At 41.3% G+C, this 72,089-nt stretch overlaps 2 protein-coding genes across 2 annotated transcripts; both read right to left on the minus strand.

Moving 5' to 3' along the window:
• Nucleotides 1-2,944: 2,944 nt before the first annotated feature.
• On the minus strand, nucleotides 2,945-38,009 carry LOC115389199 (ubiquitin-like modifier-activating enzyme ATG7). Its single transcript, XM_030092663.1, is given in 18 exon segments — nucleotides 2,945-3,071; nucleotides 8,760-8,835; nucleotides 12,104-12,191; nucleotides 12,194-12,218; nucleotides 13,588-13,833; nucleotides 14,806-15,000; nucleotides 26,251-26,409; nucleotides 27,974-28,118; nucleotides 28,370-28,460; nucleotides 29,356-29,477; nucleotides 33,680-33,768; nucleotides 33,993-34,139; nucleotides 35,576-35,692; nucleotides 35,791-35,868; nucleotides 35,943-36,060; nucleotides 37,206-37,260; nucleotides 37,340-37,532; nucleotides 37,989-38,009. Coding segments are annotated over 17 exon segments (2,031 nt in total). The 5' UTR covers nucleotides 37,512-37,532; nucleotides 37,989-38,009; the 3' UTR covers nucleotides 2,945-2,963.
• Nucleotides 38,010-45,721: 7,712 nt separating this feature from the next.
• Nucleotides 45,722-47,365, minus strand: LOC115388178 (histamine H1 receptor-like). The gene has a single exon (XM_030091137.1). The coding sequence runs from the start codon at nucleotides 47,363-47,365 to the stop codon at nucleotides 45,722-45,724; it is 1,644 nt and encodes a 547-aa protein (XP_029946997.1).
• Nucleotides 47,366-72,089: the final 24,724 nt, after the last annotated feature.

The following is a 72,089-nucleotide window of genomic DNA, read 5'->3' on the forward strand; positions in this document are numbered from 1 at the left end:
TTTAAACTCTATTTTTCAGATGTATTGAGGCCAGAAAGTTGTCTTCTATTTGGTCTTAGTGATTATGTAAAAGGACGACGTCAGAAAATGCTAACATGACAATTGATTTATCGGGAATGTTGAAGCTATTATTTCTTGGAAAATCCGGTTCCAGGCTTGCATTTCTTGTCAGATTTACGATTCTTTCTGTGATGTATTCATCATCTTTGGCTTTTGTTTTGTTTGTCAGCCACAACAACCTACTTGAGAATATCCACTTGGTTACAGTGAACGATAACATCGGTAAATCGTTGACTTCTGAAATGCCTCAAAACAGTGAAGTAAATGCTTCCAAGAAAAAGCTCCTGGCTAGTGGCTTCGGTATAATGTGACACACAGTGTCTTCCGAGGGCGAGGATAAACAATATATGGTGACTCAGTGACTCTGATTTCCTCTGTTGAGATTTAAGGTCATCGCGCCCGTTAGACCCTCGCCCTGAAAACACTCCAGCGCCGCAGTGACTCACAGGTGTGGACATCGAGTCTGACGGTGTTTCACAGAAGCAACACACATCACTGGAAATGCAAAGGATGAGTGTTGGACACTGACGGATGCGTGTGGGGTTCCACATTTGGCCGAACAGAAAAGATCCCTCCGTGGTCACAGAGAGACGGGTTTCCAAACCTTCCTCCATCGATCTGCTCTTCCGTTTTAATCCATCTGTTTACAAGGGTCCGGTCCGGATTCAAACCGGGGTATCAAGACGTGCTAACCACTCACCACATCGTACTGGAGCATCTTTGACGGGAAAAAAGTAAAATACCAACAGAATTAAAGTGTTTCAGCTTGAGTAGTCTTCAGTAATTTTGGGTTGTTGAGTGAGAAAACCCCAAACTTGTCAAACTTGTTTCAGGTCAGGGCTCACATACAGCAGCAATTGATCTAAAGTGAGTCTGGGAAGAAAAACAACAACAACCCTTCTGCCCTTTGCTTCAGTGAAATGATAGATGAGAACACACTGAGAACGTTCTACGCCTATCAATGAAAAAAACCAAGAAAGTGACTTCTGAAGTCCTGCAGCCTTAAGTGTGCATGCTCACCTCCACAGTACGGATTTGTTGCCAAATCAAAAGCAAAAAAAAAAAAAGGAAAACAGTTTTTGGACCGTTGCAAAGTTTGCCCAGTTTTGGCCAGAAGGCCTTATGATTGACAGTCATCTGCCATGAAAGATTTAAAAAGAATGAGAACCACAGAATAATCACAGTGACATTATGACAAGTTTAGAGTCATTTCAAGGCTTAAAATGTGTTAAAACATTTTTTTTTTTTTTTTAAACACCGTTTGCTATTATTAGTGGAAGCATATTTGGTGGGGTGTACAAGTAGCTGTAGTAAGAGGTGTCTGGCACAGTTTTAGACAAAGCCACGTCAGCTGTGATTTACTCTTTGGCGTGCAGTTTTATTGGCTTGCAGCTCCAGAAAGAGTTAGGAGACCACACACACACACACACCACACACACACACACACACACACACCACACACACACACACACACACACACACACACACAATGAAAAGCTCCAACTCCACAGGAACTGCTCCAGCCCAGACAGGGGCTGAATTGTTTTGTTTCCATAGTGACCTGGCAGCACACAGCTGACTGCGGCAGGAATACACACAGACACACATGCACTTGCTAACACACACACACACACATTAAAGTGGACGCACAGTTAGATGGACAGTGGGATGCACAAAGAGAAGAGAGATCTGTGGAGGAAGAGCCGGGTGGGGGAGAGGAGGCAAGAGCAGGATGAGTGAAATAGGAGTTGGCTGAAAGGGAGAGAGTGAAAGGCAGATAAGCAAATGCTAAAGAGAGCAGTGGGGTGGGTGTGAGGGGTGGGATTAAGACGTATTCGCCACTTTATTCCCTGCCTTCAGCACAGACTTTTCTTTCTGTACTCGTGCTTTTCATTGTTCTCCACCACACAGGCTTTGCTCAGCTCCTAAAACCATATGAAAGTTGTGCGAGGACCGGATAATCTCATCAGTCACACGGGCAGAAACATGACACCTTCAGATGGGGAGGAGCTCCACACTTTGATTTTTCTTTTTTTTTTTCTTCTTCTTCTTTTTTTTGCGTAGGTGGAGAGAACTTTTAGAGCCGCGAGGTAGCCAACTCAGCTCGCTCCCCCCCTTAAACTGCCTCTTGGTTTCTCTCTCTGTCTTCACATGAAAGTGATAGATCTCAGGCTTTATGACCTCTTTATAGACACAAAGACTGCATTGAGATCCATGAAGAATGGGAGAGAGAGAACCAGCCCTGCACTCATCACAGCACTCTGTACTTCCCTTGTCTTATAACCCCACAAACAGAGGATAAGACGCTTTCTGCTTTCCTGAAAATGTGGCTTTCATTGCCTCCTCGTCCTCGTCTCCTGGTCTTACACCAATGACAATGCTTTACGCAAAAAAGAAAAAAAAAGGGGTAATTCTTCAAGTTGGGCAGATTTGGGACCTTCAAATTTTCATCCATCCACCACACACACACACACACACACACACAGTGGTGGTGAGAGCTCATTTCACTCATACGACAGTTACTGACATCAATGAGCAACTGTGGCCTGATTGCTACCATATGCTTTTACCAGCCTTTCTGTGTGTGTGTATGTATGTGTGTGCGTGTGTGCATGCGTGTGTGTCCCATCAGTGATCCTGGAGGAACAACATTTCAGCGCAGCCACACTGGCTCAGCATCGGGGAGATGGACGGGACGGGAATCCCCCCCCGTTTCTGCTTCAGCTGCAATTTGTTTCTCAAAACAATGTTGTCACATAGTAACCGAATATAACCTGATCAGTGCAGCAGGCTCACCCCCTCTGTCTCAGCGCAAGTGTCAGTTTTACTACTAAATTGTAAGTCACTGTGTAAACACTTGTCTTGTTGCAAAACTGATCTTGCAAACACATAATTTGGAGTTTTCAGGGCTGAGTTTTGTGGCCACTCACGATGGGAGAGCAGGCGGTGCATTTGTCAAAGGCCAGGCTGGCGGGTAGGACGTTGTCGAACCTGGAGAGAAAGCCTCGGATCTGTGGAGGAAAAGCACAAAGCCGGTTAAATAAATGTAGTATTAATCAGAGCAACATGGGTCTAATAGAAAACTCAACCAGAAAAGTGTAGGATAATGGAAACACAGTTTAAATATTAAGTTTTTATTTATCCATGCAAACGACGTAGGATTGTTTCATGCTGATGAATAGTTTTACTGCTGTTTCATCTTGTAAGCACAAGTAAACAGCACAGGAGTGATTTAAAAGTAAAGCAGAGAGCGCCCTCTGGTGTCAAAGAGGCGTCACGCTTTATTTTTTTCCCTCCTCATCTCTCACAAACTCTCCACTAAAAACCTTCACTCCTAATTATGGCAAATTACCTTCATTACAGTCTAAAGAAGCTCGTCCAAACTCACGCGCCTCTTTCTCACACACAGACAACTGTACAGCCACACGTGTCGAAACAGCTCTGCTCATCAATACCTTCCTTTCACCGCTCCCCCTTCCTCCCACATCTTCCTTGTGTTTTTAATAAAAAGATCCAGCCAATTATGTTTCTGATGACGCACAAGAAGCAGAGAATGAGACGACTTCCTGTGGGCTGCTGAAACTGAGAAAGAGTTGGAACGTTTCGGGCTAATTTGTGCAGATGAGCGGGGAGTGGAAGTTAAAAGCTTTTTAATTCTTGGCCGGGGTATTTGGAAGAACACCCCAATGTCTTGTTCATGGGGCAAAATGTAACCTGAGCAATAAAATCAACTTGTTACAGCTTCGTGGGCTTGTTATCGAGCATGTCTTCATTTTAAGCTGACACATTAAAGGAGAAGTAATGAGAGAAATAAAAAGGATGAGTCGACATGAAAGTCATCCGCAGGAAAAGGGCAGTGCAGACATGATATGGATGTGAGAAGAGGGCCAGCAGCGCTGACATGTCCAGGCAATTAAGCAATGAGCGGGTGACTGGATGACTGAGTCAGAGAGTGTGTGTGCGTGGGCAAGTGAGACACACTTTATTAAGTTCCCAGTCCAACATGAAGCTGTGCAGATCTCATGGAGGACGATAACGGTGCAAGGCAATCAGCTCAACGTTTAAGACCAAAAGAGCCGCTTCTGTGACTTTCCAGCAAAATCATCCATCACTTTATCCAGTTTGTGGTTCAGAGAAGTGAAAATCGCAGTGCATCCTAAATCAGAGGTGTCCCAACTACGACCTGCTCATCTTTATTTGGCCTGCAGCACAGAGGCGCACGTCACTTCTTACATGTTCTCCCGAGTTTTAACACTAGATGGAGCCTGGATGAGACAGCTCAGGTGAAATCAACCTCTTAGAAACAGGAGGTGCTTGAAGGCAGACAAGGGGAAACTGACAAATCAGGTCCCGAGATTCTCGATTTACAGCCTGCAAGACAGTTCTACCCAAAAACAGTCACAAATCCACAGCTTTCACAGGCGAGAGGCTGAGGAAGGTCCATTTAATCATATTTAAACCTCATATCAACTGTAAATATTCTGCTCTAACTCTATTACTAAATGAAAAATATCCACTTTTCTCAAGGACACCACATCAGCGACTCCTGAGTTTTAGCTTCTCGACAAAACAAGGCCGAGCTACGAACAAAGGTTCAAAACTAATGGATCATTTTCTATTTCATGAGCTGTAGGTTTAGATTGCTGGGAGAGCTTCTTCCTCGCAAAGCATTTATTCCTTTGTTATCATCACGCAACATGTCTCTTCCCTGTCGTCAGTGCTCTCTTTCTCTGTGTTGTAGTGCTGACATTTCAAACGAAGCAACTGGAAGTTATTGATCTCTGCTTTCTGACCCCATCTTGTGAGTGGATTAGCCGGCTGTCTGATAGCTTTGTTTTTTACTTTTGTCTCCAACATATCCTCTTTTCTCTTACTGACCTCTGACCCCATCGGGTGCCAGCAGAATGCTGCTTCCTCTGAGTCTGGATGTCCAGAGACTTATTTCAGGTGAATGTGAGGGTTTTTTTTACCCTCCACTGTTGGCATGTTTATAAGAGTTTTGTTGTACTATCTTCTTTCTTTTGACTGACTTGAAATTAAATAATAATTCTTTGGTCTGGACTGTACAAAACATTGGGAAAATGTAGTCATACTAAATATTTAAATAATAAAAAAATGTTCAACTCCGTAGATATGTATGAGGAGTATTTCATAGTGTTTTGGCCATATAACTCAGATAGATACACAACAGCGTATCTATCACACACGAGTGTGTGTACTTGTGTGTGTGTAGGCTGGCTGTGAGATAATGATGATGAGAGGGTGAAAACAGGAAAATGCAGCAATGCAGAGAGCGAACATAATATGCATGAGGAGTTCAGTGAACGTGACCTCAGCGTTTGTATGTGCTGCAGCTGTAATGTCTGAGCACAAACGAAGAGCACATAATCACTATTTCCATCTCCTTGTATAAACAATATGGACAAGACTTTTTCTTTCCAATAGGTCTCGGTACTCACATATTCCTTTAACAACAGTTATCTAGAGCCTCTGAAGTTTATCTCAACTTCTAATATGAAATAACTGATATTATTTGATCATTTTCTTTGTGCCTTTCTTCCCTTTCTTCTTTGTATTCTGCATTAAAATGTATTTCCTTGAATGTTTTGTCACAAACAGATCCATAATCTTTGTAACTTTGTGTAATTTAATGTAGTTTGGGCAAAGTAGAACCATTTACAAAAGAATAAAGCTATATAAAAACCAGCAATGTCTTTGGTAGTTTAGTAAGTGGGACTTGTATTTTCAGTGTTTCACCACAAGCAGTCACTGTGCGACTGGAAAAAAGAGTGAAAGTCAAAGTGCTGTTATGCAGACAGAGTGGTTGAATATATCCAAACACTGAGGTCACGTGCACTGGACTCCACGTGCACATCATGTTCCCTCACCGCATTGCTGCTTCTTCCCTCGCTCATCAGCATTATTTCACAGCCAGTCTGCACACGCATATTTGCATGTCAGTTTTTCTAGGAGTTACTTGGCTGGGATCCTATGAGGGGAAAGAAGCGTCAAGAAAGTGGCAGAAGCTGAAATTCGCAGGATGACGAACGCGGCTGATGACGACGCAGATGGAGGTGGTGAGAACGCGCAGTCCAGCCATAAGCACAGCCTGCAAATAGACATTCTGGTGACCATTTCCAGATTCTAAACTCATCCCTTCGGGTTTGTTACTGCCTCACCGTTCTGCTTTAAAGGCTGTGTAAAGACAGCCTGAGAGAACAGACTCAACACATAGAAAGTTCTAATAACTGTACATCATGAGGGCAATAAATAGGCAACAATGATAGAAAGGAGAAACATTTCAGCCATAAAAATCATTTTAAATGGGATTTATCTGTGTGGAGGAGAATAATAGCAGAGGGAATGACGGATCTGGAGAAATGATTTGTTCTTGTTGGCAGGATGTTGTACAGTCTGAGTCCATGAGGTAAAACATGACCTGTTCGGGTGATCCTTTCTTTTTTGCCTTTCAGCCACTTGTTTGACTGGAGTGTCTCTGCCCTCTGGTAAACGTTGAACACACATCTTCACAGCGTTGTTTACCGTGCTTCTGTCACTCGCAAGTCGAAGGTTTCCAATAAAATACTGATGAAAGTTACGTAACACACACTTTCACGGACGGGAAAGGAAGTGCTCGACAGCGGGATCCGTGTTGACGTTAAACTGTAGTTGTGAATCAAACAGTGCCAAGATCCTGGTGGGAGTTTACAATTTCAGCTGTGCTTGAATTCGGTGCGTTGGCTGCGAAGACGGCCGATAATCCCCACACACTCCAGGATACACAGCCTCTTCGAGCTCACTTCTCCACACTCCTCCCTCTGGGGAGAATCAGCCACCGGAGCTAAATCACTCATGATCTCTGCACATTATGATGAGGATTTTCTTGCTGCTTCCAGCATCGTCTCTCCTGACCTCGACTGCTGCGTTTGCTGACCGATGAAACTGAATTACATTTGTTTCGGAGGCCTGCAGCAAATTCAGATCAAGATATGGTCTGTTGTGGCGAGCGATGGGGGTTTATCAGTGACCCATTTCTCCTTTTCATCATCCAAGTGTATGAAGTCCTGAATATTAAACTATTAACTAAAACAAGGAACAAAAACATTCATATCTGGACTTTTAATTTGCATATGATTAAATCTCTTCACATCTGACTGAACAAGATTGTTCTCAGCCAGATTAAGATAGCTTAATTCCGATTTTAGTCCAGCAGCAGTCTGCTAAACAGCAAAATTGAGTCATTTTTTATCTTTTTCATTTCAACACATACTGACTAATGAAATGGCTCGTGGAAAATCTCTTGTTCTCTTTATAGTTTCATAAAAAGCAATCATAATTATAAACAACTTCACATTTGCTAGTCAAACACTCGAACAGTAGTGATCAAGGCTGCCATCAAAGGTTCTCAACCTGCAGTGTGAGGTGTGAGCGATACAGGCGTGTTGTTTAAGATCAATTCAGCTTTGGTATCGCAGGATGAGCCGCTTAAATCAACTGAGCTGCAAAAAAAAAAAAAGCCTTTGATGTGTCTGTTTTCAATCATTCACCACAAAAAAACTGATGCTGTCAGGGAGAAATCAATACTTTTTACCATTGCAAGATAAAGTTTCTTAATAGCGAATCACATCTTACAAAACTAGATCTTTTTCTTTATTGTTGAATTTATCTCCATTGTTTAAAGTTTAATGCTTTACTTTTCCACCCATTACTACATTTTAATGTGTTCCTTGACTTCACTTCTGTTTTATTAACTTATTTGAAAAAGTGTAAAAAAATTTGCCATGGATCAGAAACGTGTCTGCATATCATAGCTGTTTAAAAAATCTGTAGAAGCTTGTGTTCTGTTAAAGACATTTAAGGTGCTTAGTTAACATCAACTGGGTCTTTTTTTACTACTTTTATCTGTTTTAGTTGTTTAAGCTCATTCAGTTTGAAGCCATTTTAGTTGTTAAATTATCATTATTAGATTTCTTCAGCTGTTTTAATCACTGTAGCCGATTCAGATGTTTAGAGATTTGATCACAGCTTTATTATCTTCTCCTCTCATATTAAACATAATGGCAAAAATAATTGGTAAGAAAAGCAAATTAGTCCCTGTGAAGTTCTTACTTTGAAACATTCAGTCTTATTTATTATGAGACACATCTGGATTCTCAAGATTATTCACCTGCAGTAAAAGGCCACCTGCAGATATCAGATACTGTAGTATTTCAGTGAATTTGTGTAATTTCACTGTTGTGGTCGGAGTCCGTTTGTAAGATTGTCTTTTGTGCAGAAAAACTTAATTCAGATTAAAATGTTGACTTACAAATAATTTAGTGAATACAAATGGATTCAAACGACAAGAGCAAACTCCTGCTATTTCATATATCAAACCAACATTCTCAGTCAGTTTTTTAAGGTTCAATATAAAATACATGATAAGACATTAAGCATCTACCTCTCCTCCCACTAGTTTCAATGGACATGCTGTACTGTAGTTTGTGTTTTAAAGCGTAAAAAGCATCACGCAGCGCTCAAAAACACTCGAGAGGTTTTTGTCCTTTTTCCAGAAGAGATGCTGGCCTGAAAAAACTTTGAACTAATGGTTTTTCTTCTATACTTTGTGACAATTGAAACAAAACTACACCTGGACTCCATCCACTGTGTTATTCTCCACACAGCGCAGAAACACCGGAGTGTGTTTGAGTGTGTCTGACCTGATGTGGCACAAGACCCAGAGAGGTGGGGGGTTCGTTCATCCTGTCGTCGCTGCTGCTGGCCACCGCGTAGCCTCTGGACACGCAGAAGGGAGGAGAAAGAGTATATCTGAAATATCGACGCACACCGGTTTCATGCTTACATCTCTGTGTGTGAACAGAAGCAGAACCTGCGGGATTTCAGAGGCAAACAAAAACAGTTTTCACTGAAAAAGCTTTTAAAAGATCCGTGCATTTGAAGCATGGCATGTGAGAGCCCTTAGGTAATGCATGCATGTCCATTTTTGCTGTATGTGAATGATCGTGATGCATGTTGGGTGTCAGACCTCGCTTCATAAATGAGATGCTTCATCTCAAAAGACAATTAATGAATAGATTTGATTCAGTTCAGAGTCACAGGACCCAATCCCAGCTTACTAAAACACTCTTTACTCTACACTAAATACGATACAAACTTATTTCATCCCAATGTTGTATGTGTGTATTGGTTTATTTAACTAGCTTGGTAAGAGTGCACCACTGTACGGCCCGATGCTTTTAAAGGTTTTACATCTTTCAGAAGAGGCGGGAGCTCGAGCTCACTGTGAATCCAGGCAGGCTGTGAAGATTTAGACCCTGCAGATAGTGATCAATGAAAACACATTACAGACGGAGCTGAAGGCAGAGTCAGAAATGTGACTCACAATGCTGCAACGTTAATCCCTACGTTAAGAGTTTCTCCAAATCACGGCTGCTGTACAATGTGATTCCGAAGGAAAGCTTGTGTAAAGAGGATGTGGCTATAAAGAAAGTGATGGACTGAATAAACAGGACAGAGAGAGGATGGACGCAAGAGAGGCGAGTCTGACTGTAGAGGAACGGGATGGGAGGCATCCGTCCTAAACGTACGGTATATTAATTATCTCTTTGTATCTGCTAATGTATCTGTTAACTTTATATCTGTTATTTATTTCATTATATCTGTCTTGGATCTTCATGTAAATTATATTTCATTTATATCTGTCAGTTTATATCTATTACTAAATTATATCTGTTTTAAATTAGTATTTAAATTATATTTAATATTTAGTTGTGACGGTCAGTATTTGTGTTATTTAATTATATCTATCCTAATTTTGCATACAAATTATATTAACTTTTTCTTGTATGGTTGGGCTTTGTATTTTTTTACTTTTCTTTCTGCGTTTTTTGCTGCTGCAACCCTGTAATTTCCCCATGCGGGACAAATAAAGGACTTTCAATTAATTCAATTCAATTCAATTCAATAACAGGGAAAGGAATCTCAAACACTCTGCTTTCCTCCACTTTTTTGGAGGTTTTCATCCAGGACCAAAAAAAAGAAAGTCTCTAAAAGCATTTGGTGAGTGGCTGTCTTATCCCCAGAAATAACTGTTTTGAATGATTGCAAAAGAAAACACATTTGATTTTTCACAAAAATGCCTCCGTACAAATAGAAGAACCATGAAAACTATACTATGAGTAAATGAATGCACCATTTGCAGTTTCACTGTAACAGCCATAATACAAACACTGACATATCTTCTCCCTAGAATCTCTATGAATAGAGAAATGTGTGCTCTCTCTCTCTCTCTCTCTCTCTCTCTCTCTCTCTCCCAGGAGTTCTAATCATGCATCTGTGTCGACCAATCCCACCTGGTTCACCTCGAGTACCCACTCCAAGGCTCTTGACCTCCAGTTAGTTCATCACAGAAAACATGGTATTGCCCCACAAAGGAACAACAGCGGGAAGCACTCGGGCTGAAAGGCACTCCAACCTCCTGATGTGCTGATGCTCTACTTTTACATGTCTTGGACAGATTTAGATCATACGCAAGGCGCCCGTTCACATCCATATTTATCACCGCAATATGTTCTCTGAAGGTCAGAGCCGAGGTCCTGGGTTCCTCTTCCTGAATTCTTTAAGATGTATCTCATCAGTCTCAGCTAATTCCTGTCACATCATCTGGGAAGAACCGTAATGAAACGACACACATGCAGAGAACACAAACAGACAAGACAACCGAGTTGGACTGTTATCAACTCTAAAACTACCAAATTCTCATTGAAGAGGGTCAAAATTCTAATTCAATGCAAAGCACCGATTACATGTCCTGAATTTGAATTTACCTGTGACTCCAATAATTAAATCAGTTTTTGGAAGATGCCTGGCGGGTTACAAAGTCGGTGAGGAACATGAACCTCACTTTTCAAGAGAGACGTAAGCAAGAGCTGAGTTCAAATCTAATCAGTGATGATACTTTCAGTGCAGTGGGACTTCAGCGGCAGTGCTCCGTACAAAAAGCAACACCTCCCTGTGCTGGCGTAGCGCAGGGCAGCTCACTGAGGAAAGTGAGCATCAGATCGGTACAAGCGTCTGTAGGAATGTTGTTTTGTGGTCCACTTTAGGAGCAGTAACACTTTCTCATAAAAAAATTATACCAGCAGCAGCTTTTGAACCAAAATCAGGAAAATAAGTCCAGATAAGAAACTCAGTGTTCCTGAACCGCAGTTCAAGGGGATCTTCCCCGTTCTCTGGTCAACACATCCCCTATTCCACTGAATTATCTCCTGTCACATGAAGGGGTGGATTCTATCAACCTCACAGTGGTAAAACCTTCTTCATTTACACAGCAAATAAATGTACTAATGCACAAGTAAAGTCAGCGCTCATGCTATTAACTCCAAAATCACAGGAAGCACATTTAATCTCATGCTAAGTGGACGGTAAATGGACTTTTCTTATATAGTCTGTTATGAAGGCTTCCGCAGTCCCAAAGCGCATTATACCATTAGTCACATTCACACGTGTACATACATACACACACACACACACACACACACTCAACGGCTGACATTAATATAACTTCAGCAATGTTAATAATCTGGATATTGCAAAGCAACATTTCTATTCACTGATGCACTTTATGAAATTTTCCCTGTTGGCTTTTAGTGCAATTTCAAACCAACGGGGACAAAAGCATTACTTATAAGCTGCTGCAGCACAAGTCCATTACTGCCAGACAGCGTACGACTCCTCCACCTGAGAGGGAGAAAAACATAAGATTCAACCTAACACTACTTTATACGTATTAGTCAACAAACTTCGTTAATTAATCTCTGTGGTGAGTGTGAATTTATGGAGTCTTCAAGGTCTGCGTAACTCAACAGATATCTTCTGATAAATGTTGATGTTTTTCATGAATGGGTTCAGAGCATGAGTCTTTGCCAACAAGCAGAGAACTATGGCTTGATATATCTTGTGAAGTTGTCAAGCAGTTGTGTTTTTTTTTTGGAACCCTGTCTGGCCTTCCTCGAATGGAACTGTGACCTCTCCTCTTGCTCACCCTTCGCTGTGCTGCAGGATGGACACCATCATCTCCACGGCCAGGGCTCCGGCGATCATGGCGAGGCCCGGCCTGCTGACGGTGCATGCTGGTCCAGGGTCCGGTCTCTGGTGGACTGTTGACGGAAACAAAGCCAGTCACAGGAAGACAGTGATGAGATGAGCATGAGGACTGGAGCCGTGACGCCACTCCAGAAACCAAAAAACTAAATGAAGGTTTCAAGACAGATGATGCTTTTCTGCAAAATAACAAAGGAATGCCATAAAGCTCGCTGTATGATGGATGGATAGTGCCTTAATAATCTGTAAACTGTATGTTTTTTCTTTGTTGTCACACATACGTGATGAATATGTTATTTATTCTCACAAAACCAAACTATAATTTCAACATAAAGCCAGTTTTAATAAAACCTTCTGATGCAAAATACAGTGATATGCCCCTCTCTCCAAAAATACACGAAAAAAAAAAAAAAAAAAAAAACAACCAATTATCCTACCGCTGTTGCATAGTGGATGTTTTGAGAACCTCTCCTTGACAGAATAGCCTTGTTAGTTTTCTATCTTTCATGGCAGCATCGCCAATATCTCAGCTTGGGTGTCAGTGCTGTGTTCAGATGAGTTGTATCGACTAATGTGTTTTCTGAGATTTTTTTTTTCAAATCTGCTTGGTGGTTTGGCGGATCAGAGTGGATTCTCTTGTGGGCCGGTTTCGCCCATGTTTGATGCTACAGATCTACAGCATCACACCCGATCAAAAAGATGTCAGGATATTACTGTGAACTGCAGAGTCAATAGAGGGAAAGGTGGAAATATGAGATTCCCACGAGCACAGTCTCAGCATGAGTCAGTTAATGATGAAGGTGGTGAGAAAGTATGTGTCTGATCGATTGTTGTACCTGTTGCAGGGAGAGAAAAGAAAGGACGGGGGAATAAAGGCCACATGTACTCTCGCTACATTACCTCCTTTTCATTTATTAACTGAGCTCATATCTACATGCAGAGGTTATGAGGGGCCAGCACGTCCAATCTAAATGTTAATATTGCTATGATATGTACGAGCGACTTGGAGAAGCCGTGTGGCATTTAGAGAATAAAATCTATAACTTGAATAGAACAGATTCTCAACAACGGGCCGCGGCTCATTACGCTGATGAAAAGGTTAGAGAGGAGGAAGAGGAACACAAGGAGAAGCATGGAGAGTGCCAGGGGATGCACGCAGATAGTGGGCGGCAGGAAAGTGTGATTTTCACACGAGGGTAGGTTATGGAGAAGCTTCATTATTGGCTGCAGCACAATTTACTGTGCATGATAATTCATTTATTTATATATGTTATTTATGTATGTGTGTAGCAAAATATTATGACAATAACGGTGTAGATTTCGTGACATATACATGACAGTATTGGCTTTATGACACTGAAAGTGTCTGAAATTTTGCATTATTGGCAGTTTATGCGAGCAGAAAAGGTCGAGTGTTTTCCTCACGTCTCCTGGCGCCACCACATCGTTGCAGAAGTAGCAGCCCAGCTTGTGTCCGGGGATGTTGGAGAAGAGAGACGACACCGGGACACTGGGCGCGGAGCCGGCCGGCGTGGAGGACGAGGACGAGGCGGAGGAGCAGGACGGGGAGGAGTCCGCCGCCGTGGAGACGCTCTGACTGGCGGCAGGCTTCTTCAGGCCGTGACGCATCACGACAAACGTGTCAAAGCCCAGAGCAGCGTTCACCACCAGCTGAGGAGGGAACGGCAGCGACGGTAAAGCAGCTCGTGAACGCACAGCAGATCCTGAATCAGCACCAAGTGTTTCAAACAGCAGTGATATTACCCGCAGAAAAATGCTGAAAGCTTTGAGGAGCAAGCGGTCTAAATGGATTCCAATTAGCAGTGAAGTCTGAAACTGCCTCATGGCACAAATAGTCAAATAACGTCTCAGTTCCATCAGCCATGAAGGAAACTCAATGAGCAGGCGAAAAAAAGGAAAGCAAACACCTGATTGAACAACCAGAGGCATTAAGTCCCTGACACAGGGCTCCATAACGTCGTAAACCAAGACTTAAAGCGACAAAAACACAACAAGACAGCAGATCATTTAACAAGTGTAAAAAAAAAAAAAACGAGCTCTGTGGAAAAGAAGTAAAACTGTTAAACTGAACTGTGCAAAACAACAACGTGAAGAATGAACTGATGTGTAAGATGACTGGTGTGGAGCTAAAATGTTTTGTAGGCTTCTTTTGTCTTTTTTCACTGGCAAAGGGATCATAAAGAAATGAATGAACGGCTATGCTATGACTTTCTTTTTAGTTAAAAGACAGATTTTCATTGGTGAGTTGTGATAAAAATCTAAAAACAAGTCTCACCGCAAAAACAAAATCAGCAGTAGAAGTTGCAGGATATGTACACAGACCTGACACATTTCAATGTGTTGAAAATGAATATCTATCTCCGTCTTGGTCACTCTACGTTCTTAAAGTGGATTAATAAGTCCATGAAGCTGTTTTTCCTGAGTGTGCCCAACTCAATTCTGAACTTGATGACAAAACTAAACAAAAATCCCATAACTTTGCCGTAGGTTTATCAAGCATGCCATCTTGTTTTTATGGAAAACACAACGAAACATAACATGGTGCTTGTATTGTGTCCTGGCAGAGCACACGATCCCACAGACACACAGACACACAGTAAACACTCTGCTGACGCCTCCCACCTTCCTCTTGCTGGCAGCGATCACTGTCGGCAGCCAGCGGCTTTCCCTGGTGTCCATCAGTAAAAACACCACATCGTGCTCTGAGATGAGCTTCTCCAGCTGCTCCACATCCCTCTGGGCCTGGGACAGAGTGGCCTGGGAGAAATTCACCGGATGGCCCGGCATGGGAATGCTCATGTTGTAGCCCTCCGCATTCTGAAGGACAAAGAAAAGCGTGGAAGAGCGAGGATTTATCAGAGAGGCAGAAAAACATGACGCTGTTATGAGGGAAAATTAATGCAAGAAAGTAACGGTCCGTCACTTCGTTATCAGCTGTGTTTCTCCTATGAGCTTACAAATAAGAAAATAAAACACTCAGTAGATGTGCATGGAATACATTCCTCATCCACCGCTCCCTTCAGGCCTCGCCTGCCTCTATCTCATCCTATTCTCTTCCTCCGCTGCTCCACCAACCATGACCTGCTCCATTTATTTTCTGAGGTCTTCCTCTTTTCCAAGGAGCTGCAACTCCAACACCCTCACACACCATCTCCCCTCAGCACGCGGCGCGCTCACGATACTTCAACACGGGCTCTCTGGCTTCAAGCTAAAACTGCTCCACGGCCTTATCTGTCCTGCTGATCGGTTCACTTTTAATGCTTCCTGCTCACTCCGTGAAAATATCAGCATGTTTAACTCCAGTGTCGCCAAACCAGTGAGTAAAGTAACATTTCCTGAAATGGTTCACACAGCATGCATTATTCATTTTCCTCATGGTACAACACACCCAGCACCCACGCCGTTTAACACATCCTTCACACGTGCACGCGTGTGAATGCCCCAGACTGTTCTCTTTCATAAAAGAAGAGGTAAGGTCAGCTGGCTTATCTGTTCTTGCTTTTCTTCAGGCAACGGCACGCAATTAAACTCCTGACTTACAAATAATTGCTTTTACCAAATGGAGTGAGGTATTTCGTTACTGTAAAGATTAATTATTAAGATATTACAATGACCCCGAGTAAAAAGGTACTTAGCACAAATAATCCACAACATTAAACACACAAAGACAGTATGGATTCCACAAACTTCAGTACACAATATTTCATCCAAGGATTCAGAGAATCGGGAGAAACATCCTTCAGGGACATGAATATCAATATTAGACAACCTTCCGATTACAAGGCTGCACAGCTTTTCACACAAACAAACATTTTCTGCATAGAAGATAAAAACTCAAGAAAATATTTGAGCCAAAAAATACAACATCAGACAAGAAATGCTCTTCAAAAACACATTCACAGACTGTTTTACATAAAGTGATACAAATCGATCCACCCATGCTTAGCTCACTGCTAATTCATTCACTTTTGAATGAATTAGCAGTGTTTGGCAAGTTACTTTTAAAAAGTCTTTATTTTTCGTTACTTCCTCAAAAAACTAAACAAGTTAGTAACTGAGTTACAAGATTTTAAAAATAACTAATTACTAGGCAAAGTAAGTATTAGGGGTGTCTTCAGATGTTCTACTATTCAATGATTGTTCGAAGGGGCCTGATTCGATGGCCAATCATACAGTCGAAGCATCAAATGTGGTTATTAAACGAGGACCATTCCATTACAGCTGTATGGGGGTGCTGAATGACTGATTTTACATAGAATTGGTGGTTTTCTCCAAATAAACATGATAAAGCCTATTTGATATACATGTTAGCCTATCAAATATACTGTGGAAAAATTTACATAACTTGTACTTTTATTCAATATTCTATCTAGTGTTTGTGAATGAACCACCATGGTGAGTGGCACAATCCGATTTTGCTCAGAGCTCCATCACAGAGCAGCATCTTGGTGGTGATTTGGCTTAACTTTAAAAGGCTCACAATTTCAGAAAAAAAATTCAGAACAACTCAAAGATTATCCAAAAAAAGTCAAATTCAAGTTGTGTCAGCAGCTCCTTTCTTATCATTCCACAACAACTAACATGGAGGGTAAGTAGCCAGATAACTGGGCTGATAGAAGATGTTTCTGTTACTCAATTCTCAGTTTTAATGCTGACTTTTATTTCATTTAATTGTAATATTTTAAGTTGTTATATATATATTTTTTTTATTTATCTTAAAGGCTTATTCTATTTAATTAAGTGTTTGTGTTTGCATGGATGTGTGCTGCGAAACGGACCGACACAGTGCAATTGAGCCTGTTTCATTTAATTTGAGCAGATAATGTGAGAAATTGAGCTTATCTGCAGAGCTTATAGATAGATAAATTACATGCTTTAGCCCGTTTGTTAGAAGTGGGTTTGGTTCTGGTCATTTGAACTACTTTCATTTGTTTGATGTTTAAAGTTACTGACACTTTGTTCCAGTCTGTGTGTTGTGTGTAGGAAAAAAATAAAAGTGTTGTTTTACCTGCCTGTGCTGTTTTTTTTTTTTTTATTATTATTAATGCAACACTCTGCTGTAGCCTATATTCAAATGATTATAAATAAAAAAAGATGATAGATTTGACTATCAGTCAAAGATCAGCAGGATCGGACGAATCAGATTTGACTATGCAAATTCTTAGTCGGGGACACCTCCAGTAAGTATTGCATTACAGAAAAAACCTTTAAATATTTCAAAGACTTCAGATCCCTTCTTAATGGAACTTTAAGATACATGTTTAATTATTTATGATGAAACTGAATATATGATTAATGAAATAAATTGACACTTGACAGAATAAATCACAAACAGGAAACACTACATTCATCTAAATTATTGAAATGTTGCTGTGTGATAAAATGAGATAAGAATGGCGCCTCATATTATTGTCGGCAGCGGTAACGGGGCTGTAATGTTGGAAGAAGTAATAAGTGAGATAACCCGCTACTGAAAATAGTAACGCCGTTTATTTTAACTCCTTTACTCCCACCGCTGTTCTTGATGATAAAGCTAAAGTTTACCTAGATATGCAAATGAGCAGCTATGCAAATTAGATGATGACATCATTTAGAACTCTCCTGACTGAAAAGTTGGCAAGTATCGGTTTTAAATGACATCATCTAATTTGAGCCATCACTGTTAAAACTGATGTGAAATGATGAACTCATTTACATTCAAAATAAGCTGAAAGAGCATCTCCTTTCAGGAATGAAGTATTGATTCAGGACTTCCAAATCATTAACTTCTTCTTTTGTCTTAGCTATGTGTTGTCCTTTAAAGTATAAAAATATGAACTTGCACACACTTCAGGCCTTTATTGGTTGATTTAACCATATTTTGCCACTTCCTAATTTGTTCCATTTAAACCATCGCAGGTTGATGACAGCCAGAGAATAAATGCATATCAATGTCAAATTGAGCTCTATTCTGTCATGTAAGTTAAATTTAAGGTTCTGCTTCACACAAATAATACATTATCTTAGGAGAGGAACAAAGAGCAGATTTGAAGCCTTTCTGGAAATCCAGAGACAGATGTGTCACTGGATTCCGAGTAGAATTATGACGCAATGAAATTTCTATCCTTCATGTATCCTTAAATTCTTGTTCCTGTCCTTCAAACTGCCCAAGAGGATTATTTTATTTTATAAACAATATAAAAGTGTCCAGTATAGGGTTCATTCACTTCACCTTTAAAGGAGCATTAAGGAGTTTCCACGTTTTATGCGAAACAGCGCCCCCTGCAGGCCTTGGGCGTAATGCAGCTTAGTGAAAACTCGTGCCTGTGGCTCATGTGCACGGAAGAGAGGAACTCTTTCCTCGCTCTTTTAGAAGCGCTGGAGTAAGATTTAAGTTTCTGTTACCTGGTGGAGTCTGTGCTGGAGCTGTGGCAGTGCTAGAAGCCAGTCTTTTCTTACTTTCTGGAAGATCCTGCTCAGTTGTTGCTCACTAAGCATCTGGCGGAGTAATGGCGGACAAAACGAAACTTAACTCCATCAGGCCAGCCGGAGCGCGCATTACGTCATTCCTTTCAAATTCTACCCAAAAAAATGCTGATGCCGGACCGGCACTGCAACTTTCAAGTGACAATTTAGCGCTGTTAGAGGTACTTGTAATGAATATGTCAGGGCACATTGTACACATCATTAAAAATGTGTAACATATTTATGGTGGAAAATAAGTATTTTAAGGTTGTAAAACTCCTTAATGCACCTTTAAGGAGAAACAAACAGGTAAATATGACACCTGTTTTGCCTTGTCTGTCAGAAAATGAAGACTGTTAATAACATAAGTCATTAACAGAATGCTGCCAGGTAAATAAATCAGTAAATGGAGAACTGATTTCACCTCACAAGTCTCATGGCTCACTGTAAGACCTGCATACCTTCGAGGCTAGATCTGCAACGATGACGCAAAATGGAAATGTCAATGAAAATTTTATCATCGAAAGCCACACAGAAAAGGGTAAAAATTACACTTTTACTGTATCAGTGGATTTTCTGACTCCACTCTCAATGTTTCAAGAGTGGGAGCTGATAACCAAGTCTTGCCTTTTAGATCCCACTTTGACACAAGAGCAACAAAGCAGTCAGAACGCAGGGATGGTAATTCTACTCTGCTTTTCAATACACAACTTAGAACCTTCATCCAGGAAGAAACAGGATTTCAGTAATTTACCCTAGAGGACGAATCTAAGAAATACTTCTGGCTTTCTTTGGAGCATGATTTTTTTTTTTTAATGATACCCAAATATATTTTCACACCTATGTATAAATGCATGTATAAAAATGCATTTTGTGAAACATAAAAATATGGCTCCCAAATCTTCATTGTGTCTAGTCTTAAAAGCACTCAGCGATTTTGATCTGTGAAGGTTCTGTATCAAGAAAACCAACTCAGGAGGAAGAAGGATCACTGAAACCAGGTAGCGACTGTAGCAACTACACCACATTGTGTGGGCGGTTCACTGGGTGGATTCTGAAGGATACACACTGTACAAGAGCAGAGAGGCTGTTTTGTTTTCTCAAGGTTGGAGGAACACGTGCACAGCTGATCTGAGAAGGACACCCAGCAATCATAACAAACTCATGAGCCAAACTTCTGAAAGGAGATGAGGAAAAACAGAGTGGACATGGGGGCCGGAGATGTTTTCAACTGAACTCATTTCTCTGTCCTTGATGATCTTTAAACTTTAAGGCCCCAGTGAGAACACCGACACTGGTGCAGTGGTAGAAGCTGATCGCTGCAGATCAGCCATCATAAACGGAACCAGCTTTGACCTTTTCTAATGCACACTGTAAATGACAGGGAAATATCCTCTAACATCAGCCTATATCTGGACGCAGCCTAAACATGTTGTTGATCACCAATGTCCTGAAAGGTTAATGCTTCATATGTAATACAGGATTTTCAATATATTAGTCAAAGTTTTTTCATTTCCTCTCAGAGCAATATGTGTCAGTGTGGTTACTCAGCACTGCATTTTCATTTAATGTACGCATAATTAAAACTCTCTTGGATTTCTATTGACTTAACAAAACATAGCAATAGGAAAATGTCTATTTGTCATTTTCAGTCCACACTCGGGTATGGATTCAGTATGAGAACAGATGCACTGTAGTCCCTGTGTTTTTTCTCTCAAGTTTTGTTAAAGGATCCAGACCTCTTTTGTAACCTTCTGCTGGAAATAACAAAAAAACATATATATATTTGAAAAAAGTCTATTCGGGTGAGGCCTTTATGGGTGAACAAAAACTCCATATGTGCTGGAAATGTCTTCGTCTTTTGTGTATTTAAATTAGTCTCAGCCAGCTGCTGATCACGACACACTCATCAAGACTTTTGTTAATCAACGTAAGAAAGGGTCCCAACTGTTGCCTTAAAGGCTCATTTATGCTCACATTCTGCATTGGTTAGACACATGCGCTCAGATGGTGTAATTTCCACTGCCTTTATATTTCCTTTTTATATTATTGTGAGCATTTGGCTTTTAATCACCCAGAAGGCACCACTCTGAATTAACATATTGGACAAATCCCCACAAAGCACAGAAGAGTTCTTTGTTTTGTAAGACAAAAATTAGTGGTTAGTAAACGTAACTCCAGTTCTACGAGTGTGTGCCCGCCTACAGGCTTCGCTATTGGTACTCCCCTCTGGCGCCAGCCAACCGCTGAGACAGATCCGAAAACGACGCGCCAATCCTGTACGCGCGCTGGCACACTGCCACGCCCCTCACCAAGGGGATATAGTCAGCGTGCGCCCGCTCCACTTCCTTCTTCTGAACAGCCAGGAGAAACGGAAGCAGGTCAGCTGGGCCTGCAGGTAGGTGGGAACACACACATTCGTAGAACTGGAGTTACGTTAAATAACTACTAATTCTACTTTGTGTAGTGCTTAGCCCACCTACGGGCTTCGCTATTGGTACACACCAAGGCGGAGGCCGTAGGGAGATAAATCTACTCCCAGCTATAATGCTGACAGGATTGGCGTGGAAAGGAAGTAGGCAGGCCGTACGCCCAGCACCGCCACAACAAACCTCCAAGACACTGGTGGCAGGCAGCCTCGCACCGAGGCGCCGACCGCAGACGTGTCCGATAAGCACCGTAACAACGGTACACAACGCCGGCCGAGGCACGAAGTCACAACGGCGGGCAGTAGAGTCACACAGCCTGGATCCCCCCAGGGAAGCAGCAGCCGGTCTGGACAAGAGCCAACACAGTTAAGCGACAGAACTCCTGCTCTCGCTAAAAACTGACATGGCCACAGAGGCTGTGCACATATCCATAAGAGGCAGCCTGGCAGATGTCACCCGTCGTGACACCCCTGCACAAAGCCGCGGAGGCGGCCACACGCCGCATAGAATGAGCGCGAATCACCGCCAGCGGCGGGTGATTCTGCGCCTCGTAGGCTGAGAAAGAAGAAGGGAGAGGTTCTGCCGCACGCTGATTATATCCCCTTGGTGAGGGGCGTGGCAGTGTGCCAGCGCCTGTACGGGATTGGCGCGTCGATTTCGGATCTGTCTCAGTGACTGGCTGGCACCAGAGGGGAACACCAATAGCGAAGCCCGTAGGTGGGCTAAGCACTACACGAAGTAGAACCAAAAAATGTGAACAATAACTATCATGGTAACATGGCAGCATTTGATGCTGACATTGAGAAGAAGGTACAATAGAGGCCACTAAACACACTGAGGTGAGACACAATCACTCTCTGAAAACTCTCACCCTTTCTGTCAATCAGTTCTGTCGTCAACACTGCTCCCATGGTTACATTCAACAGTTGGTACATGTTGGAAACTTGCAGGAAATGGACAGTAATGGGAGAATGAATGAGCGGTTCTTTGTTTGTGTCACGTAGAGCATAAATGAAGCTTTGGGATGGCAGACAGGATCAAGTTGTCTCTCAATGGTGCCATAAAAATACACAAAAACTTATCCAACCACTATCTGTGTGCTGTGTCAGATTTCCCAGAGGAAATGACAGAGCTGCATGTCATCACTCCTGTGGACTGATGCTCTGCATCGAGTACAAACACAGACACACACGTCTGTACTCTGCATTCACTGGGGACAAAAAGTCGCGCTACCACCAGTAGGCGTTGGGGGAAGCGGTGAGATTAGAAGAGAGAAAGTATGGTGGATTTTCTCTAAGAACTGTCGTGTAACTGTCCATGCATTTACATGGGACTTTTTTATTATTCTATAAATCCGAATAAAGTCTAATTCTGCTTTAAAATAACCATATTAATGCCTGAAAACTTTATTCAGAATTAAGTTTGGATTCGAACAGACCGGCGGGTTTATTCTCCTTTTGAAGCAGAATTATGTGCAAATAAGGCGACTTCATTCTGGTCGTTCTGTGCATGCTCTGTCGTGATGACGCAATACTCCAAAATGGAGGCACGCACTCGTATGGAGACGATTTCTTTAACGGTGGTTTTAGAAGGATTGGATACAATGAATCCGTGTATCATTCGTTCAATTGATATTTAATTAAGAATCAAAAAACAAAATATTGAAAAATGAGTCGTTTTTCATTTTTTTGTTTTTAAAATAAAAACAAATAAATGAAAATTGGTTTGTTTTTCAATATGTCGTTGTTAAGACAAATCAAATAAAGGAAAGTTGAAATACGGCCACAGAGCAGACTTTAATGTGATTTTTTAATTTCTTCGATCTCCGTGACCCGAAGTTCTATTGTCTGTGTTTTGGTTTCTGCAGCGGGAAACGTGGGCGGGTCACGTGACCCTGTGGGTCAGTTTAAGTCCAGCACACACTACAGAATGATCAGGCCGTATTTTGCCCCGATCTTCTCCTCCCAACCAAAGCCGACAAGATCCAACTGTCAGGAGTATGCTAATGAGTTCGGCTCCATTCTTCTTGTGGTGTGCAGTTGTTCAGAGAGATTTTTTTCCGGTCGGAGCCTCTCGGGAGGCATCAGAAGGGGAGATCGTAGATAAACACAGACGGTAGAACTTCCGGGTCACAGAGATCGAAGAAATTAAAAAATCACATTAAAGTCTGCTCTGTGGCGTATTTCAACTTTTCCTTTATTTGGTCTGTCTTAACAAACGGGATATCGAAAAACAAACTAATTTTCATGTATTTGTTTTTATTTTAAAAACAAAAAAGGAAAAAACTACTCATTTTTCAATATTTTGATTTTTTGATTCTTAATTGAATATCAATTGAACGAATGATACACAGATAATAATGAACCAAGCGGGTGGATAAGCGCTTAACAACATGGACATTTTCAAAGCCTTAGCGTCAAAGTTAATCGAGACAGAAAGAAGAGAAAAGCACTGTTTACGTCAGTACGTCACGGCCGCCCCCTGTCCAATCACAACGCTCTGCAGACCCCGGCGTGCCAGAATTTAATTCTTCGTTTTTCCCACGTAAACACAAAGCTCATGAATATAACTTTGAATAACTTAATTCAGAATAAACCATTCCCAAGTAAAAAAAAACAACCACCATGTAAACACGCTCACTGAGGCGATAAACGGCCTCACAGACCACCGCCCCCTGCTGACACCATGATAGTGATCAGCGCGCTGACTCCCTTCTGTCCTCCTGGAAAGCACTCCACTTGTGGTTGAGTGGCACCTTTTGGCGGTTTAAATGCCAAATGTCGACTCCAGTGTAATGACACTTGTGTGAGCAGTATGGATCAAGGAGAGGGGCGACAAGGCAGCCACCCGGCTGTGAATGAGGAATTCTGTCTTCTTTTACTCTCAGACTGAGGGCAGCCTTTACTGGATGCACACAAGCAAATGTAGCTCAGTCCTGAAACCACAAACCCATGTTTGAACCAATATTTAAAAGTGCTTTTCAATAAAAATTCTGACTTTTCTCTCAGTTCTTTCAGGCACTGTAATTCTGTGCTTCAGCTCACAAAGCTTAGATGTTTTTCAGTCGCACCTGATGCTCCGGTCTATGTGTGTTGAGAAACCAGCACTGAGGAGGGAGGATCTCACGCACGCACGCACGCACGCGCACGCACCGCACACAACACACACACACACACACACTGCTAAGATAAGGACAGGTACTGGATGCTGCTTGTTAAGGAACAAATAGAGCGTTAAGACAGGACACATTCATCCATCAACAGCAGGAGCTCGCTGCTTGAAAAGAGGGACGAACAGATAATGAGTGAGAGATCACAGCATCGAGGTACATTTCAGATTGATCTCAACCATTCCCCGTGTCTTTGAAATGACCATCTATGCATCACTGCAGTTTCAGTCTTGATTGGGAGTTTTGCAGGGACGTTTAGAATCATGAGACATTTTTCAACTGCAAGATGTGGCAGGCGAGGAGGCAGATGGGCGAGTTCAGCAGTCATGAGACGGCCCGAATCGTTTTATTCAAAACCCATAATGTTGAGAGCAAACTTCATTATGAACACTGAGCACCACTTTCCCTAGACAAAAGGCTACGAGTGCATTAAAACATCAATATCTGTCAAAACAAGTGTGTTGCTGACTTCGTCTTTTGTCAGGTTCTCAGGAGACAGCCACGTCCACACACACCCTGTAGGACCAGGTGAGAGCTCAGATCTGAAAGTGAAATCTAAAGGCTGCACTGCTCTGTGAGTTTTAACCAACAACCAGCAGTGACCAATGGTATCCAAGCCGCCATGTTCAAATGTCTGTTTAGGAAGGACTTCAAGAACACAACATCACATGGTAAACAATTAGCTTCAAAAGGTCACGTATGATTCATCATGTGACATTTGTAGACTAGAAAAAGGCGCCACAATTCCCTCAATTGAGGTCTTTTAATCTGACATTTTGTGGCAGTAATTCCGTAAAAGCACTAGTGACTGTCACGTTCAGGCACAGCGGCGTATTCTCCACTCCTGTATCAGGTAACAGCCTTTTTCTGTTTAAACTGGTCATTTTTCGTGTTAGCACAGTTATAAAGTCTCACTGTGAAGTGGTTCACGCGCTCGCCCCACAGCTCGGCCATCCCCCAAGTAAAGACTCCAACAGGTGAGCTTCCGAAACCAAACTATGTTGAGTTTGCATGTTCTCCCCATCTCTTTCCTCGGCTTTCTCCCGGTTCGTCATTAGTCTCTGCATCATCTCTTTTCTTCTTTGTACTGGATCCTTAAGTGCAGAAAATGTAATGGTTCCATTTTCACTCAAATTGACCCTTTAGTTCATTTCCGAGAGTGAGTCAGGCTGTGACACACATGCAGGCACTTTAACGGCCTTCTTGTATCACAGCAGGTCGGCTGCATTCATTCTCCCCCTCCCACAAGTACGCCACTTCAGACGCTGTCATTGAGGCAGTAGAAGAGAGAGGGGCACACAGCAAAGCAGGATGTATATAAATGAAGAGAGCGTATTGTTTATGCCTGATGTTTTCCGACTAGTTGTTGAGATTCAACATAAAGCGTGACTGTGACCGACGTCCAGTACATGTACAAAAAAAAAAAAAAACGCATCCAGAGATGTAAATCATGCTATCGCATGTATGCGACACCCACACAGTTCACATGATTAATATGGATTTGATCTCAGCATTTCCAAGTGCCTTTAAATAGGCGACCCTCAATCCCAACAACACAGGGCCTCGCTGTGAGCATGAGACACTAATACAGCGGAAAATCTCCTTCAGCCAAACCCACTCATTAATTACAACATAATGAAACCACCGGCATTAATATGCAGCTAAAACAACTCGTAATTCTCCTCAGGTTTTATTCGTCACATCTCAGACATCGCCGATCGAAGCGGAATAGAGTTCTGCATCAGGTCCAAACTGAGGTCCTTCCTGTCCATGATGTCCTGGAACTTTAAATACTGTTTGTTGTGTTTCTATGTTAATAAGCAGTTAAGAATTATTTCATTTTTATTTTGTCTCATTGATGTTTTAACTCTGTGTTTTATTCTGTGTTCTTTTTGTGTCCTAAATGCATTTAATTATTCCAATTCTGCTCTATAAAAAAAGTCAAGTAGAAACAAAAGCAAACCCTAACAATGGCAAATATCCCAAAAAAGAATGTGCTCCTCTGCAGAAAGTCATTAAACTCACCACACCAGGAAAGATCTTCGTGAGTCGCTCCACAGCCGCCATGGCTTTAGACTTCCCTCCTCCGAGGCAGTCCTCGAACTCGTAGAGCGGCTGTCGGACCGGATTGGAGTACGAGATCTTTGCATTGTCTACAAATGAGATGTGCCTCACGCCCCAGCCCTGCAAAACAAAGCACACATTTCAATCAGCGTCACGCTGAAATTATCCTCAGATGCTAAACTCGGGTGGCCTTGTTAGCGGCTACAGAGACAATCAGCAACACAGAGTTCTCCGTGTGCGAATTCCTAAACCGCTGCTTAGTGCAATCTTACTTGAACGCTGGAATAATGGCTGCATCAGTGTGCAGGGGAAACAACCTTATTATTTGAAGTCGAGATGAAATGTTCCTCATTAATTTTCACTCTGTTAAGATAAAGTGTAGCCAAACCAAATAGGAGCAAAGAATTCAGAGGGTTCCTTCCAACGAGTAAACAACAGGTGTTGAATTCAGGTGAGGATACAAACGGTTCTAACGCTGAAATGATGAAAACCCAGACTGACACATGCATTTACTGCATGTCTAAAGACTAGTGTATTAATTGTGTTTCCATCAGAGTGAAAATATAATTTTAGCTTCATGTTTTGAACCACAATCTGGGACATTTTCTCTACATCTACCCGCAGTCGGAGACATTACGAAATAATATAAGAGTCTCAATCCGGAATAAATCTTCTCTTTTACAGGAGTCAGAATAAAACATGCAGAAACTGCTTTCAGTTAAGACACTAAATATTTACACTGAAACTGCAGAGTGGCTCAAACTCTGAAGACTTTTCAGTTTGACGCAGTGTATCAGCAAGAAAATGACTCATTCTTTTCCCTCTGTGTCTTTAAGGCTGGCACTCTGCATTTTGCATTTAAGCCCTTTCACTGTACTTATTGAAAAGTGCAATATTAATGAAGCATCCCTGTGTGTAGCAGAGCTGTGTCGTCTTTAATAAGTGCATCTCGCTTATGCAGCAAACTGTAATTATCAAAGCATTTCAGAAATCAATACAGTGAATTCAAACTTTAAATTAGCCTCTTTAAGCAGCAAAAACTAACCTTAAACTTTTCCATTTACAAAAAAAAATAATAATAAATAAAAAATAAAAATTATAAAATACTGTTTTCTTCCTCTATACCAGGGATGTTAAACATGTGGCGTGTGGGCCAAAATAAGACCACTAGACATCCCAGTTAAGGCCGCGGGATGCTCATGGAAGGCAAAACTATTAAAGAACAATGCATTAACTGTTACTGGTGTGTTTTTTCTGCTCGCATACAGAGTCAATAAGGAGGAACGTGTGATCCATGTTTGACTCAGAGGTTTTACACAAATCGAGGCTTCCTGATGCAACCTGAGCCACTGGAAGACAAAACCTTCCTCAGGGACACAGAGAGGTGACAGAGCAGTGGTGGGATGCAGGATGCAGAACCCAGTTATGGATTCACTTCCTCAAACTATAACTTTTCATACAAAGTAACTCTGATCCCCAATGTGTCCGATGGGGGGAGCACAAAGTAACAAACTTAAAAGTCAATGAAAAAATGTGGGTTTTTTTTCCCTACTTTCAGCTGCACTTGCTTTTGTTGAATGCTTGAGTGAAGTGCTTTGTTTTTAATTGAACGTAAGATCAGTGTTTTGTGGAATAAAGAGAAGTTATTTGTTCCATCTGCTGATGTGGCTCTTCCACCTCTTACCATGAGAGTTCTGGCCACGTTGCATCCGAGCGTCCCCGCTCCGAGGAGGAGACACTTGGTGTTGACCACTTTGTCTAAATCCAGAGTGGGAACGAGCCGCCACCTCATCAGCTTCAGGTTCAGGTCCACTGACGACTCCGCGAGCCTGCAGGTCCACAGGATCGGTACACACTATTAAAACTATACAGTCACATGTTTGGGGTGAGATCACAGTGATAAAGTTCTTCTTATGTGAGTATATGTGATGAAAAAACTGTATGTTTTTGCAAAAAGTTTCCCAATTAGTACCGAAAATTGTTCATATCTTTACATGAAGCCAGTTTTAATGATATCTCTGGGTGTGAAAAAGCAGTGACATGTCCTGGGGTTAAATGCACAGGAGATCATTTCTTTTACCTTTTGGGATCCATGCATTCACTGAGGTTCACCATCCTGGGCCCCATCACTCCCTTCGGGTTTTTCTCCCAGCCAACACTCTTCGGACACACTGTGATGAAAATACATGAACAGAGCGAGATGAGATTCTCTCAAACAGATGAGAAAAACTAGAAATAACAGAGACATCATGCTGCGGCACTCCATCTGAAAAACTTCATTTAAAAGTTCTCATCAGGTTTAATACATCAGCGGCAGGCATTTCAGTCTGTCCGACACTGAAAGCGAAAACAATTTAGTTTGTTTGGTTCATGTCAAGAAACAAATTGAGAAAAATAAAAAAAACACTAAGTGCTCACTGAATTCTTTTGTCCTCAAGTAACCAGAAAACGAAAACTATTGACAGCATGTCAAACACTGCATTCATTTCAAACAATTCAATATTTATTATCCCAAACAAAATGTATGAGAAGACAACCTGACCAGAATATTCTGTGCAGAATTTCAGCTGGAGGCTCAGCAAAGCCTGGCCTTTCTGAAAAGCCAGGTCAAGGTGGAGGATCACTAAATCCTTTTCAAAACAATACCGAATCTGTTCGCGCAGAACCAAAGAGAAGCGCCAAATCAAGTTCTGCAGCATGAGCCCATTCCCTGCCAGATGATTAAAAGCCGCACTGTGATGAGGGGTAAACAAAAACGCCTCATCTGAGTCCGTCCCAAACATTCACAGATTACAAAGCTGCCCTCATATTAACATTTAAATCACTTCCGGGCGTTGTTCAGCCGATAAAGGAATAATGGAAACGCCTTGAGAGATTAGTCTGGCTTGAAAAGGAAACTGATAGTCTCTGAGTAAGTGGTTCAATGTCAGCTCCAATACACACACACACACACACACACACACACACACACACACACACACACACACACCACACACACACACCACACACACACACACGATCATATGTTACATAAAGTGATATGCACAATAAACGAATAAAAAGCACCTGAGCTGTTGGGGAGTTCAGGCAGTTTGACCTGGAAGGTGACACTGTGCTGGATGGAGCGGCTCCCCTGCATCGTCCGGTCCCTGAAACACAGCACCTCCACTGTGTCCACCTTAGAGCCCCTAACATGCATGCACGCACGCACGCACGCGCACACGCACACACGCACACACGCACACAGAAAGAGAAAATACAGACATTCAAAATCACACTTTATGCATATGGAAGGATGTAAAAGAAATATTCAATCTGCATGTTGGTCACATGATCAGGGTCGGTGAAAGCTGCAGGACACACAAACACATTCTCTCAGTCACATGTTCAATACAACATCATGCTTTAGAAGAACCCACACACACCACTGGGAGAACATACAAACTCCATAAAGTTACCGTCACATATCTTACAAGACACATCCTCACAAGTAAGACAGTGCAGTGAAGTTTGAGATCAATGTTTGAGATAATAAAAACTGATAATAATCGGAGCATAAGCTCAGCGGCTCATGCGCCACAGTTACGCTGGATTTTGGCGCCAAATAAACAGAATGGAAATCTCTGGACGCGTCGCTCTGGAGGAAGCACAACACAATAATGGCTGATTGAGGCTGATGTGGCGTGAACTCGGAGGAGTGTGTGGCTCCTCCAAACTGTTTCACCTCACTGAGTCATAATTACTGAAGTGGCAGATGGTGTGATAATTTTACTGACATTCAACTACTAATAATGACACACAATGACGGATAATTTGTTTTTTTTTGCTTTTTTTCCCAGGTGGTCATTTCCGAACATGATTGTAAACCAGAGTTGCCAACTTTCCCTGAGGGACGCCAGCCTGATATCACCTGAACTCACACTCCCACAAAGTCTCTTCCTTTTCTTCTCACTTCTTAATATTCACAAAACCTTTTCACCTCGCTGACATTGAATCTACATTGATTCTGAATGGCTTAATCTACAGTAAAAAATAAAACAAAACAGAAGAACATGACATAAGGAGCAGACTTCAGGCTTCAGTTAAGTCAGCGTTACACAATAGAGACTGATTAATAATGCCAATGCTGGGAAAGAGTCACCTTTTTGGCTTTTTAGTGTGAATATTTAGTTGATTTGAGCAGAGGTGGAGCTTTTAAGTTGGAAATACACTCACTTAGCTGGGCTCCCAAATCCAAATGTGGATGAGGGGTGGGCGGGGCTGGTTTACGAGGCTACCAAATTCTGACCGTACCATCCAAATGTCACAGCAGAAATCCAGACTCATCAGACCAGGCAACGTTTTTCCAATTTTCTATTGTCCAATTCGGTGAGCCTGTGTGAAGTGCATCCTCAGTTTCCTGCTCGTAGCTGACCGGAGTGGCACCCGGTGTCATCTACTGCTGCAGGAGCCCATCTGCCTCAAGGTTCCACGTGTTCTGCGTTCAGAGACGCTCTTCTGCAGACCTTGGTTGTAACGAGTGTTTATTTGAGTTACTGTAGCCTTTCTATCAGCTCGAACCAGTCTGGCCATTCTCCTCTGACCTCTGGCATCAACAAGGCGTTTCCGCCCACAGAACTGCCGCTCACTGGATATCTTCTCGTTTTCAGACCGTTCTCTGTGAACCCTAAAGATGGTTGTGCGTGAAAATCCCAGTAGACCAGCAGTTTCTCAAATACTCAGACCAACAACCATGCCACGTTCAAAGTCACTTAAATCACCTTTGTTCCACGTTCTGAAGCTCGCTTTGAACTGCAGCACGTCGTCTTGACCACGTCTACACCCCTACATGCACTGAGTTGCTGCCATGTGATTGGCTGATTGCACAAGCATCTTCAGCTGAAAGGCTGTGCTGTCAGTTATTCCTATGAGCAGAAGTCCACTGCGGTTTATAAGAAAATGCTTTGTGTCTTTCAGGGAAATTTACAATTTATTGTGTTTGTTTTATAGTGAAAACTGAACATGGGGAACAATCAATTCGGAGCGGAGCCTGTTCTGAAACACTGAATCAATGGTTCGAATGAAGCGAGCCACTTGATGAACAGATGTCTTCTGTTGAGCAGAACAGATGAATCAGTTCTTCATGGACAGCGAGCTGCGTCTTCTCACTCAGATATTGTTCATGTGGAATACGCATTCAGACGCTGCTTTCACACGAGACCTCTGACTTATTATTTAACCAATTAGTTTGTGCCACTTCTGTCTGCATTTCTCGTTAGTGGTTACAGCAGATTATCAACATTTCCAGCCGCCTCTGCCTCCATGCAATCCTCATTATTTCACTGTATTTTTCACCAGAAGGTTTCATTAAAATGGGCTTTATGTTGAAAATACAGTCATTTTCTGTCACAATTGTTAGGTTTTAGGAAATTCTGGCCATTTTCTTCACTTATACTCTGTGTCACAACAAAGAAAACTCTTAAGGTTTAAATCTAAAGGTTGTTTTGCCACTATTGTATCAGTCCAGCCCACTCAGTATCTTCCATCCAGTTTTTATTTCTTCTTCTTCTTAACCTCACCGATTGAAAGTAATTAAACCCTTCACCTTCTCATAAGGTACCTGCATCCTCCTCCAGCTCAGATCCTCTACCACAGGTCTGGGAGTTCAAGGATTCTGTATCTTTGTCAGACTCTCCTGAAGCTTCCGATGTTTCTGGGATCTGCTGCAGCGTCTCTCCGAGCTCAGGAGTCACGGCCCTGAACAATCCTCCTACTGCAGGAACCACGTCAGCTTTAGCCTCGCATCTGTTCTAATTGTTTCCTTCAGCTTTTGGTCCTTCTCAACCTCTTCCTGTTCTTTCTTCTTCCTGTTCTTTCGTTCTGCTGCTGCTGTGAGCTGCTACAGCCACATTGACCATCATCGTCACACTGCTGGTCTAATAAAGGCTTTATTACGTGGCTCAATGCATCTTGACTTGACCATCGGGGACAAAATAAGTGATTTTAATAATGGAAACATAAAATAAGGTAGGGAAAAAGAGAAAGAGAAATGATTTCAGTTTATAGAACACTTCGAGAAAATTCGAAGTCTCTCTTCACACAGAAAGTAAAATAAGTGTGATTGCTGTTGAGTTTGTGGATGTGTGTTTTCTGTGTTTTCTTCCTGCTCACAGTCCAAAAGGAATACCAGTTCGGCCGTGGAGCAAACCTAAGGCTGAACAGCTGTTTTCTGATGCAATACAAACTGTCGGAACAGCAAAAGTCCTGCATGAGGTGAATATTAAGATATTCTCAAGAGGAGTATCTTCAATGTGCTTTTCGTCTTTGTGTAAATATTTAAACATACTCAAACATGGATTCCTGTATTAAACATTTACGCTCCCCTCGGATGTGCTGAAGCATCTCCTCTGTAAATATTTACATAAAATATAATTACCTACAAACAAGAAGAAAAAAGTCCCACCTTCGTTGGGACACACTGCGTTTCCATTCAGTTTTATTCCTTTTTAAAAAGGCAAGATTCTCAAACAGTCACTTATTTATAGGTGACATTTTTATGTGTAGACACTGAAGCCACTAAATGTAAAAAGTATCATAAATCGCTGAGGAATCCAAGCTCCTCTGTGACCTACGAATCGACAACAGAGCCTGTTTCTGTTCTTGAAATCTAAACGGTGGTTAAGAAGAAGAGAGAAACATTTTTTCGCACCAAAGGCTGCTGAAAGGTCTGGTAAATAAAAGAGGTGCTGATTAAGACTTTATTTACCTGCTTCAGGAGTTTTAACGCACCCAGCCATTATATATACACTGAGGCCATCTGGAGCAGGGATGAAACCAATTCACAGGAATGCAGTGATCTGATGAGGTGTGGAAACACACTCCCTTTAAAGGAGGATTCGTCATATATACATCAGTACCCATCTTCCAACTTGTTTATGGGGAAAATGTACAGTTTTTAACAAAAACAGTCGTGTTTCTGTAAGCAAGACATCTGGAAACAAGCAGGGTGCATCAGGTTTTTCTCATCTGCGCCGCTGTGAAAACCTGAACCCAAAAAGCTGCTGCTCTCTGGCTGTCGAGGCACAGAACCACATCTCCCACTCTGCTCCGATCTGCTGTTTCTTTCATGGAAGAGGCAGCTTCTTTCTGTCAGCGGTGCTCATGTGGGGACTATTAAAGTGTCAACCTCACTATGTAATGAACTGAAATGATGAATAATACCACAGCTTTTTGCGCTCGCTTCATTCAGTTATTCATGCAGAAATATTCTGTCTTCAACTTTGCTCCTGGATCAACTTCTGATTAGCTTCCTCACAGCACTTGTGTCAGGAAAATTGCAGACTTTCATCATAAAGACGTCTTCATCCCGCCAACCGTGACGCACAGAAACACACACAGAAGTGTAGCTTACCATTGGTTAGCTAGGAGGACCAGCAGATTCCTCAGAGGCCAGCCGGGATGTTGCGACAGAGTGCACGGATCGTAAACGCCCACAGTGACCTGAAAACACCAAACAAGTTGTGTTTACATGACTGAAGTGTGTGAGTGTGCATGGAATACATGGAAGAATCCACAAAAACTGCACGAAACCAGTGAAAAGTTTAAAGAAAAGACATTTTTAACATATATATGCATATGTTTACCACTGTATTGTCGCTGGATTAATATGTTGCTCAAATACTGCATGTCAGGTTGTGATGTGCATAAAAAATAATCCTGTGTACCTTCTTCATGTCCGTGTAAAAAGTCTCCCAGTCGCCGAGCGGAGCCAGCTGAACAGCGTCGGCCGAGTACTTCATTAAGAAGTAAGGAACCGCGGTGATGCCTTTCTGGACACACAGCCCATCATAGGCTTCCTGCAGGGCCGCGATCTGGAGCACAAATGATTGGTTAGACGCTGCATCAGTTAAATTTTGTTCTCCTTTCCATGTTTTGTCCATTCATAGTGATCAAATCTACTTTTAACTGTGTTCAGTAAAAATAGGTTACCTCTGATTTTCTTATCTCTGATCGGTCTCAAACAGTTATTGGGGCCACATGAGAGCAAAAAAATGGATGAAAATGAAATGATTGGATATTTTTCTGCACTAAAATCTTGTTGCTGTATAACACGCCTAACTGGACCTGAATCTGCAGTAACAGCAGACATATCTTCCATAAAAACGTCACAATCCACAGGTAATTAACAGCAAAACCTGACAAAGCGTGTAACATGCATTTTATCACACATTAGACAAGGTTGGATTCGTAGCATTACAAAACTGTAGAGCTGCAGCCAATGATAATGATTTAATCCCTCCATCTCCTTTCCTCTGAGTCGGTATGAGGCTGCAGTGGCAGAACAGAGAGTAAAGACGCCCAGACATCTCACTCTGCCACAGCTTCCTCCATCTCTTCTGGGGAGACCTCAAGCTGTTCCCAGATCAAACCGGAGCTCTAATCTCCACAGCGAGTCCTGGACCGACCTCAGGCCTCCTCCCAGTCTGGTAAACCTCTCATGAAAGGCGAGCGGGGGGGGAACCTAATCAGATGAACCACCTCAACTGGCTCCTCTGGACACAGAGGAGGAGCGGCTGGACTCCGAGTCTCTTCACTCCATCACAGAGTGAGACAATCCAGCCTGCAGAGAAAACTCACTCCGACCGCCTGTATCTGATATCTGTCTCTTCCAGTCATGACCCAAAGCTGAAGACCATTTCTGTTTTAAAGCTTGCTTCAGTCTTCAACACAATACATGGGAGGGTTGCTGGTTTTCTGCAGTTCGGCTATAAAATCTGTGACTACTTTACCACTTTATTGGAAAGTTTTCAAGTTATTGGCTTTGTTACATTCAGAATGGCCCAAATTATGACATTACTGGTTGCTGCACACCACTTACAGAATCCTAATTTAAACTTTTTAGACATTAAAACAGGCAAAACAGGACTTTGATTTGTATGAATTAAAACATTTGCAGCTGCCATATTAGTTCTGTTGTGTTTTGCAGAGATTTTTTTTCTCTCCCAGTGAGATTTGTTTTCTTTAAATCAGACATACATATTGCAGGATCCAACAGTATATGAAATAATATGTATGATTACGATCAATTTCACACTCTTGAACAGAATCTATAAGATATATAAATTGTTTAAAAAGATAATTTTCAGTTAAAGAAATCTCAGGTTTCCATTCCCAGGTATTACAATGTGTGAAGCAAAGATAAAACAGCAAACGTAAAAGTTGAAAGGAAGGAAGAATGTAAGAAGCATCCAATACACTTGTTTGCTACATGACTTTTCTTGACAAACCTTTGACTGATAAAACTAACCTGCTTTGCTGAAAACACTTGTTCTAAAACGGCGGGCCGCTGGACGATCTTTATCCCCTCCGGGAAACAAAGTGCTGGGAAACAGAACCAGTAGTAGAAGTGATACTTCTTCAAATCCTGCAAAATAAAATCAGAAAAAAAAAGGTGTTCAAAAAGAGGCCAAAGAAATCATTACGACTGTAGAAATAAAACTTTTAGATGATGCATTTACGTACTGCAAAGGTCAGAAGGATGAATCTGCAGAGGATAGACGGGTCCTTTAATGCTACACCGGACTGGATCGCATCCCAGATCTACACGGGAAAAGATCCAATGCCGTCATCTAAATGTAGTTTCAGTCTACCTGAACGTTTCGTGGTGATTTTACCTCTCTGGCTTCTTTCTCCAGCAAAGCCTTCTTATCGGTGGTCTTGAAGGCGTCGAGAGTGTTGGTGTTGTACAGCGTTCCCACAGCCGGACAGCAGCGAGCCGGAGTCGGACCGTCACTGAGAGGGAAACAAAAGAAACTTTATCCCAGCACATGTAAACATTTAAATGCAATATTACATTATAAAGATACACACTGTTCCAAAGGACCATAAAAATGTGTAACTTGAATATAATTATCATTTAGAAATACTAACAGACTCAAACAACCTCTTCAGTACATACTGCAGCAACTTTTTGCCAAGTTTATTTAAGTTCATTCAGTCTCAAAGTTTCAACGCGGCTTTCCTTCCTCCAAAGTCGTGATTTCAACTTCATTTACCAGATCTCTGTTCTAGAAATGCTAACATTTCCAGCACTTTTTTTCAAGTGTTTGATATAAACTGCTAATTAAACATTAAAAAGATCAAATAAAGTTTAAAAGAATCACATAAATTTTTGATAAAGTGTTTAAATAAAGTTGTTCTGATAGTTCTACACAGAGGCGTCTGCAGCTCAGGTGGTGAAGGGGGTTGCTGTCCAATCCCCCGCTGTGGGACAGAGCTCACATCAGAAGGGGCGGGGCGGGTTTTGGTGATGGAGCAGGGGTGTGGTGCACTGACGAGGGGGGTCATAAGGAAGGAAGTGTGAGCAAGTGCGTTGGGATGTCTGCATGACAGCTGTCAGTTGCTGAGTGAAAAATAAAGACAGTCGACCCGAAACACTGGTCTGTCTCCTCCCTGACGACTTCCACAACATGAATTTATTTCATGTGTTTTTAAGACCTGTGTACATCTGTTTTATTCAGTTGAATAATAGAGTCCTATTTCTTTTTCTTTTTTGATTACATGTGAGGATGCACATGCACAAATACATATGTTGGAAAAGCAAGTCACAGTGATAGCCCCAAACCTGCTACTATACTAAAACTGCTCTGTTCTCTTTAAAGCTGGTTATGAGAGCGCTCCATTTCATGAAAATACCTGCCTTGTTCAAAAAGGATGGGAGAAGGAACTCAGACTGATTTATACAATGTTGTGTCAAAAAAAAAACACCTACGAAGAGCTTAACTACATCTCACTATAGTAGCATCCTGGACTTGAGATCACTGAAACTGGGCTTTCATTGTTAGAGAAATGCCAGCGGTTCTGATTATGTTTCTGTATTAAAGACTTTGACATCAAAAAAGATCAGTTGTGTGAAAAAAAAAGCAGCTTGTACTTACATATCAAACGCACTGAACTCCAGAGTTAAGCGGGTGGGCAAGCCAACAGGATCACCTAACAACATACATGACATATGAATAAAGCGCATGTATTTTTGTGACAGTGGCTTTAAGCTGGCACCGTCCCGTCTCACCGTTGTAGTAGTATCCTTTGATACATTTTGGACTCTCGTCCAGTCTGTAGTCGTTGAGCTTCTTCTGAGTGAGCTGGTGCCAGAAGCCGGCCTCCAGAGCGCTGCTGAAAGGAGCGAACTGCAGCTTGAGCTCTGCGCTGGACGAAGCTGCTTCACCGGAGTCGGACGCCATCTCCGCCTCGAGAAATGAAGGCTGTAAAAACATATATGCAAGTTACAGGACCAGGAAAAGCTGAAATAATTGCAGAAACTGGTGAGGAGGCCGCTGTGAAATGATGCTGAAAAATGCGGCTGTGACCTTGTTGGGAGAAGCTGGTGACCACTTCACATCACCTTCACTGAGTCACAGACAATCAGCTGTGGCCCGCCTGCTTATCAGAACCTACTTCATTTTCTCTCCCAAGGACACTTCCACATGCAAGCAGGAACTCAAAAATTGTTGGTTGTTCTCAAATCACATGATAAATACACTTGCTGAAGAACGCCAAGCTTCTGGTGGCTGAGGAGGCGGCATTTTCTGGCTTTTACAGTGACAGAATGTTTTGTGCTTTCACGTGTCTCAATTTTAGATTTGTAATTCTGTAGTATGTGTCCATAGTCAGGTGTGTGTGTATGTGTGTCTCCAAGGATCTGCACACGTCATCCTCACCTCAACCTCTGCTCGGCCTCTCAGTAAATCCTCCTCACACAAATGGATTTTTGCCACTTTCCCAGTGGAACAGAGATCGTCTATAACTTGGGTTTTATTGCTGATTCTTGTCAGGCTGTGTCTTTTGAGGTCAGCACTGTGACTCCTTTCAGATGTGAAAAGTCAGGACAGCTAGTACACACAAACACACCACGCAAAGATGTTGCATTATATATGCACAAATTCTGATACACACATACAATATCTGTATGTGCACACAAAGAAATCCCATAACTGGCTCACTGATAACATACAAATGACAATATGCACACACGAATCAAGAATCACACGTGATGTTACAGCTGAGAGCCACAATCAGCCCTGTTGTGTGAAAAAGAGAAATTCACTTCATATAAGCTTAGTTTTTCAAATCATTCAATGAGCACAGCAGGAAAATATATATATATATATATATATATATATATATATATATATATATATATATATATATATATATATATATATATATGCTTCCAACACTACATGCTCTGACATACACCTCAAGCATCAACCCATCCTTCCTTTCCAGAATCTGTAGAATTAGTTGGACTAACTTGGATTAAAACTAGCTTTTACTCCAAAAGCAGCCACACTGACTCACCTACTCAAACCCCTTTCTACGCACAACTGCAAAGCACTTTGTTGGTCTTGAGCATGCTTCAGTTTCTCGTCTACAGTGTCTGTCCTTGACTCGCTCCACTTGCTTCCTGCAAATTTTTTAATTAATTTCAAAATGATACTGTTTGCCTTAAAAGCTTAAGAACTCATTTGCCTCACAGACAGCATGCATGCTTACAGCAGACCACTCAGTCCTCTGTGTGTGTCAACACACACAGGAAGATCAGACTTCTGCTGCAATAGCTTTACCTCGAGAACCGTTGCTTCATCTCCATCTTCTGTACCTGTTTATCCTGCGGCCATCACAGTCCATCACATCGCAACACAGAAAGACAGACAACCATACACATTCACAGTCACACCTAGGGGGAATTTAGGATCCCCAGTTAAGCTCACATGCATGTTTTTGGACCGTGGGAGGAAACCCAGAGTGCCCAGAACAAATGCACACACAAAGAGGACATGCAAACTCCACACAAAAAAGGGCTAGTATTTGAACCTTATCGCGGTGATGTGAGAGCATGAACCACTGCTCCACCATTCAGCCAGAGAGTCATTACCACTCCACATTACAAAAAATAAAAAAAATCAAAGTTTGAGAGTAATAAACATTGCATTTCATCATTTCTACATTTGTTTTGTTAATATTGTTAGTGTCCTTTATTTGTAGTTTACTAGGTTGTGTTTTTAAACTGTCATTTGATCTTATTTTAATGTATCGATGGGGCTACACAGAAAGCAAATGTTTTTAAAAGAGAGATGATTTGGACAATTTATTATTTCACAGATTTTATTATTTTTAGGATCATTTCACAATGAGCATTTTAAAATACTTTAAAATGCCTCTGTAATTCATTCTTACCATCAGTGAGCAGAGGAAGCTCACATTCATTCAAAGTAGATTTGCTGTATTTCTTGTCTAAATGAAAAGTAAGACTAGATTGAGGCACAAAAACACCAATAACTCCTGAAAACTATTTGCAATGTTTTGTATCAATTGCATTGGGGAGTTTGTTTACTTGTATTTGCCGTGTAGTGAAGTTAGAGGAACATAGACCAGCAATGAGTGAAGGCAGTAGCTTTGACGAGCGAAACGCTATCAAACACTAAAAAAAAAAAAAAAAAAAAGGTTCCGATGATGAAACACAAGATGAGACACAGCTGTACAACATAATAAATAGAAACGATAACCCTTACAGACCACAGAAAGGGTTTACCTGTCAAACTATGGGAGGCTTGTGGACTTACCAGAATCTCACTTCCTGGCTTCCTGGTGACGTAATCACGTGATCGCTGGATTTGTCAACAAAGCGGTGCAGTGTGGGTAAAATGTCCCTCCGTGTTAGCTTAGCAGCTAAGCAGTTTCACGGCGCAAGCATCATCGAATAAAACACGAAAAACCAAAACAGCATCAAAAATACGCAAACGACGAAGCAAGAGAACACTGATAGAAACCTGTAGGTGCCGTTTCTTTTCATGTCGGACACGCAGATAACAGCCGGTGTACCAGGTGCAGCTGAAATGTCCCAGTTTATTTCCTAATCGCCGGTTTAATGGAATAAAGCAACAAATGGAACATGGTGGGATTCGAGACAAGTTGAGCTCCACTACTTTGGGATTGAAAGGAGTGATCTACAAGCTTATTTTCAGAAGGATGGTCACCAGGAAGTAAGAAATTAGCATTTGGAAACCGGACCATGCTTCAATGATTTAGGGACCGTCGCCAAATAACATCCCTAGAGAAAAACGCAGAATGCAGATGTCCAAATGCAAAACGTTCAAGTGCTCTTTTGATACAAATTGGAAACAAACTTAAACCCAGAAGAGTACCGGTGTAGTTGCTGGATTTAAGACAGAATAATGACAGAAATGCTGAAGTTACATAGCTCTCAAGCATGGTCCCGATGGGCCAGTGTCCTGCATGTTTAGAGATAAGCCCAGTGTAACTTAAAGTAAGCAATTCAATTCATTTTTATTTGTATAACCCGAAATACAACACTGCAATTCCAAGGCGCTTTTACCAAGAAAAAAACAAGTAATCCTCAAGAGGAAGCAGGGGAGACAGTGGGAGGAAAAACTCACTTTCGACAAGAAGAAACCTGCAGAACCAGCCAAAGATTAACAGGGGTCACAAAGCCATTGTGATTATAAGCTGTATAATATATATTTTGTTTTTAAAATAGATTAGTAAAAAGAAAAAAAATACAATTAAAAGTTTTTTAAACTGAATAAGCGGCTTACAGTATACAGGGGGAAAATTGTGAAGTCCATCCATCCATCCATCCATCCATCCATCCATCCATTTTCTACCGCTTACCCGGGACCAGATTGCGAAGTGTTGTGAAGTGTGAGACTGTAATGAAGAGTGAAGCCCCCAATAAGAAAAAAGTGTTGAAAGAACATGGCGAGTGGACTTTGAATATGGCATCACTGAAAACAAATCAATAAATTAGAGCTGAAAAAGAAAAAGAGCTGAATTAGAGTGAAAAACTGGTGAATGTTTGACACTGCAAGCTGAAGTTTTTTTTTAATGTTAACAAACACGCTTTGGTGTGTAAACCTGAAGAGTTTATCCACAGAGAAAGGTACTCACCATAACTAAAGGAACTGTGTTTCACATTTACGTAGTATGCTATCAGCTTATTTCTACTTATTTTAGAATAATACAGGGTGTGATGATGAATGAGCCACCTACGTTTACAATAGAGCCACCTACGTTTACAAAATATTGAGTCCCTCAAGAAAACGGCTGGGAACCACTGTCTCCATACAGCACACCTCACTGTTATCTTGTTGCCTTCCCCTTTCCCTATGCTGGCTGTAACAGAAGACAATACGTCTTTGGGTCTAAATTTCTAAATTTGGTGCAAGTGAAATTGTTTTCCCGTCCTCAAGAACATTATAAAGACGACAGAGGTTGTCACTTGGAGGCATACACTGTGCACAAATACAAGCATGCAGACAGCCCTGCGCAGAATGGTCAGCCTCGTGTCAACAAGCTGTTCTGTTTCCACGGAAATTAATCTAAATGCATATTTCCTTATTTTGATTAAAAGATCTCAAGTACACATTATTAGAAATATTGAAAGCCTTTTTGTAGCATGGTTTTGCTTAAGCCATACTGAATGTTTGACCATGCATGACGTGAATGTGCTCTTATCGCTAGTTCAAACTATTCTACCCATTTTCCCCAACAACAGCATTCTTATGATAAGAGTGGCACAAGCACTCAAACTTCCCCATTCTGTATCTCATAATGAAGACTCAGAGAATGCTTTCAAATAGGAATAGCGGTAATGGGTTTTTACATTTGAAGGACAGTCTTGCTTTAAAGTTGATTCGTTCGCTTGAAGCACGTGTATCTACACAGGGAACTTAATGAAATCAGTTTCCACAGGTCAGCTCAATGACATTTTGAGAACAGGAGTTCATGTGGGCGAATCGTCTGAGCCGCTGTTCAAACCCGCTTCTACGTCTTGATTTTGTATGAAAAACTGCTCTCGTGAATGTGTTTCTACTGCATCTATGTTGACGCCTTCATTTTGTTTTTTATAGCCAATCCAAATTTATTGATTTTTTTTGTTTGTGTTTTTTTTTCATTTAGTACAAAGTTCATTCAAGAGGGAAGGATGATCCTAAAATTGTTTGAGATGTTAGTGAGTCTCTTTCTCTGTAGAATGATGGACCTGAGCTCTGTCCAGTGTGTAGCCTCATTAGCCAGATTAGAAGATCGAAGATTAGATTAGAAGATAGAAGATGAGACGAGGATGGATGGATGGATGGATGGATGGATCACAGCCATCAACAACTAGTTTTATTTATTTTGAATTATTTCAACAAAAACAAAAAAATCCCTAGAATCCAGACTTTTACTGAATATTCACTGTCAAGTGACTGATGAGGACTGTGGGGTGGGATTAAGCGAGTTTTCTTCTTCCCACTCTTTTTCGAGTGGAATGAAAAGAATTGAACATTGGACTGGCATGTTTTCTTGTTTTCTAATGAAAGTGCATTATTGATTTAACGTGCAGGCCCGAAATGAAATGAAAAAAAAGAAATAACTCACCTTTGTCCACTGTCCACACGAATGTCCTTGTCCCATTGTGTCTGTACCTTATGCAGGTCGTGTTTCATTGCACAAACAAGCAGCAGTGCCAGTTCGTGACCCGGCATGAGAGCTACACCGTTTTCAGCATTTCTGCCGTCTCCATGTAAACTGACAATGTTTTCTTTTTAATTTTCTTTCTGGCATCTGACATGGTTTTTAAAATGCTGGTGTGCTACCGGTAAACTTTTCTCAACCAAAAACACAAAAAACGACACGTAACAAGACACAAGACACAACAAACCATCAAGGGAGTAGAGGAAGCACAGAGGAGGACACAGGTAGAGCAAATGGACACAGAACAGGTGTGAAATACAAGGACGGACATCAGGAAACAGGATAATACCAACATGAATGAGCCAGGAGAAAAATTAATAAAATGATCACAGGAAAAACTCAAAAATTTGAGTCAAACTCATTTGTGTGCTTTTGTTCTTTGGATGGATGTCATGATCTCACTAACAAAGAAAATGCTGAAGTATCATCGTGCAGGCCACATATTAAACGGGTTACTTTGCTGAGCAGCATCATGGGATGTAATTCAACAACTGTCAAAGGTTCTGTTTCCCTGTTGATCATCTTTATTGCTTCATCCACCTCAGCAGGGGCTGGTCCCGACTCAGCACAGGCGAAGGAAGGGTGCAGCCATTAGTCTATACTCAAACCTTTGATGTTCTTGTGAGCGAACCACTACACCACCTTGATGTGTCAGGATTGACAGATCTCACCTTTTGCTCGGTTATTTTGACCAGAGAGGAGGATAAAATCTCTTTTCACAGTGATTAAAGGTCAACATGTCACTGTATTTTGCAACTGAAGATATTATTAAAATTGGCTTTATGTTAATTTAGCAGTAATTGTTTGTTTTTTGTGACGATATAGACATTTTCATCACGTCTACTCTACGCCACAACCAAGAAAAACTTTTCCGATATTACTGTTATTTTTGGAACGATAGTACAGGTGCAGCCCACTGGAGAGGAAATTAGGTGGTTTGTGGCCGTAAATCACAATCAGCTTGATGGCCTGTAGAGTTTTGCTTTCTGCTGTTTGTTTGAACAATAGTGTGTTAGTAAGAACTTATTCTTTACTGAGAAATATACTCAGTTAATCATGATTTAAAATGAACACACTGACACTAAAACACTTTTGGCCCAAAATATAACGTGAAACCTTTTGTTTCCCTCCTTCAGAAGTTTTTTTCAATGAAAAATAAATAAACATTAAAGATATATGACACACTGCAATTTCCTTCCCCTCAGTGATGAGAGGTGCACCTTCTGCAATCACGCTCATGCATTTTGCTGTGACTCTCCTCTCCCCCTTCGATTTGTTTGATTACCTGCAGTGACTCACAATTTGTTGATTCTGCTCAGGAAATATGAAACATTTGGAATCAGATGGAATTTTAGTAGCATGACTTCAGAGGTGTGGTATGTAAATTAATTTTGTGCATGGAGTGGCTGAAGCATATATCACAAATGTCATGTTTAGTTACTGCAGCATCAACATGTGAAACTGAACTGTGATCAGTTGTGCTCCCATGATCTGGTCCTTCGTGCTCTGCGAATTCAAAACGACAGACCTTTTAATGGGAAAGGACAGCGCAATTAATTCACATCATTCGGTAATTATGACCTTTTAAGCGATAAGACAGTCATTTTTCTGGCGGAAGCGTGACCGAAGGACAAAGATAAAGGGAAAATGACCAAAACTACTCTGATTCTGAAACGCTATGACAAAAAAATATCTGAAGTTTCTCCTCTTTGCATTTTTCTGACTTCAAAATGGGACAATTTAAAATTACAAGGGAAAGGATCAAAGCAACTGACAGTCACAGTTATTTAAAGTAAAGCCATTAATAATGACATGACAATGACTTCCATAATAGTCGACTGTTAAAACTTCCCCATCCTCAGGTGAATCCCTCCTGGTCGAAGTCAAAGCTTAAATCTAAGGGTTTTAATCATGTGTCAGATCAAAATGTAAATCTGTTGTATCGCGCATCTTCAGCTTGAACTTTAAAGTCCTAAATCTTATTACCAATTTGTTGAAATTGATGGGTTTTTTTTCTCTGTAGCTTCATGCAGGAACTTGTGAATGTGTGAAATATTTAATCAATGCCAGTGCTTAAACTCAGCTGAGGATTTATGATTGCTTTCTCACAAGTCTGAGGAATATCATTTGACTTTAACAAAGGTGCGACATCACATCTGAAGAAAAGAGATGAGTGTAAACAGCTCTGCAGTCAATTCCCAACGAGCAGAAAAACAAATCTGTCGTCTTATATTTGCTGTAAAGAGAATTTATTGTGATTCTTCATATATAGTCATATAAAGATTTTCTGGACCATGTAGGTCTTTTCTTCAGTGGTGGGGGATCGATATAGCTATTTCTAGATAAAGTAGTGTTCCAGGTGGACACAGGAAAAAGTTTGTTCTGCCAATGTTTTTCAAACCATTCAATCGGTTCTATGTGTTTTTGGTCTTTAATTGGTATTTTAAAGTGTATGAAGGCAGAACCAGTTTATTGTTTTGTAGTGCGAAAACATGACAAAGAACAGAATGTGACAACTGTAAATTCTTTAAGATTTGTGTCTTGCTTGCTTACATTAATAGCAAAAACAGATCTTTAACAGCATATTTCTTGTCTTTCACAGTGAGGGCAACAGCAGGGCAGAAAAATCACTGATTCCTTCTGCTTCCAGAGATGGGAGGGGAAATTTTTCTGAGCTTGGATGCATTTGGTGATACACACACTTTAGCTAAGAGTCAATAACACAGAGGAAAGAAAATAAATAACAATAAATTATGACATGTTTTCCAAGTTGTCTGAAGAAAGTGCTGCAGGTCACAAAAAAAACAAAACCAGGCAGATACAAGGTAAATATCACTTTTTTTTTTTTTTTTTTTACATTGCCACTGTTTGGTACCATTCAGAAAGCGTCATTTTGTACTTTTTCTGTGCTCTGTCACATGTTGAGGAAATTTCTGAACACCCGTTTAAAGGTCCCATTGCACAGTGGGTATATGAAGGGGTTCAGAGTGGAGTTGATGTAACCCAGCCATATGGTAAACATGTGGAGGTCATGATGCACGCACTCTCTGCAGAACGCCATGACCATGAACGCTATAAAGTACGGGATCCAGCACAATAAGAAAGCAGCGATTATGAAGCCCAATTGCTTGGCGGCTTTGTGCTCTTTGTGGATCCTCAGACTCTGAATGCGCTGACATGACTGGTCCAGGAACTTCTGCCAGGCCTGCTTCAGAGTGGCCGCGTTGTCTGGATCCAGCTGGACGTCTTCGACCTCGTCTTCGGGCCAGGGCAGAGCCCGGCCGGGGTCGTAGTTGTTGAAGGGCGCAGAGGCGTATCTCTGCACGTCCCTCACTTGGCTGATATCGCAGACGCCACTCACCGAGTTTGGCACCGTGACGTGACATTCATTCAGCGAAGCTTGGAGCTTGCTGTCATTATTCCCCCCCGCCGAGCAAATGGCCTCCTGCGTGGTCACCGGTTGGCTCGGGGGAGACTCAGCGGCAGGCCGCCTCTCTTCAGGAGACGTGGAGCACCTTTTAGCCTTTTGTGGCTTTCTGAGTCTCTGTGCTGTCATGGCGAGCAGTGACGTCTGGCCGCACTTCACGCCGATTTTTCTGTGAGTTCTCCACGGGCCAGACTTTGATTTGTCACTTTCATTGTCGGAATACACTTGATCCAAGGTGTTCTGGTCCAGCAGTCGTTCCTTCTTTGATAATTTGTCGGAAACCTCAGTTTTGTCATTGGCCGACTTGCAGTCAGTTTCCTTTGGAGTTGGATCGTTCCGGCCGTTCTCATTGTCCCCAAAGGAATCAGACGGATGAATAATCCTCTCTCTGTCCCTGAGATGTTGCCTCACTGCTAAGTAGATATGTGTGTAAAACCACAACATCAGAACAGAGGGTATGTAGAAGTTAAATACCGCTGTGATCACTTTAAACCACGTGACAAAACGAAAGTCTGTGTCACATTTATTCTCCGCTTCGGGTTTCAGGTCTACGTGGGTGAAAGACCTCCATCCTAAAATGGGAATAATCCACATCATAGACAGCAGCCAGGCCCCGGAAATCATCAGGCTGGCTTTTCCACGCGTTCGATATTTCAGATATTTAAGTGGCTGCCTGACAGAGCGGTACCGATCCAAGCAGAGGATGAACAGGCTGAAAATTGAAGCTGTGCTCGCCACGTAGTCCATAATCAGCCAGAACTGACAGACCGCCCGTCCCAGTCTCCACTCATCCTCCAGCAAGTACACCAAGTTCAAAGGCATGACGGTGGCGCCGACGATCAGGTCGGCCACCGAGAGGCTGACGATGTACAGGTTCCCCACAGTGTGCAGGCTCTTCTCCCGCTTGACGGCGTACAGCACCAGCATGTTCATGGTGACGGTGAGGAGCGACAGCAGCCCCAGGCACACTCCCAGCAGGGCGCTGTGGAGGTGGCTGTTGAAGGCGGCGGTCTGGTTGCCCCCGGGCGCCTCTGCGTCGGGGAGGCCGCTCCGGCTGCGGTTGCCGTAGCCGGCGTAGCCGTTGGTGCTGAGGTGCGGCGGATCGGTGAAAGGTGAAAGAACCGATTCCATCTCTGTTCGGTGAGACGGACGACTCTAGGTCCCGTTACATGGCGGGAAACTGCCGGCTGCTGTCTCCTCCACCGCAGACCACAACCTGAATGTATTAGCAGGTTTTAATGTTCCTGTTGCCCCAGGTAACAATGTTTTTTACTTTGGGTCTGATACCTGCAGTGCAGCGAGAAGATGTTAAAAGGTTTTTCCACAGAACATATAATCAGCATTTCTTTGAGCCGTACTCCATTTTGTTGCAAAAAGAAAGTGAAACCATCTGAAAAGACAAAAAGATATTCCACAGGTTAGATTTCAGTAAACCACAACTTTTTTACAAAAAGGAACACAGCCTCACACAACATATAATTCCTCAAAGGCAGTTATAAAATGAGTCTGTAAGGAAAACATGAAATCAATCACCTATTAAAAGAACACAAACTAAAAAGCTTCGTCATAAATATCGGAAATACACCCTAACAGTATTCTTGACACCTTTTTAGTACAAAAGTGCTGTCTCTAATTTCCTCTAATGTCCCTCTTTCACTGCCCAGCTGGCTTTCTTCATCACTTACAGCAAATCCCATAAACAACACAGCAGCAGACAAACTGCCGATGGTGGAAGTGACCCTCGAGTGGAGTGAGAAGGAGTCAGCGGCACAACCTTGGATGTGAAAAACTCTGCAAGACTTCCAATATTAAATCATATCAATATGCTGCCCTAAAAGCATTTATCCGGGCTCCCGGAGTATTGATCTTTAATGGTGCTGGCTGAAATAAACTGGTTGCCATGGATGCAGGTGACATTTTTATGCACAACTTTTTTCAATGTGTGATGATAAACAAAAAAAGAAAGAAAGAAGAGGAGAAGAAGAGAAATAGGAATGCCATGTGTGTTTCTGTCAATAACACCTTCAGTTCTATCCATCTATCTATCTATCTATCTATCTATCTATCTATCTATCTATCTATCTATCTATCTCACTGCTGTATGCCCACATGGGAAAACAACATCACAACACTCACTGAGGGTGAGAGATTTTAGTGGTGCTTCTTCCCAAAATGACTCATTCTGCCATCAGTGTGAGACTGAAATTGGCCGAAACTTCCAGGAAAATGAAAAATCTCTCCCCCAGACAGACAGCCTTCACTGTGACATCTGAAGAGGATGAAGTGCGGCTAATTAAACAGAGAGAAACTTCATTAATGAGGCTGGTTGTTTTTGTTTTATCGGGATGAAGCAGTCCCCATATGTAACAGGTGTACGCTTGTTGAATGTTAAAAAGAAAAATTCCACATTTGAGACTTGGGGTGATTTAAGGCTACCTTTTTTATCTGAGAAGAAATGAATCATTTTTAATGACTTTCCTCTCTGTGTGAACACTCGGTTTCTGCAGAATCTGCCTCTGCAATGCAAACATTTGTGTCCCTGTATTACTCACCACATTAACAGAGCATAACCAGGTAAAACAAAAAAAAAAAAAAAAAAAAGGATTGGATAAATAACGCCTTTTCTGCCTTTTCTGCCTTGCGCCGCTCTTTAGAAAAAGCTATTTATCGGGAGCAACGTGATTATCCGTAACAGTCATTGCCGCATGATTTCATTACAACGGAGTGGGAGCACATTATGAGGCTAATCTGTCTATCTCTGCCCGTGCTGTGACCTGAGGGATTCTTCTTTTTTCTTTATTACTATGAACAATGCGTCTGTGCCAAGAGCGGAGCGCAGGAAGCACCTGTGGAGCCGCGCCAGGAGCGCGCACGCAACTTTCACCCAATAAACAGACAAGGCATGCCTAATTCCTCATTCAGCATCAACATTACATTTCAGTGTCCTCGGACTGGGAAAACATACGATTTCACCTAATAATTTAAGGATTGTCTAGAAAAATAAGAAAATAATTTCCGTCTTACCGGTAAGGTTTATATTTTTCAGGGAAAGTCCTCTTCATTCATTCTGGTATCCGGTTTGAACTCAGTGAACGACAGAGACAGAAAACCCAAAGAAGGCGTCTCTCCCGCTCTCACTCGCTCTCTTTCTCTCTCCCTCTCTCCTTCTCTCTCTCTCTCTCTCCCCGTCTCCTTTTCTCTCTCTTATCACACCCAGGGGAAAATAACCAGTGCGTAATCAGCTCCTCTCAGAGGAACTTCATGCATTTAACGGGGAAATGGGCATTGAGGTTCAATGAAAAATATGATACCAGCAAATAACTTAGGCTTCTTCTTAAATTGAGGCATTACATGGAAATTTGGAGTCGGAGAGGCGGAGATGTGTATGAGGAGTGGGAGGAAATAGGAGGACTCATCAGTCCATCAGTTCATGAATTCTTCCAATCTCAGCAGTGAAGCTGATATGAAGAAACTGGACCTGAGGATTAATGCATCTTGTTTCAGATTCCACTATTTGGTCTATCTCCTAAAAGGAAACATTCAGACAGCAAGTTGTGTGAAAATGTCTATTTATTGTGATTTTCAAAAGAGTCTCCTATACCTCACTTTTCTGTCTTGTCTCTTTACAAGTCTTATCTTTTCACATCATAAGTTATATCACTGACATCCTTGGGAAATAAAAAGCGTAACTGATCTCAAAAATAAATGCAAATGTCAGTAACTTCATTGTTACATAACTTGAAAATCTAGAGATAATCAAGCATTTTTAAAATGTAGTAGTTATTGTAATTCCCTGTTATCAGGAGACCCCAACAACTGCCTAAAAGGTCTTCAACTAGTTCAAAATAAGCAGCAAGACTTCTTACAAGAACCTGCAGGAGAGATCACATTGGTCCAATATTAGCTTCTATATCTACAACCAGGCTCCACCAAATCTTAAAGAGCTGTTGGATCTGTTGGGGTTTTCTGTGTTAAAGTGTCTTCAAATAACTGATGTACTCAGTGCTACATAAATAAAGCTAAATTGAACTGAATTAAATTGAATCTGTTGCAGATTAAACTGTCCACTTGGTGAGAAATGCATGATGGAACTGAAACCATGAAAGGTCAGACTGTAAAAATGAAGGTGGAAACAGAGGAAATAGCTCTGTGTGCTGAGAGACTGCCATTAGAGAGAGTGCAGTGGAAATGCAGTGAGGATATAGTGTACAGTAACTCTGAAGAACAAAAAGACTGTAGGGTGGAACACTTTCTTCTCTCAGCTTGCAACATTTCAATGTTTATTATAAACCAGAGCACAGCAAAGTATTTCGTACTTCACCCTGCACATCTAGAGATGGCAATAAATAAAGCAGGGGTCCTCATAAGGTAGCACAGTTTTTATATAAAATGTCGCAGGTTTGAAACGTCTGACTAATGGGTCCTTGTGTGGAGTTTGAATGTTCTCACCCTGTCATCTTTTCAGAGCAATCCTGTGAAGTGACTACTAAATGGCAACTGGCTGCAGAAATGTTCAACCAAGCTCATGATCCCCTCTCATTCACCAAAACGTTTGTAACTTTGGGCTACATACTTTGTTTCCTAACTTCTAGACCACCCATGCCAATTATTTGTTGCCAGTTGTACAGGTACAATAAATACTGTGATGGACAGGGGCGGGATGGCCATCGGGAGGTTCGGGAGGTTTCCCGAACGGCCGGTGTCTACCGTGCCGGTGGACCCCCCAGTTTGGATCAAGCAGGTTCCAACATGCTCAGATTGTTTTAACTGTTATATTTAGTTAGATGTGTGGGATATTTAGAGAGACAAATTAGAAGAGTTGGTGTGCCACTGATATTTTACAGTGTATTTGTTTATTTATTTATTAAGGGATTGAATATATTATATTTATCTATTTACTGACAGAGATTGTCCAGTAGTGAGGGTTCAAAGGCCAAACTGAAACTCAGAGAGACCGTTCACGTTTCAAAATCACATCAAAATGCCCCAGAGCTTCAAAAGCAATTTTTTCACAAAGGGCAACAAGACAAACAGAAACTGGAGCAAGTGCAAACAGAATGGAAAGCAAAAAGAAAAAGCAAAAATTGCAGACCAGTCGTTGACTCGACTAAGTGAAAGTAAAAGACATTCAGCACAAGAAGGAAACTCAGGTGAGGCCGGCTGAGGACATGAGACAATGGCACCAGGAAGAAAAGGGCTAGAGAATGAAAACCCACAAAAAACATGCATGAACCTAGTGAGCACATTAAGTGTTGACATTTCCTTTAGTCAGTGTGAGATCATTAAGAGGACAGACTCGAGAAAAACAGACACTTTCATCAGCTTTCAGTTTCCAGGCAAAAGAAGTTGCTCAGCAACAACTTAAGGATGCTCTATATATGATTAAGATAAGATAATTGGTAAATGCAGAACAATAACAGGCCAAGTGTTTCATCAGATTCATCTCGAGGACTCTTTTAACCTTTCTGTCCCTCTAGAAGCACTTCTGCATGACTGTCTGATAGCCTGCCACCAGGACTTATGGCTTTCCTGGAACTTTTTCTATGGGCTTGGTGTGGTTATACCTGAAGATTTTGTATTTCTGCTCTTGTTTGGTCCCCCTGCTGTGTGTTATTTCCCGGGCAGCAGGTTATGTTACCATTGTTACAGCACCAAGAGTGAGATGAGTGTGCCTGGTCCTGACAGCCCTCTGCTGTGTGGACAATGACTGTAACTCCAGCCAGAATTCCGAGTTTTCCAACATCATCTCATGCTTCCATTTGTTACACACCATGCCGGCAGTATATGAACTTTTACAAATGAACTGCCACCATTACAGATATTTCATCTTAAAACTTGGTTTCCTTTCGATTTGATGTACAGAAGATAGTTGGATAAATAATATTTTAGACATGTCCAAGAAATCCAGTATACCTGGTTTTAAATCTGTATTCACAGTTCACACCTGCTTTGGGATGAGTCATTAGTCATTGTTAAAACCATAATATGATATTTTGAAAGCTGTCTGACTGTTGGATGCTTTATTTTTGTGTTCTGTATTTGAAACCTTCAGCTTCCTTTAATACAGATAAACTGTGGCACATTTACAGTTTATATTCATTTTATTGCTCTCTTTAGTGTACCTCTTTATATATTCATAATGTGGCACATCTATGGGTTGCACCTACAATTTCATTGTTTTCAACAACAATAAAGACCATTCTGACTCTGGTTATTAGTCTTTGACTGGGTTCTCCTCTTCTTCTACATGATGTGTTTCACAAGTGTTCTCTGAATAACTCAGCTTCTTTCCAAGAGAGACAACTCTTATCTTTCGTTCCTGACAGTGTTGTGTGTTGCATTCAAGCTGAAACACCAGTGAGAGGACGTATTTATTTTTAGATTATCTCAGGCTCAGGTGTTCTTCTGTAATTGCGGTCTGACCAAACCTTTAGGACAGAGTGAAAATGTTCTGACACCGCCGGACCTGTTGCACAAGCTCCAGTGAGACAGCTGACCTCTTCTGGCACCTGGAAAGATGTGGCCTTCACAAGTTCATGACGTCCTGTTGAGAATTTAAAACCAATCGGAATAGCACCTTTTTCCTGTACTTGCACCAATGAAACAGCAGCTGCGATTCGGTCATCGGCCACTGACCCAAACTGCTCAAAGCATCGTCATGGAGTCACGGCTCCACGCTCGAAGCATGTGTGAGATTAAATTATGTTGTGGCTGTTTCAGACATAAAGTTGAAATGTGAGTGTTGCACTTGTGCAGTGACTACAGGAGCTATGGGTGTAGATTTAATTCATCTTGTGCTGCACCTGCTCCTGTGTGTAGGTCACGCTCATAACAATGAACTATTGAAGTTAATATCAGCTGAGCGTACTAACAGTCCTTTCAAAATGTCGAGCGCCCTCGCTATTTATGATGGTGTTCCTCACAGGGAGAGCTGTGGGCGACGAGTTAAAAACCAAGGAGGAAACACAGGGAGAAAGGCCAGGAGGGTGAGGGGGGACGGATGAAAGACGCATCACACAAAAAATGGAGGACGGTTTGAAGAAAGTGACCGTGTGTGTGTGTGTGTGTGTGTGTGTGTGTGTGTGTGTGTGTGTGTGTGTGTGTGTGTATCACAAGATGACTGAGATCTCTTTATCAACACAGGATCTTCAGATATTGACCTCTGTGACCCCATAATCCCACTGGTGCAGTTGGTATTTGCTGCTCTGTGGCCCCCCAAAAAAGAGCTTGAATTTATTCAGAAGGATTCTGACCTTTGCTGAAAATCCCAAACCTTTGTTTGCCTCACTGAAATGAGCAAAAGCTGTATTTATTTATATTTGTACATTCATATTGTAGTTTGTTTTGTCCAAATGATCCCAGCTGATTATGAGTGAAAGCAGGAAGTACCCTGGACAGTTCTCCAGGACATCATACCATTTATCCTTCACTTTACATTTTGTGAGGGGAAAACAAACAAACTGAACACGTGCATAAAGGAGGCGATGCAAACGAGATGCTGTGCCACCTTTATTAATGTCCCACAGACAAATGTAAAATGTACATCAATAAATCAACATATTTCTGTGTTGTCAAATTAACTTTGTGTCTGAGCCTGCAGGTTGTGTGTGTGTGTGTGTGTGTGTGTGTGTGTGTGTGTGTGTGTGTGTGTGTGTGTGTGTGTGTGTGTGTGTGTGTGTGTGTGTTCTTGTATTTCTATCCTTGTTGGGGCCAAATGTCCCCACAAGGATAGCAAAACGTGGAACGACGTGCCTTGTGGGGACCTTTTTCCGGTCCTAAGTAGGAGAAACAGTGTTTTCTTGACCATGTTGTTGTTACTGAAAAAAGTAAAAGTGCAAAAACATTTCTTTAGGGTTAGGCTTTGTTGTGGTGTGGGTTAGGGTTAGGGTTAGGGTCAGGGTTAGGGGCTAGACATGAATGGGAGTCAATGGACGGTCCCCACGAGGATAGAAATACGAGACTGTGTGTGTGTGTGTGTGTGTGTGTGTGTGTGTGTGTGTGTGTGTGTGTGTGTGTGTGTGTGTGTGTGTGTGTGTGTGTGTGTGTGTGTGTGTACGTCGGAGGCCTAATTTCATTAAGTTCATTCTGTACAATCGGAGTGTCTAATAGTCCGTAATTACAGCTTGTGGGAAAGGAACAGGTCTGTTTCAGTGCATTGTAGTGTGGCGCAATTATTCCACTAATAATGGGCCAGGTGGCTTCACCAGAATCCATCCCTGGTTTGCAGATTTCATGTCTATTATTTCTGAAATGAATGTGTCTGAGCGGTGCTGCTTCAGATCGACATGATTCAGGCTTCTGGAAAGATTCACAGATCAATAGTGACATCTGCTGGTCAGATCCGCAGCTGCAGAAACCCTCCATCAGCAGGGTAATGGGCTGTGAGAGTGCCATCTAGGGGCAATGATAAGCTCATAAACTCAATAAATGCTTGTACAGGCTTGAATAGGAGGATAAATGTCTCTCAATATCTGGATTTTTCTCTTATGCAAGAAGCCAAATGTAGAAATAACCGTGCACGTTGCGATCTTTCACTAATAAAGCCACTAAATACTGATGATCCCCTTCAGCAGGGATCTTCTCATCCCGTTAAATTACTTTCTTTTTGACATATTCCCTCATACCTTTCCTCCCTCTATCGTTGATGTTTCCTCCTTCCAGTTTACATCTCTCACTGCAGCTTCTCTCACACTATCCTCCACAGAGTCTTAATGTCACAGCAAGAAAGCTTTCTGAGCCATTATTTGAATTTTCTTGTCACTCAGGCCTGTTTTGGTCAGTGATGATTTCCCCCGGACTTTTCGGCTCCACTGGGCAGAATGATGGCTGCTCACACTGTGACACTAAAAGGCAGTTTTGAAATCTGAGGCCAGAAAGTGGAAAGTTTATCTGAGCTCAACTTCAGACGCAGGGTTTAAACAGTGGGCAGAGACGGGAGGGAAACTCAACCGCTGTATTCCACACAGGATGAGAAAAGTCTTTCTCTTAATGAAAAACAGACAATATGTGGCTGTGGACCAGGGACGGCCCTTTGGATGCCACTTACTGGCCGTTGAGGGTTTATTCTATTGAATAATGTGAAGAGCCTTTTCCCTCTGAAGTTTATAATCTCAGACTCACCATACATGGCAAAACTACATTTATGTGCAGGATGCATGTGGCCAAATATGCTGTCATGATTCTTCAATGACATGACTGGTGACCCCCTGAAAAAAGGCAGGCAATCAGGCAATCATGATTCTGCTCTGTGAACGACGCTTCAGTGAAGGTTCATGTCACGAGAAGCTCTGAAACTTCAGGTAATTATCAAAACTTTAGCATTACCAGAATTGCATAGGTGGTTCAAAAACAGTGCTTCATTAAATGTATTACCTACCTTCTCAAAATATTGGCTCGTTTCTTTAAGTTACACAAATGTTATTTTGTTCTGTCAGACCTTTGTGGATGCAGAAAGAGACAGCAGCTCTGCAACAAAAGAAATTAGTTTTGAGCCAAATAAAATGTTCCATTAGGCTCAACAGGAGGACTGAAATTACTGCAAAAAGCTCTGTCTGTTTAGAATCATTTTATGTTAATGTCCGTAATGCTGCAGACTACATTTCTGAATAATCTAAATGGAATGTGTACTCCATTAAAAGACATCACTTACAAGGGATGCTCCTTGTTCAGTTGAATAAGGTTTAATTCCAATGTGAAAAATAAAATTTCACATAAATGTAAACTCTTTTGCAATTCCCAAAGCAAAAAGGTCAAAAATATAAAGCTCACCCTGAGTTTCTTTCTGTAACTATTTTACAACAAGAAATTTCCATTGCTTTTAATGTATCCTCTTCACAACGATCCTTTTCCCTAAAATAACCTCAAATAGCGTGTTTACTACAACTAAATTCCACCCTGCTCTCAAAACTTGTTCACAGTATTTCTGCTTCCTGTTGGGAAAAGCTAGAATTCATCTCCAAACAATTTTCCTTTCTTTGTAGCATCCAATCGTCATCATAAATTGAAGATAATGGAAATAAATGATTCTTCACCAGTAGAGTCGGGATGTTTTCTTCTTCAATAGTAAACTAGCTTTCTGCAAAGTCTTTGCAATCAATGCTATAATAAAAATATTCGATGTATGCCTCTGCGCTTACATGAAAAAATAATCTGACTTCTAGCTGAAGATGAAAATCAGCAGGTCTGTTTTACCATCAACAGAGTGAAGCAGAAGCACGTCTTGCAGGTTACATGTCCTGGGTAAATAATATCAAACTGGCCTGAGTGCAGCTAAATGTGTTAAATGCAGGTTTGGCTTCTCCAAAGATTTTTTTCTCACACAGTTTACATGCCACCCTGTTTCCATTCATGAGATGAAACCACTCTTAGGCTCTGTTTACAAATTTTCAAGTGAAAATGCAAAACTTTCATTAAAAATGCAACTTTTGACAGTGAGTCCCAAGGTAAAACTTTCTGAAAACGCTCCGTCTCTAGGATATTTTATGGATTCTTCATTAAATATCCTTTTACATAATTAAAAGTACTAATTGGACTAATATTTCTGACAGTGGGTGTCTGTTTGTCTAGTTGACTAATCACACATCATGGGAATTTACGAATTTACTTCTGAAATGTACAGCTAATTCATTTAGTGGTAAGAACTGGGTGAAATAAGAAATGTTCTGAGTTGCATTGCAGCACTGGAGTGGAATTGAAAGGATGATATTGTCCTTCTGAAGTGTCCTTGAGCATGACACTTAATCTGCAGCAGCTCCAGTGACTTGGACTTGATGGTTGGCTGTGCTGCATGTGTCAAATCTTCTTAAAGGGAGAACTGTGTTGTTACCATGTGATTCCAGACCCAACTTTGAGCATGTATTTTTTCCTCCCCAGCCACATTAATCTCAAACCAAACATCAAAAGGAAAACCGAGGGTTGTTTTCCTAATGCGACAGCACATTTTGTCGCTTCATCAAATTGTCTTTTTAATTAAAATCTTCATAAATGTGGCGATGTCCAAAAATGAGTCAAACGATTACAAAACAAATTCTCCGTCACATTGCGTCAGCCAGACAATTTAAATAAGGTCATCAACCCGCCTTATGGTCGACTTGATTTCAGCGTTTTGTCGGCATGTCAGCATTTTTCAAGCCGTGCCGCATCTGATAAGTACTTTTGTCAGGCTGCATATCAGAGCCCTCCTCAGCTGCAGTCTTTTCAGCGCTGTGGAGGCAAGGCGCCTGGCATTAGCTCCAATGACAGAGGCCTACTTCATACGCCCTCCACATCATCTTCACTTTCCTTTTTATAAACCTCTCATCAGCCTCCCTCTCTCTCAAATCCCTCCTCTCTCTCTCTCTCTCTTTCTCTCTCTCTCGCCCCTCTTCCACTTAATTTTCTCCAATTTACTCCGCTTCCCCCTCCTCCTCTCCTCTCGCTGCCTTCCTCCATCCCCCAGTCTCTTGGGCATTTTGCAGTCACACAGTCAGGCATGTGAGGTGAAGGACTTATGTAATCTGCTCTCTCCATACACACACACACACACACACACACACACACACTCTCTCTCTCTCTCTCTCTCTCTTTCTCCTTGTGTCTGTCTGTCTGTCTTTCCTTTTCTTTTTCTTTTTTTAACCACGCTGCCAGTTTGAAAATGAAGTGGAGGCAACAGAAGTCAAATTGTCCTCTTGTCTTTGTGGTGGATCCTATTGTAAATGCATACGCTCACTTTCATGCACACAACGTGCACCTCTGGCTAAAAGTAATCAGTTACTCATCACTACTCAACCAAAAGGCTTCATAATGTGGAGATGGGTCACAGACACACTGCAACTGTGTCTACTGTGTCTATATTTTTGTATGCTGATGGGCTGAAAATGTGTTTTTTTTTTTTTTGTCTGTGGGAATATTTCTTCGTCTTGAAAAAAAAAAGGAAACACTTTATCTGACCTGAGTAAGCACAAAAAATGAGGTATTAGTGCATTCAAGGATTCCATCCAACAAATATCCAGCAGTATGGAGGCGGGCACTATTAAGTGTGTGACAGATAGCAGAGAGGCTCATCATGCTTCCTGAAAATCAATTTATACTCAGAAAAATCACACCGCGAAATGGCCGACTGAGTATTTCAGCACGTAAACTCACACCTTCTTGTCTTCTTAGTGAAATCTGAATGTGATATTTCAGATTATAGTTAAGGTGTTCGAGGCTAATTGATGTTGAGATTATTTGCCACAAAGCCTAATTAAAAGACCAAAAGTGCAGCAGATGTTAATGGACAGTTTTCACTGAGAGTCCAAATATTATTCAATATTACTGAACTCCTTAATTAAAAAGTTGTTCAGATATCTCCCAAAGCATAACTTCTTTGACCTCAACTGGTTATTTTGGCAACCACGTTATTTTCACCCATGTAAATCTTCCTGTTATTCATTAAAACATAATTCTAATGGATAACAGGCATGGTAAGCCTGTTAAAGCGATACTTCAACATTTTGGCAAATTGGCCCATCTAGGGCAATTCGGTAGTCATTTAGAACAGCATACTTACTTTTTTTGTGAGGGCGATCTGTTGTTTATTCAGCGGTGCGTCTGAGGAGAGCTTCACGGCGGACATAATGGAAGTGGACGGTACAGTTGCTTCCCTCGTCAAACTCATCAAATACACAATCCAACAACCCCAAACACACTTTGGTGGACACGTTATAATCCGCACATTCACTACGCTGTGAAACACCAACAAATAATATTGTAGCATTACGACATTGAAGCAAATATTGGGAACTACTTTTTCTTTTGAGATCACTACGCCCAGACGCCATGTTTAGTAAGTAGTTCCGTCTTAGCAATCTTCGCGAAAAAAAACACTCAATCTCGTAATTTTGCATTAATATTTCACAGCGTAGTGAATGTGGGGATTATAACGTGTCCACCAAAGTGTGTTTTGGGTTGTTGGATTGTGTTGGATTGATGAGTTTGACGAGGGAAGCTACTGTACCGTCCACTTCCATTATGTCCGCCGTGAAGCTCTCCTCAGACTCACCGCTGAATAAACAACAGCTCGCCCTCACAAAAAAGTAAGTATGCTGTTCTAAATGACTACCGAATTGCCCTAGATGGGCCAATTTGCCAAAATGTTGAAGTATCGCTTTAAACACGTGTGTCTTGATTAAAGGGGCTGTATCATGCAAAATTCACTTTTTGTATGTTTTAACCTTGTTATATAGTTATGTACTCACCAAAAACACCCCCAAAGGGTTTTTTTCCTTCATGCCTGTGTGTTTGAGTTTTCCTCGTTGTTGTGCTGGTCAGAGAGGCAGCCCCTCCCGCACCCTGAAAACGCTCTGTTTCCCACGTTCACGTCACACGGAGAAGATGGCTCCCCTGAGCCCCCCTCTCGCAGGCCCTCGGCAATCAGCGTTGCCGCTTTTTGTAACTCCGATTACGGATATAAACTTTAACCATCGTCTGAAAGCAACAGTCAAGCAAGAGCAAGAGTCTGAAGGGTCTGCGCCTGGTGAGTTTCTAACAGGAAAAGACGTTTTCGCGTGTCTTTGCATATAGAGAAGCTAGAGCTAAAGAGCTAAAGCTAGCCAGCGTATTTGTTTTGAAGCGCTGATTGGCTGAAGTTCGCTGTCAGTCAAAGTCCACAGGGGGAGAGGCGGGATTTTCAGTGAAACAGAGCGTTTTCTCTTCCGGGTTTCAGAATTAGCCCCAGAAAATCTTTTATTTCACACAAAATTACTTTTCCTTAGCACCAAAAATAAACTATAACCATGTTAATGCCATTTCTAGGGTTTGGACTAGCTAAAAAAGCATGATACAGCCCCTTTAATGTAGCTACCATGCCGGCTGATGTAAAACGTAAACTTCTAGATTATAAGAATCACTGCTCATTGTCTAAAACAGAGGTGGTGCATAGCTTGCGTGCGTGCGTGCGTGCGTGCGTGCGTGTGTGTGTGTGTGTGTGCCTGGGTGGTGGATTGACTTGAACCCAGGGGCAGTCCTGGAATAGACAGAGTCACTCATCTGTTTCTAATGAAGAATAATGCACGGCACTGGACACAGACAAAAGACTTGCCTTCTCCCTCTCTCTCTCTCTCTCTCTCACACACACACACACACACACACACACACACACACACACACACACACACACACACACACACCACACACACACACACACACACACACACACACACACGGACACATGACGAGCATGCATATATACCAGTGCTCACAGCCGTGTATTGTATACACACGCACACTCACCATCAGCAGATGCCTGCAGCTGCATTAACACATCAGAGACTTTAATAGTGGTCTCAGAGTGACACACATATGGTGAACATACAGAAAGAGGAAGCATCAACACGTCTGAAATCTCATCATTTCGACTTCCCTTCCACATATACATCATAGAAATGTTAAGAATCTGCAGAATTTCACTCTCAGACCGCAGCTTTTTCCCATTTTACCATTAAACTTAAACATTAAAGGAGTGGTAATTAAATGAAAATCATTAAAAACCACTTGCACTTGTCAGATACTGATGTAGCTGGGGTTGATCCTTTAAAGAAGAAATGAGTGTTACAGCAAAATACAGTATGTATTCCATTTTTGAAGTGGCTGCATTGGTACATCCACAGAGCATGGCATAATAATTTCACACTTCATAGGCACAGTGAGTGTGCCTACAGAAGCTTTGTCTCATCTCTTTGCTGTTTTATTTGAAGGGACAGTCATAAACGCCCCCCAGGAGACCTTCTACTTCACTCTGCGTCCAAGTTTACCCCAACTTCTTACCATCCTTCTCACTCAAAGCAATCATCGGCATACTGATCATTGCAAATTACTGAATTAGATCTTGAAAGTTAAGCGATAAATGTCCCTTCTTCATCCAAAATGTGAATCTAGTAAGGACTCCTGATATTCAGAGTGGAGTTCTCATTCACTGTCGGTGCACTGCATGTCAAATATCAGATATGAGGAGCAACTGAGGGAGGCGGACGGTTCGGTGAAACGATGCTGGGAGACAGAGGAGCTGATGGAGTCAACTGGAATCATATTTACAACCTCAAAGTCTTTTCAATGTGAAATATAACCTCTTATTGTTTAAACCGAAGCATTCATCAGTGATTTGTGAGACAAATTATCAGAGATCATTACACTGTATACATAAATACATGAATGTGAAGATTGACAGTGTTAGAGAGAGAAAACAAACTGAAAAAAAATATCAATCTTAAGGTAAAGGCAACAAGAGTATGTATCATAGAACTGCATTTTCTTAATGTAATAGCAGGTATGAGTTGAAACGTGGAGACTATGGAGTTTATAAACTCACTGTCACATTCACAAAAAGAGGTTTGAGATGGTGGGATTAGTCTGACATGCTGGGAGTGTCTAACAGAAGATACTGTAAGGACGGATGTACCGGTCGTCAGTAACGATTCCGTTACTGACTGAAGAAGTGGAGACTCGTCACACCAGGAAGTGCTGTGTGTGAACTAAGAGGAGCGGAAGTGAGCCCTTCTGTTTATTTCCCGCTGCAGTCCACCAGCTTTGAGGTTCCATGTGTTTCCTGAAACTCACAAGGCCATTTTCTTCTGACTCCTGACATCAACAAGGCATCTTTCAGAGATGGTTGTCTGAAAATCTCAGCAGATCAACAGTTTGTGATGTAATTCGATCCTCATATATTCTTCTGATGACTTTTTAAGTGTCGTCCTAACATGTCAATGCAAATATCAGTATTATAATCATCTGTGGTTTGTTATTTGGTTTATCTTCCCGAAATGACAGTTTTATTTTAATTTATAGTGTTTTATAGAATGTCCAGTGATTTTTTTTTTTTATCTCTTTTGAAATTTGGAAGTTGTTTTATCAGTTACAGTCTGAGAATCATCTGTTTATAAAAGAAACATCTGCCCTTCCTTCTACCTCTTGCTATCACTGAACTCTGATTCTCCTCTGGATTATTCGGGAGTGTGTGACGGCTGAATTCGCTCAGTGATGAAGGTAATGAGGCTGGCCAGGCATGGCGGGACTTAGCAGAGGGTTTTAGTCAAACATGACCACTGTAACAAGCTTATGTCATTCCAACTAAAGCAAAGAAGCAAGCCTCACTGCGAGTCACACACTAATGCAGTTGTGCTGAGAGAAAAAGAAGAAGAGGATTTATTGGGATGATTTCTCTTAACTTTTTAAACTGTAATTCTGACTTTTCTTTCTGTTGATGCTTCCATTTGTCTGAAGGTTTTTTTCCTTCCTCTGACCATCATTTGATCCTTTGCTCAGATGTTTGTTTTCCTCTCATTGTGTTGAGAAGTCATTTGTACTCCTTTGTTCCGTCATTTTACTCCATGTTCAGATTTTATATTGAACATCTCAATAGAAGCGTCGAAACATGCACACTTGTAATGTATGTGCTCTTGATAAACATGCTTTCTGCCTACCCTCCTCTAACAGGCACCTAACACACACACACACACACACACACACACACCACACACACACACACACACACAGAGCCACAAAGGATGAAATGTACAGTATATAATTGCAGTTTTAAGAGCCAATGACCTTCAGCGGTGATACTGCATGTTTCAGTAGTCACACAAATTTGTAAAGCTCGTGTGTCCTCAGGCTATGAGACATTATCACACAGACACTATGCAGCTTGTGTGTGTGTGTGTGTGTGTGCGTGTGCAAGAGAGAGAGAGAGAGAGAGCGAGAGAGGGAGAGAGCTGCAGACATTATCTGTGCAATTCCAAGTGCTGTCCGTCATGTGGCAGTGTGCAGCTTCTTAGGAGCTGCTGTCACAATGGAGCAGAGCCAGTCAAAGTCAGCCTAATCCCTCAAACACACACACACACACACACACACACACACACACACACACACACACACACACACACACACACGCTCCTGCAGAGATGTCTGGTCTTTATCTCTGGGTGCAGCTTGAAGCTTACAGCCCGCCTCCCCCCTGCGTTCTCCCGCTCCTCTCTCTTTGATGCCTCTGTGGAAACACAGGACCTGCTAATGGAGACAAGAAAAAGGCTCCTCACTACACTGCCTTCTTGTCATACAAGCCAATTCATTACAGTAATGTTTAAAAAAAAGTAATGGGGGAGGGAAATAGGTTTGTGGTGTCTGGTCTTCCTGTTTTGGCAGAGCAGAGATAAATGCTGTAAAATGATAGATAATCGTAACAAATTTGATTCATGTCTGAAGACTTGCCAGAGAAAGGTTTGAGGAGTGATGCATTCTCCTATTGACTAGGTCCATGCAAGGAGAAGTTTATTGTGGTTGTTTTATTAAGAAAATGAGTCACTTTCTAGTTTCTCCTTCCTGCTTTCCTTTCATGGGACATTGGAAAATATTCAGCAATTGAAGACGATGCAAACTCTTCTGAGTAAGTCAGGGAACCCTCATATTTATGGATGAGGTTCTTTCATTGTAAACTGGAAGGCAGAACGTTGTGACAGTACTTTTTATGGTTTAAATCATATTTATCAGGAATAGAAGGCTCATCTGGTTCTCTGGGTGGGATGAAACTATAAAAAAGATGAGAGACACTTGCTGACTTGGATTTAGCTGCATGTCTCCAGTAAAGAAACTTTCTGTAAAGTTATTTAGAAAAGAGAATATTCCTTTAGTTCAGGACTCAGTAGTACAAAAGTACACCATTGCATGCCAGTTAGACAATCATATCTCTTAGAAAGTGATGTAAAACTCGCCAAGAATCCTACACATTCTACCATTTTTTTTGTTGAAAATGTTTTCAAAATTGTCATTATTCTGATATATAGGTGGTGAATACATTATTTCATACTACAGACCTACAAAACAATGTTTTTTTTTTTCAAAGCACATCTTACTTGACTCTTTAGACACACTGCATGTATGTTAAAAATACAATCTTATCACTTTCAGTATTCTTCTGAGTGAAAGCAAAAGCAAAGGTTTCCATATTTGTAGAATAAACACATCAATCAAGTGCACTAATTAGGAACAGAAAATGAGTTTGTGTTTCATACAACCCACAAACGACACCACATGGGCTGTAGTCAAACCAAAATCTGGATTTACTGTCAAAATCTCTTCATTATTATTTCAGTGTCTTTTGGCTTTGCTTTTGCAGAACCACCAGACTCAGAAACAGCTTCTTTCCTGAAGCTGTTAGACTGCTGAACTCCAGTCGTGCTCTGTAGGCTCCTACTCCGCACTAGAGAGACACTGATATCACTTAGCACTGGACACTTTGCACACCAGGTTACTGCTCTTGTAACACTGTCTGCAAACTATTATTATTATTTATTATTTTTTTATTTTTGTATCCTTATTATTATTCGTATCCCTTGAGTTACTCCTAGAGTTAGGCTTCTGACCTGGGACCTGGAGTTCCCCCTTTTCATGCCACAACATGTTAATGTGAACTGGGATGACAATAAAGTTTTCTTGAATCTTGAATCTAACACACCCAAGCCTTTAGGTCAGAGGTGATGAGTGTGATCTCAGCATCCCTGTCTGCCCAGCAGTTGTACTACTTGATGATCACCTGCCTTTAAGACCTTTTGTATTACCAGCACTGACCATCACCAAAAGATAAAATTGGAGATATAAAGGCAGACTTCCTCAACTCAATGATTAAATCTACTCAGAGCTCGAAAAATACAAAGCGCTCTCAAACAACCACTTTGAATTCAAGATTTATGCAATACCTACAATAATGAATGTTTTTGACTTCCACAGAACTCTCACATGTCACTGCTACGATACTGAGAGCTCAGAGCTTTGTAGTTCATTATAAATTTACTCACACTGTCTTCAGTTCCAGGTCTCCAAACCAAAGTGGACGTCATACATTGGTGCTTATGGTTTTGGAATGAGAAGATTAGCAGTAGTATTGAAGTGTCCATATAGTGTAACTATTAGTCATATAAAGTGATACACACACTTACAGACATGCACATGCACACACACACACACACTGAGCATAACATATTACATGTGCCAAACACACACATATCCATCTTTTCCACTCAGACACTTTCCTTCTTGGAGTCGCTGATCCTTACTATGAAGTCAGATTCATCTTGTTCAGCGGAATTGACAGTTTGATTTATGGCATTTTGTTGTGAAGCAGTTTGAGCTCAGGTCTTTCCTGTGGAAGAAGAAGGAAACACTCCCTTGTTGCCTTTCATGGCTTTAAACCACCCGAACAATCATGCTGTCACCCTGAAACGGCATCGCTGTGATCCAGAGCAGCGCCAAACATGTTTTATGTTGCTGTTTATCATAACAATAAAGAGTTGATGGGTTTCAGATCATCCTAATGTGGCGTTGACCTTTTGTTGACAAGGTAAATATTTTAATATGATACATTTAATGACGTCAAAAACAGTTAAGATAATATTAAGGTATTACTAATTGTTATGTAGCAAAATCGGTTGTTACAGCTTCTCACAACATCACACACTAATATTGCTAAATCTTGTATTTTTCCATTAACAACAGTGACAGCAATGAATCAGACCCTTGAAGATTATAGCGGGTTTGGTAGTTTGGTGCAGGACTGAGGTTTGTTTCAGAGATCTGTGGAGAGAAAAAATGAGTCTATCAAGAACAAAAATTTACCAAAATAGACATAAATGTCCATATTGATGCTTGAGAGTTAAAGGCAGCGGTGCCCGAAGAGATGAACCTCCTGCTTTGTCTTTGTGAGTAGTTCTTGAACATCACTTGTGCAATTAAAAAAAAGAAAATGCATTCAAATAAAATTTGAGCATTTAAAACATGGATGACTCGTTTCCATGTTGAGCTTTAACCCAAATGAAAAACTAAAACCTCATAAGATTTGTTTGTTTGATTTCCTGCTCCAATTTAGTAATCTCATCTGAAGTTACTTCAAAAGTTCAATCAGCCCTGCCAAATACCAGCATGTCCTGAGTGAAGTGGTGGACAGTGGCTGAAAGAAACCAGAGTGAGCAGCAGTCTGCTGTGTTCAAACCTCCACCTTGATGACCCACTTCGTCTCCGCTGGACTTCCTCAACATGTGAGCGTCCTGACAGCAGACTGAAGTGAGTCACACGCTGCGTCTCCTTCGACCGGCCGACTCTCTCGGCGAGCTTTGCTTTGACAGCGGACTTCTTGCTTCATGCTCAGGTGATGAGTCAGTGTGTTTGTTGTGCACGTGTAACCTAACGAGGACGGACACCGGTTGCATTATGTTGTTATTTTTAAAGGGAGGGTGATGAGATATAGTCTCTGCGGGCGTTTCTTTTGGAACAAACATGGCCGGACAGGACAGCTGTCCTGCAAGTCAGGGTCCACGAGTTATGCGCCGAGTGGCTCGGGGTCCGTAACCATGCAGCTCCTCTGTGAGACAGACTACGGCACTTATTTTCCATTTTACCTTCTTATTTAATGCATGATGCTATGCCAGGAGTGTGATAAGTATGACCATATTAGAGAATAATAGTGGAATCAGGCATTTAGGTGACTTGGCTTTAGAAAAGACATGAGACCAGGAAATATACTGATCACACATGACATTTGTGAATCACATGTCTGGTCACAAGCTGGACAACTAATAATCTTCACAGACAAATAACAACACAGCTTGACCAAAACATAAAAAAGAAGCAAATAATTTCTCCTTGTTTCACTGATGCAGATGCAGAATATGTTCATTTTTCGCCTTTTCTGATCAGCAGCACAAATGTATTTGAGAGACGCTTCAGGAATGAAAGCCCTCCGTGCTCTGTGGCTCAGTTTGAAACTGCAATCAGAGAAATCAGCTACTTCAGTGTCGGCTGCTGGCTGGAACGGAAACCAGCAGACTCTCGAGCCTCAATGGCGCATGATTGAAAACCACACTCATTATGTGCAGCCTGCCTGCCTCTTTCAGGCTTCAATGACTCGCCTGACATTTTTGGAAACTGGTTCATACACCGGTTTGCTCACCCAGTGCATGTCACGAGAGTTCAACACAAAATCAAACCGCAGACAGGCTGTATTTACATTGTGCATTCTACAACATCCCGTTTCACTGTGTGTCAGCATCTGAGCTTTTTGGTGCTGTTTGTATGTGGTGGCTGTGTCTCTGCTTTCAAAGCTCTCTGGCAGTCGTACATCTCATAATGGATTCAGGAAGAAAGACACTATTTTGTCAAATTTCTCACAGCAAAAATGAGTATGTAGTACTCGATAGTATGGAGTCAATACTAATGTCAATGTAATCAAATTTGGGTGAATATGAACACATTTCATGATTAAATTAACCATTAAAATTCATTTGTGAAGCTCGTCCTGATATGCACTTCATAAGTTTGAAGCATAACCCCAAAATATGAGCTTTAATGGTAAATAGAGTAGGTTGAAATTGACTGTAATTCAAAAGTGTGTGTTTATATTATGTTTGGTGCCCAAAAGTTCTCTAATAATAAATAACATTTCACTTGTGAATATGTTCCTTTATTTTCTGGACCTGCACCGGATTAAATGACATGCTCCTGAGTAAAAGGTAACGTGCCATAAAAAGGAAAAAGAAACACATCTAAGTTGCAGTGGTGTATTATTTTTCCATGCACTGATGATTTGTTGTTTCCTTCATTAACAGTTTCTCTGCTTTTCTCCAGTGCCTCAAACACTTCTCACACACTCTAAACTGTTTGTGTTGCTATGTTTTTATTTTCCGTTTTATGATTTTTTTTTAAATTTGAATTCCACTGTAGATGTTTTGTTCTGGCTTGCTCTGTCAGCAAAATATGGTAATAATGGAGGTTTTTCTGTGGTATTTTATCAGCGTTCTGTTTCAACAGAGTGAAACAGTCCCACTGGTCCCAGTTGTTATGCACTAGAATATTTTGATATATATATGTCAATGTAAGTCGTATGTCAAACAAAGACACAAAAGTAAAATGGTGACTTATAGTTGGAGATTACAGTAAACTATATTCTTCCCCAATTCATTCAAATTTTGAAGGGTTACCATTATTTCACACGTTTGATCAGGCATTCTCAAATAATGTTCCTCTGTTTGAGCTGTTTCTCAAAATATGCATTTTCAGTAGCTGTGAGCCCCGTTGTCATGTGAACAGATCCCCAAAATGCACTGAAAGTTTTGCATTTTCACGTGAAAACGTATCAGCTTTAGTAAATGCAGAAGCGGGCTGAGGAGATTTCATATGGATGTTTATTGGAAGAACTGTTTACAGAGGCCGAGAAAGAAAAAAAATCCCCAATATGTTTTAAATAAACCAATCACAACCGAGCCGCACTGGCCAGTCAGTGAATGAGTGGTTCGTTGAGCTTAGCAGCCTTTCTGCATGTTCTTCCTGTTCATGTTTAACTTTTCCAACCTTGATTGAATAAACTGATGTAGAAAATGGATGAATTCACAATAATAAGTTCAAACTGAGCACATATACAGTCAAATAACCAAAATGTCCAATATCCAGCACCTATTAAAACTACATTACTCTCAGAATTCAGTGCAGAAGCTTGTCACTGCATGTGACGCTGATATGATATTGGATCCAATCCAGGAAGCACAAAGAAGACTAAGATAAATGTACTACAGTTCTCCCGACATCCCCGTGCTGCTGTCGCTTTTTTTCCACCTTATCACAATAAACATCATTGTTTTGCCTTGTTTATAGGCCGAAACTCATTTTCCTACAATAAATAATGGTCGTCTGTTCACATAATGCCGTAATAATGCTGTCATCGGTGACCTACATTAATGGTGGTAAAACATTAATCATGCGGCTTGAGAGGAGAGCAGCGACCTGCTATAAAGCAAAGGAGGCCATTCAGCCGGGGCACCAGGGGAGCCTGCGCCTCCCTCTGGAACAATAACACACATTACTAAACGCCGGCCTGGTGGAAGGTAGCGCTCCTGAAGCAGCGCGGGGAATTGTGTGTGTGCATTGTGGGCGTGTTGTGGTCACCCGCTGCCCGCCCCGCCGTACACAAAGGACCTTGTTTGAAAGTGACAGATTAATTGCTGGTTCCTTCTCTGTGCCGAATACACAAGAGAATGTGAGCCCGTGTGTGATGGAAATCTCAAGCTTCACATTAATCAAACATGAGCTGAGAAAACAGCAAAAAAAAAAAAAAAACAACAGTGAGGTCCAAATCCAATAAAGTCCGGCTGTAATTTAGAGGGGCAAATGTTTCGTAAGAGCTGTGTGAACTGATTAAAATGTCTTTTCATTTCATTAATTTTATCTTTTGGAGTATGTTGAATAAATGGTCAAATAATTGTATTCACTGGTTCAGTGGTCTGAGCAGCTTCATGGCGCATAATACTGTGAGATCTCATTAGAAGAGCGATGAATTACGGAACAGTCCAAACATTTAATGAGTTTTACTGTAGACGTTCAGCGTCTGCAAAGGATGAAGGAAAAATTAATCTCACTACCTTCTGAGCCCTTTTTCAGTGAAGTTGGATTTACAGATGAAAATGAGTAATCTGTGGAACAAATCAGAACAAACTTTTTTTTTATGCTTGTATTTCTCAGGGTTTGGTAGGTGTGTGTTTTTAAATAAAAAGAAAACAGCTCTGTTTGAAGCCTAAACTAATTTTCCACCTCAGCCTGAACCTAATTGACTTATTATACAGCTTTTTTTCTTGAGACATTTCACAACAATGCACCATTTTTATATTCTGCTGTGACAAAGAAAGCCAATATACACCAATGTGTAATGACAATAAAGATTTTATCCTGTCTTTTTACAAACCGTTACAAACTGCAACGTTTTGAAAGCGGTTCTCCCAAACAAGAACCTTGGAAGACTTACTTGAGAGAGAAAAAGTTCAGATTCTGTCTCTTTGCAGACAGAGGAAAAGGCAGGTTTTCAGAAACTCTGGTTCTGCATATGGCACCACAGCCAAACAGCACGACTGCATGGACAAGAGTGCCATGACTCCCAGTCCAGATTCTCCTGGACTTGGTGCTTTTGCAGTTGACATTCACCGTAAAAAAAAAACCCAGCTTGGTGAAACACATCAGGACAACAAACAGCAATCAGACACAACAGTTTACACATCGCCGGGAATTTCCAGAAATTCGATATTTCCCTCGTATGTTTTCAAAGGAATTTTCATTTACATAAACCTACATAAAAATCTTGTGACGAGCTACTATGAGTGAATTAAACCTTTAGATGACAGTGTAACGAGAAGTATAAAGCCATGCTAGCACATCAGAATCTGTGAAACTGTAAACACAGGTCACACACCTACAATACTGCTGATTTTTCAGTGCCATATTGTGATGTTAAGCTCCATCTGCCCCATCTACAAGCAAACACAAAGTCAGATTGTTCTCAAAGCTTGGGTTTTCACTGATAATCATTTTTGCAACTTTGCAGCTTAACTTTATTACATGTAAATGAAAGGCTGAAGTGTGTTGAAATGTCCCCATTTTCACCTGTTTTTAATGTCGCGTATACAGGTCCTGGAATTAAATTTATACCAAAAACCATCTCTTCATTGAGAGTAATGCCACCTTACAACAAGAATCCAACGTTTCTTTTTAGATTTGCTGCTCAAAAACATGCATCTTGTTTTTCACAGTAAATGAAAGAAATACTGTTATTTCTTGACCGTGCCTCATAAATTCATAGATCAGAGAAAACATTTCATTTTACTGTCTTGTCCTGGTTTATATCACATTTATGTATCCAGGCAGCTAAAACCCCAACATTGTCAATATAAAAACAAAATACGTATTAAAAAAAAACAAAAAACAAGCAAGCAAGATGGAAAAAGCGTAATCGAGTCACAGTGTCAACATCATTAAAAATGAGCTTCATGACTGTCTTTACTGATGAAAGCATATTTTGCTTCACCTCTGGGAATGAATATTATCAACCTAATGTAAAACTAACATCATTACGCCCGCCAACCAGAACCAGTCACCAGCAGGGAGCCATGTTCTCAATAACCACTCTCCCACTGTTTCTCGTTACAGATTAATAAACCCAGCGTCAAGCGGCACTTCATTTAATTTTGCCCTCAGTTAATGGATATTCATCATTAATAGATAAACAAACATGGGAACATGTTTAACTTCATCGTTGTCTTTGGCCTGCAGCATTTTATGCCACTCGAACACTCTGTGGCTTATAATGTGGATAAGAGATTTTTTTTTCAACCAGAGACTTCAACATTGGAGTATGTGTCAATGATACTGATGTGGCACAGCTGCACTTACTATACAGTAAAAATTAGATCAATTTGTATTTTGTCTCATGTATATTTCATCCAAGGGGGATTAAATTCTCGTGCGTGTCTCCACTGTCGTCTGATGTATTTTAATTTCCAGTGCATTGGTCACCTTTGTTCTCAAACTTCATTCATTTATTGTTGAAAGCTGTTTGTGTCATTATTCAAGTGTGGAAGGTTCAAATTTCCCTTTTCAGATTTTCCATTGCACAGGAACACTGAAGAGATTACATTCACGTGCATGTTTATATGCATTAGGAATATCCTTGGATTCAGTCAGTGGATCAAGCCCATGATGCATTGCAGTGTGACGTCTATGAAGTGCAAACATGACCCCCACACCATTGTTACATGCAGGTCGGTCAGTATTTGACATGAACTTGAAGCTCGATTAATCAAGCTGTTCTCTTTTGAAACTGCAACACCAAACTGACTGTATCTGATCATAATTTTCCAATAGGTGTGTCTCCATGGAGCACTTTCATTCTAATCAGCCTTGAATGTTTATTTTGTTTTGAACCTCTTGTTTGAGAAATGTTAACTTAAATTTATCTACAAAAGTGACACAGAGCAATAGTCGCTCAAAAAGAATGTTTAAACAAACAAACTAACCCCAACCCTTTTTTTTTATA

Source organism: Salarias fasciatus, chromosome 5, assembly GCF_902148845.1.
Source record: "Salarias fasciatus chromosome 5, fSalaFa1.1, whole genome shotgun sequence".
Classification (NCBI taxonomy): Eukaryota; Metazoa; Chordata; class Actinopteri; order Blenniiformes; family Blenniidae; genus Salarias; species Salarias fasciatus.

Excerpts from the sequence above, each read along its gene's own strand:
- LOC115388178 (XM_030091137.1), bottom strand. The coding sequence starts at position 47,365 with ATGGAATCGGTTCTTTCACCTTTCACCGATCCGCCGCACCTCAGCACC.